General features: G+C 37.1%; 9 protein-coding genes and 1 pseudogene across 9 annotated transcripts in view; 5 read left to right on the top strand and 5 right to left on the bottom strand.

The window, feature by feature from the left end:
* Positions 1–590, top strand: part of LOC141587895 (uncharacterized) — a 1,026-nt gene extending 436 nt beyond the window's left edge. The window contains exon 1 of the mRNA XM_074409359.1: positions 1–590. This exon is cut by the window's left edge and continues 436 nt beyond it. Within this exon, the coding sequence (XP_074265460.1) occupies positions 1–590 (590 nt within the window).
* A 5,272-nt stretch (positions 591–5,862) lies between these two features.
* On the bottom strand, positions 5,863–7,074 carry LOC141587894 (F-box/kelch-repeat protein At3g23880-like). The gene has a single exon (XM_074409358.1). The coding sequence runs from the start codon at positions 7,072–7,074 to the stop codon at positions 5,863–5,865; it is 1,212 nt and encodes a 403-aa protein (XP_074265459.1).
* A 20,149-nt stretch (positions 7,075–27,223) lies between these two features.
* LOC141587893 (protein FAR1-RELATED SEQUENCE 11-like) lies at positions 27,224–32,283 on the bottom strand (annotated as a pseudogene).
* A 724-nt stretch (positions 32,284–33,007) lies between these two features.
* Positions 33,008–34,255, top strand: LOC141587892 (F-box/kelch-repeat protein At3g23880-like). Its single transcript, XM_074409357.1, has one exon. The coding sequence runs from the start codon at positions 33,008–33,010 to the stop codon at positions 34,253–34,255; it is 1,248 nt and encodes a 415-aa protein (XP_074265458.1).
* A 1,582-nt stretch (positions 34,256–35,837) lies between these two features.
* On the bottom strand, positions 35,838–36,914 carry LOC141587891 (nucleosome assembly protein 1;1-like). The gene is made up of 2 exons (XM_074409356.1): positions 36,910–36,914; positions 35,838–36,420 (listed from the first exon to the last, which is right to left on the bottom strand). The coding sequence occupies exons 1-2, from the start codon at positions 36,912–36,914 to the stop codon at positions 35,838–35,840; spliced, it is 588 nt and encodes a 195-aa protein (XP_074265457.1).
* A 4,416-nt stretch (positions 36,915–41,330) lies between these two features.
* LOC141587890 (nucleosome assembly protein 1;2-like) lies at positions 41,331–42,179 on the bottom strand. Its single transcript, XM_074409355.1, has one exon. The coding sequence runs from the start codon at positions 42,177–42,179 to the stop codon at positions 41,331–41,333; it is 849 nt and encodes a 282-aa protein (XP_074265456.1).
* Positions 42,180–46,262: 4,083 nt separating this feature from the next.
* LOC141587889 (uncharacterized) lies at positions 46,263–47,816 on the top strand. Its single transcript, XM_074409354.1, has one exon. The coding sequence runs from the start codon at positions 46,263–46,265 to the stop codon at positions 47,814–47,816; it is 1,554 nt and encodes a 517-aa protein (XP_074265455.1).
* A 4,762-nt stretch (positions 47,817–52,578) lies between these two features.
* On the top strand, positions 52,579–53,529 carry LOC141587888 (putative F-box protein At5g47300). The gene has a single exon (XM_074409353.1). It carries the CDS (start codon positions 52,579–52,581, stop codon positions 53,527–53,529), a length of 951 nt encoding a protein of 316 aa, XP_074265454.1.
* A 1,569-nt stretch (positions 53,530–55,098) lies between these two features.
* On the top strand, positions 55,099–58,858 carry LOC141587887 (protein FAR1-RELATED SEQUENCE 5-like). The gene is made up of 3 exons (XM_074409352.1): positions 55,099–55,255; positions 56,394–57,492; positions 57,793–58,858. Exons 1-3 carry the CDS (start codon positions 55,099–55,101, stop codon positions 58,856–58,858), a joined length of 2,322 nt encoding a protein of 773 aa, XP_074265453.1.
* Positions 58,859–70,570: 11,712 nt separating this feature from the next.
* On the bottom strand, positions 70,571–71,707 carry LOC141587886 (F-box/kelch-repeat protein At3g06240-like). The gene has a single exon (XM_074409351.1). It carries the CDS (start codon positions 71,705–71,707, stop codon positions 70,571–70,573), a length of 1,137 nt encoding a protein of 378 aa, XP_074265452.1.
* Between the last annotated feature and the right edge of the window lie 382 nt (positions 71,708–72,089).

The raw sequence follows: 72,089 nt of genomic DNA, 5'->3' as shown, positions 1-72,089 counted from the left end.
ATCAACAATGGACTGTTAGAAACGATGGGTTGAATATCAAATATTCGTACTTTGAGAATTTGTTTGGGTATAATAACCGCATGTTTAAATCAATAGCGGTTTACTTGCAAGGGGCAGCACATTGGCTTGGAGATGATCCATTCAGGAATAGTAAGCAGCGGAAGAAATCAACTCATCTTGTTTCTTTTGACTTTGATATGGAAAAATTTAACTTTTCGGAACTTCCCTTTGCTTCGTATGAAAAAAGATCATCGAGGGTGCTATTCCTTCTTGGGGAGTCACTAGCGATTTTCAGTATTTCTTCAGTAAATTCCAGCATAAGGGTGTTGGAAAACGGTGCATGGACTCTACGGTTTTCAGGATCTTCAAGTGCGGATGGTCACGAAGTATTCAGCTCGTTGGAGTATGAAAAGGTGTTCTATTTTGAAAGTGATGGTGGCTGCTATATTAATTTTGGGGAGTGGTCTTATAACATTGCTAGTTGTCAAGTGCAGAAGTTAACGAAGTCAAATCTAGGACTGGAAACGTATTCAGAGAGCTTGGTTTTGCACAAAAGATACGGAGCCAAGGATCTGATATCATTCCCATGAATAACAACAGAACACGATGGAATAGGGAAGATAGATATATCTTTGATTTTAATTACAACTTCGTCTCTTGATTTTCTTAGCTATGAACTGGAAATCTGCAACGGCACAATACAAATTACAACTTCGTCTACTATAGACTTTGAAATATCTATGCATTTTTGCTTATTCTTCTTTGGTTTCATTGTTTGATTTGTCTCTTGAATTGGGATTTTAATCATAGATATTGTAGGACGACAGGACCTACAACATATTATTTACGAGTACTATTCTAGTTTCCTGATTAATAATGCTATGTTGAGGAAACAATTATGGATAATTTTAATTCCACCTCACTCCTTGGTGTCGTCTAAAGCTACCGAAGGCGAAATACTACCTCTATTGGTTATCATCCCTCGTTCGTATGACATAGCTAAAACGAGGCTAAATGGGTGCTGAAGAAAGGTTATAGGTTGTTAATTGGCGATTGCGGAACATTGATTTTTGGCGATAAGGGAAGGCGGGTATTGTAGGACGGATACTCGGGTAGTGGCACAGACGCGACATATCTGCGCTCGGGAGGTGGAGGAAGCGAAAGCAGCCTTTTTCGTGTTAAAGATAGCGAGACAAATGGGGGTGGGTCAATTGAAAACAAGAGAAGACAATAAGGCTAAGCAACCACATAATCAAAACATTGGGCATGAAAAATCATATATCCCGAATCCCGATCACGCCAATATTAATCCCCTGTCTTCTAAAAGGATTCGGTGAGATGTTATTTCAGGAAGACCTACAATGAAACAAAATGTATTTAGAATTGCATTGCTCTGATTGCTAATTCACATTATAAGACAAACAAACAATTTTGTATTCATGTCATTTGTAAACGTCATTGCTCTTTCATGTACACATTTTACTCATTTATGGACTTTTTTTCATAAAATTTCCACGCTCTATCCTTCTCTTAACTAGAGAGTCAAAATTTCTCTCTTTTCTTCTGCAACATATTAATCAAATTAATTCTCATCAAAATTTTGAAATGAATATCAATTTACATATTAAATAAAAAATTACTTCATTTTATTGATAAATTACATTAACTTTGTTGATTTCTTCAATTTGAGTTTGATTTTTTAATTAGGGTTTGTGGGAGGGGTGACATAATGAATTAAATTTGCACCAAACTTGTTCGAATGTCGTTTGAAATTTCGTTAGCATAATTAGTTTGCTTCTTTCAATCATCTTCAACATCGTCAACAATCTTGACACCATAATTAATTAGAAATTGGTTCAAAAGAGAAACAAATATGAGGAAAATTTAATTCTACGGGATTTTGCAATCAAGCATTTCAAAGGTGGATTGGAATGTTAAGAATGAATAAGAATGATTGATTAATGTGACAATGATTAGTAGAAGGAACTTGAATGCAAATATTTTTTGAATGTTAAGGGCTTAAGGCTAATGTTATTGGTGATTGACATTCATGTAACTTATCAACACAAGTCGAATTCTAGTATTTGATGACATTGAATTGCAGGTATGCAGATAATTATAATCCCATATACTTTAAGTTGCATAAATTGGGGACAAATTAGAAGTTTTAGATCCCCATTTTAGGTTTGAAGTGAGCAAATTCTTTTTCCTTGAGAGATAAGGAGACAATGAGAGTTTAGAGTGGGTGAAGTAAATAAGAAGGGTAATTACGGAAAACATGTACATGATTGAGTAAATCATGTCCATGAAAGAGCAACACCCTTTGTAAATGGGTCACAAACCTTCAACCGGGTCACAAACCCAACTCAAGTAAATTTTGTATTAGGTTTGTGACTCAATTAAATAAGGGTTAATACTTTTTCAAATACGGATTTTACTTAATTAAATAATGATCTGTCATCGTCTAAACCTCAACCCAAACTCGTTTTTTTCGTTTCAGGTCCGTGTTGTGTTTTCGTGTCATATCAACAGTTGGGAGTGTAAATAAAATCTTGCGACGGAAAATTAAAACAATTTAAGCATAATTTACATTAATTAATGGATAATAAAACTTAACCCAAACTTGTTAATTTTGTGCTGAATTCGTGACACTTTCTCGAATCATGTCATTGTTTACGAGCTCTAATTTAGAAGTTATGCAAGGAAGTGAAGGAACTACCCAGCAAGAGTGGAGTAATTGATTCGGAACATCAAATATGGAAACTCGAATAAATTGGATGAAGCCCAACTAGCTAGACACGTTTTCCCCAATTAGGTTCCAGTTTTAGGAAAGTTTTACACCGACACATATACACCCTTATCACTTATATTCACAGAAATCATTACTCCAACACAATACTCCATTTATTATTTCTCTTACAACAAATTTCATCTTACAAAAACAAAACCCTAAAATTAGTTTTACAAACTACAACATACGGAAGTGAATCACAATGATAATGGCAGGAATTAAGAGGCGCCGTGAAGTTGAAGAACATGAAAAACAAGAGATGGCGAAGAAGTTGAAGATTTTCGAAGAAGATACAAGGGAATTACGTGCCTCAATGTTGAGAGCTCGATATGCAAACATCATCGCTAAGTCATGTGAAGTGCTGAAAAAGAGTGAAGAGAAAGCAAGAACCAAAGAATTGTCAGCGAACCAAAGGCGGCGACTAGAAGAGAGACAGGCAGCTCGCCTTGCCTTAGACAAGCTAGAGAAATCGGTACAATTTGACGACAGCTATGGAATTACAAAGGAGCTGGAGGTATTAGCGGGATGCTCTATGTCTCGTTTAGGTTATGTTGGCAGAAGACGGATGGAGAAGCTTGGTTTGTTCTTTAAGGATGATTTACCTCTATTTGTTTGCTAGAACAAACAACCATTCTTCCTCTGATCCGTATGTGGTTACTCCGTATTAAATACTCCGTATGTAATTGTGATTGAAGTTGTTAGTGTGATGATTAGATATTTCATGTTTGTAGTCGTTGGAAATCAAATCAAATATACTATTGTAAAATTAATTTCACAATAAAAGTTAGGGTGACTATAATTTTGTTGGTCATGTAAATATAAATCCGGTTTACCCAAACAACCCAATTTGTAAAGTTTTGGTCAAGCCCAGCATCCATTTGAATAAAACCCTAATTTCAATTGACCTAATCTCCCATTTTTTCTCCATCATCATCATCATCTTCCTTTAATTTGGCTTTGATTAATTTGTATCTATATCTCTACCCAAAAAAAAAATTATCTATATACGTAATTCTCAGGAGACCCATGATGTCAGAATTCAGTTATAGTTATATTCCACCGGAATTGGTGACTCAAATTCTCGCAAATTTGCATGTGGAAACCCTGATAAGATTCAGATGCGTCTGTAAATCTTGGTGCTCCATCATCGACCACCCTAATTTTGTTTCCATGCATCTTAAATACACCTGTGTTCGTCAGGACAAGGGTAAATTATTGTTCACTCTTGAGAGGTATGGACGCTACGGAGAAAGAGGGTGCTCATTGGCAGTTCTTCAGACCGACACTCTTAAAAAAACCAGTCGCATTTTTAGGATAAAAGATGTATTTGGTTACTCCATTTTAGGGGCTTGTGATGGATTACTCCTAGTTCAACGATACGGTCCTCCTAGTTTCAAGAAAGAATTAAGATTGTTTAACCCTTGTATTCGCAAATCATTAATTCTCCCCATGAACCCACTTCCCCCTGGTTTGATCGGTAGGGTCAAGTATATTTTTGGATTCGCCCGTGCTAGTAAAGATTATAAAGTGGTTGCGATCACATTTGGAGATAGTGCTGAAGCTAAGAAGATGAATGTCGCAGTTTATACACTTAGTGATCAACAATGGACTGTTAGAGATGACGGGTTGAATATTGATAGTTCGTATCTTAAGAGTTTGATTAACGGCAATAACAGCCAAAGTAAATCAAATACAATTTACTTTCAAGGAGCGGCACACTGGATCGGAAATAATTTATATGGGGATATTAACGAGCGAAGTAATCAATCAACTCATCTCATTTCCTTTGACTTTGATACAGAAAAATTCACGTTTTCGGAACTGCCCTTTGCTTCATACGAAGAAGACTCATCGAGGGTTCTGTTTCTTCGAAGGGAGTCACTAGCGATTTTCAGTATTTCTTCGGTAAGTTCCAGCATAAGGGTGCTGGAAAACGGTGTGTGGACTCTGCAGTTTTCAGGATCTTCAAGTAACAATGGTTATAACTTATTCAGCTCGTTCACCTTTAAGTACTCGAAGGAAAAAGTGTTGTATTGTGAGAGTGATGGTGGCCGTCTTATTTGTGGGGAAGGTTCCTACAACATTGCTACTTGTCGAGTCCGACAGCTAGTAAAATTGAAGAACTCGTATATAAATCTAGAAACATATTCGGAGAGTTTGGTGTTATACAAGGGATACGGAGCCAAGGATCTGGTGTCATTCCTATGAATAAGAGCCGCAGGGGAGAAATGAAACTAATCTATCATTAATCTGAACTAGTTGTTTATTAAACTATCCCAATATGTAGTCGAGTAATATGTTGGGCAAACGTGTTTGGTGGAGATTTTATAGTCTTGTGAAGTCGGCCGACTAACTTATCAGATGGTCTTTAATGGGACATGAAGCTTCAGCCTTGAGGGAGTATGGGCAAGGCTGGATTGCTGACTGTTCCAGAAGCTTTGGATGTTCAAGGTTTGAACTGGCAACTCCGATTATGCTTATTGACTGCATAGATAAGTATTTGCAGCACAATGTCGATATTTTATTGATCATTTACTAGTGCATTTTACAGTTTCCCCATCAATCGTAGTTCATAACCTCGCAAACCATTTACCAGTGTCATCAACAAACAAAATCAAGAGAAGAGGCAGAACATTACTGCGTATCACAAACTGCAGAACCACAGATTTTAACGACGACATTTCACCTTTTCTGTTGTAAACATATCTCACGTTTCAGAGCAATTAAGATCAATCAATATCAACCAGATTGAGAACATTATTTAAAGTATAAACAGAATCGAGAGCAACAACTGACTTATCCATATCAAATGTTTCCGGCGATCAACATCAACCAGCAACAACAAAATATAATGCAGTATACTAAAACATGCTTTCCAAATTAAGCAGTGCAATTACCTGATCCAACCAAATTGTAGATTACATATGAGAAAATATGATACAACGCAGCATATCGGAACAAACAAAATCATAAGAGGCAGAATACTACTAGGCATTACAAACTGCACAACTCACTGTGTCCACATTCAATGTTTCCAGCCAATTTAAATCTACAGCAACAACCATATGCTATCAACCAAATAAATCATTCATATCAATTGACATTAGATCCTCAGCTCCATATCCTTTGCACAACGCCAAACCCTCCATATACATTTGCATATCCACATGACGAGACATTGATTTTCCAAGCTCATGCACTTGACAGCTACCAATGTTATATGACTTCTTCCCGTAAACAAAACAATCACCATTATCACTCTCACAGTAGAATAGTGGCAAACGCGGATTAGAGCTGAACAAATTAAAACCGTCACAACTTGAAAGTCCTGAGTACCTTAGGGTCCACACCCCTTTCTCGGTATCCTGTTTCAGCTCCCATATGCTGTATTTTACAGACGAGATACAGAAAACCGCTAGTGACTCCCTAAGACGGAAAGGAAATCTTACGGCTCCAATATCGTTTGAAGCAAATGGCAGTTTCAAGTAGGTAAATATTTCAGAATAAAAGTCAAGAGAAACTAAATGATTTGAACAATCAGCAGGGTTACCATCGCCATTCGGGTCATCACTAATCCAATATGCTTCTCCTTGAAAGAAGAAACCCGTTTTGAGACTACCAGGTTGCCAAAACAAACGCGTAAAGTATGTACAAGACATATTGATGAAGCCATGATTTCTGAGAGACCATTGTTGATGACTAAGCGTATAAACTGCAACACACGGATTCAGAACATCGGTACCCTGACTCCGTCCAAATGTCATAGCTATGACTTTATAATCATTAATGCGAGGCACAAACCCAAATGTATACACGACAAACCCAAAGGAGGACAATGGAGAACGGGGAATTCGTAACGACTTTCTAATACAAGGGTTCCATAACATCAACGGTTCTCGACGACCAGAACTAATTAAGGGATGAATTAACAGCAACTCATTACAGCTCCCTAATAGATGATATCTTTGCGAACTCTTAAAAATGAGATCAGTTTTTCGAAGAGTCTTAGCGTTACGAACTGTCAAAGAGCATCCTTTTCTTCCATGGTGACCCCACCCTTCAAGTGTTACTAATAGTTTACTACTAACGGAATTGATTTTGAAATGAGGCTCGTCAATGATACAACACCAAGATTTACATACACACCGGAATCTTACCAGGGTTTTCGCCGGTAAATTAGCGAGAATTTGGGACCAAACTTCAGGTGGTATGTACTCGAATTTGGAAATACGGGTCGAATTTGATGAAGATTTCGTCTTCTTTTTGCTGTTCATTTTCTGCATTTTCTTGGAGAATCAAACCACAGTAGAAATTAATTAATGAGAAAAGAGGGGTTCTTGATTCTTGACACGGGAGAGTTATAGAACTATGTCGTTTCAAGTGTTCAACACCAATTTTGTTTTAATCTTGATTTTTTCTTTGCCAAAACACTGCTTTTAATTAGGCGTTTAGCCAAATATAGCTTTAGTTTTTTTTACTAAACAATTCCAAAACCAATTCTCTTTTTGTTGATAAAAAAAATGATCGTAAGGGGTAATAATAAAGAATATTCAGAAAAATGACAAGAGGTCGCGTTGTGCTGGATTTATGTTCGTCATTAATAAACGGGTTATATTAGCAACAAACATCTGGCCCGAACCCAATCATTTACTTACAAATGCCATAAACTTTAACCTTAACTCAAGTTAGGGCTGGTTATTAGTGTGGGTCGGCCTTGCTAACCCGGACCCGGCCTGCCTGTGACCCGTGGATGATCCCGGCATGCTTGTGACCCGTGGATGAACCCGACCCGCTTGACCCGGACACGGACTCGGCCCAACCCGCCCTATATTTGGGCCGGTTCCGGGTCCCCAAATGTCAAACCCGGCCCGTCCAAACCCAAACCCGCCTCAACCCGCCCTAGACCCGCCTCACGGATCACTTTTGACCTAGCCCGACCCACCTCAACCCGGCCCGCCCCGACCCCTGACCCAGGCCGGTTCCGGGTCTCCCAAACTCTGACCCGGCCCGGACTCAGCCGACCCGCACTGATGACCACCTAACTCAAGCCATTTAATTTTCTTATAGTCAACCCAACTTGTTTAACATATTTGCTCTCTCCGCGGTCATCTGATTACCCAACTTGTTTAATCTGTATTCACAAATTCCAACATGCCCGAGTCATATTTTCGGAAATTTCCCGCTCACTCAACCATTGCAGTATCACAGGGAAATTGGACCAAGATCACAAAGGATCTACCATACATAATTTTTGCAATAAGTGGATTATACATCCGATATATTACCCACCAATTGCTTAGTTTTTGAGCATTACAATAAAGTTTTCGAGTTTTGTTTTAAAGTTTCTGAATTTTACTATTGAGTTTCTGAGTTTATTCAATTAGACATTAAGCTCAAAAGGTTACAATCTAACTCAAAAACATTATATATAAGCTCAGCAAATGACCGGGACGGAAGAAGTATAACTTATAAACTTTAAAAAGCTCAGAAAAAATACACATAAGCTCAAAAACTAATGAGATATGGGGTAATACATCCGAATACGTTCTTATTTCTCTAATTTTTGTCAAGTTCGTTTAAATGGAGTTCCACAACTAATACACGAATTAACGCTAATGAAATAATAAATCAATCAGTTGATTCAAAATTCACAGAAAATCAATCAGAAAAGAAAATCGATGAATAATTCGTACCATTATTCAAACTCTTATTTATTATATAGTATATAATACAGTATATGATAAACATATAAGAAATATTACATCACAGGCATTTCTCCAACATTAGGAGATAGTACACCATGTAACCCCTATATAGTATATCACATAACTTTTATTCTTTTAATATATTCATATTATATATAAAAATATATAATAGTTTATTATAAGGAATTATGCAATTCGTTGCCAAGAAAAGTCTACATATCGACTGTGGGCAGCATCATGGAATTTCATGGCATCAGTTTCTGCTAACCAACGGCATGTAGTCTGATCGTGACAACTTTGTCTAAATGCACCATCTCTGAACGCTAAAAAATTCCGTTTTCCATGCTTTTGTCTTGCGGTACAATCTACACTTACGTTCTTATTGCGCTTGCTTACGACATCGTAAGTAAAAATTCTACCCATTAAAATTAGCTGTTGTCCTATATCCTCGCCGTCGTAGTCGCAACGAAGTGTAAGATTGCTGTCTCTCAGGTTGTTCTTAACTATTAACTTATACGTTTCAGCATTAGCTAATGGAATAATCGTGCAATAGCTCAGTATTACAACCAACAAAAACAAGTTGAATTGATTCATTATCTCTAATTTGTGTATGTGCACAATGGTTTTGTTAGAAATTGAGGAGTAAATAGTTGATTTGCAAAATGTTATATATATAGGAGGTAAGGTGGAGTTTCAAGGTTGATGAACAAAATTTTGATATCCTTTAAGATTTACATATTTGTCCTTTTGTCATTAGTTAAATGATATCATCTAGGATATTGTGTTGAATTTACTTTATTTTTACATATTTATTCTGGTTATTTTCATTAGCAAGATCATTTTCAAGACCATACACCTAAGTTTATTTCAGGGGTATTTGGTAAAGGAAAATGACATGTTAGAGAGATTTTTACTAATTACTCCCTCTGTCCCGGTCATTTGTTGTCATTTTCTATTTTTGGATGTCTCAGTCATTTGTTGTCATTTCTATTTTAAGAATGGACTTGATGAGTAATTTGATCATTCTCATTCAATTTATTCCACTTGTCATTTAGTTATTGGCCTTTTCCTCATTCCTTGGTCTTTGTGCCAAAACAAAAGGACAACAATTGACCGGGACGGAGGGAGTATTACACAGTTTAACTAATTTTACTACTTAAAATATGTTAATCATATCTTCTAATAAATTAATATTTGTCATTTATAATCTACTTTTGCAATCTGCTTATTATATTACTAGACCTTTAATTTAAATGACTTTTATTTAAAATTAATTCATGAATCATGATTAGATTAAGTTTAACTCCCATATTAACAAAATTAAGAGGTCGTTTGGTTCACTACTTAGGAATGAAATGAATTGGAATGAGAAACTGACAGGCTAAAGTCGTATGCCTCAAATTAACAATTTATATCACTTAAATCCAAATACTAAACAGTAGTAAAGCGGAAATAAGGGTCGAACCCAAGGGAATCAGATTAACAATTTATGCAAATTAGAATGTAGGAAAAGTCGATCTCTAATGTAATTAAAGATCGTAGTAACAAAAAGGGGGGATTTGAGTTGATTTTCTAACAAACTAAGATTAAAAGCTAATGCAAATTGAGTAATAAAACTAATGACTTTCGGTGTATCAAATGATTTAAAAGGGTCTTAGAGCCAAGCATATATCCACACTCAATAACAATTGATCACTGTAAGACGGTTTCAATTACTAATCTTGATTACTCTATCGTGAATGACAAATTCCAATTCTCCTTAAGAATAATTAATTAAAACGAATCCCGTTCTTAATCAACCCTAATTGTTAAACAACCTTAACAATCCAATTCAAGATTTAATTCAACAAAGAAAGAAATATAAAATAGAGAACTCGATAGAGAATAAATAATGCATACAATCCAATTGCACTTTAGATATTTATGTGAATCGCTTCTAAGTACTAATATCAACGTATCCCGTTCAATATTAATTCCTAGTCATTACTAGCGTAGAGTTAATCAATAAATCCTATTCAATTAACAATACTAACAATAGAATGAAGAAATCAATCACTAGTTGTACACCTAGCAATAATCAATCGACATTCATAAAATTAATAACTAAGCAATTCACAATAATCAAGACGAGAAATTAAAACATTCAAACTCACAATCGTATTATGAGCGCTTCAATTGCTTGAATCCAAGAAGAAAGATTAGTTACACATCGTCTGCTAAAAACAATAATAGGGTTTCTCTTCTCAAAGTTCTGTCAATCTTTTCTAAAACTAAAAATAATAAGTTATATAGTAATAAGGTAAATAATTAAAGTAGGAAATAAAGTACTAAAAATAATAATAATAATAATAAAATTCATCGGAACAAACCGAGTCAAATAAGGAAACAAAACACAAGCCTTTAACTGGACGCTGAAACAAAGCACGCGCACAGGTCGCGCCTCGGTCGCGCACAAGTCGCGCACAGCTCAAATGTAGGTTGAACGCAGTCACGCATAGTTGCTGCCGCCGCCCTTTTCTTTTGATTTATGCGCGCTCAATTAGCGCACTTTAAGCGCACACGTCTCATGTATCTCCATAGGTATCCGGGCCTATCTCTCCTCGGACTTGGACTCCGTTCTAAACTTGTAAAACCGGCCCAATAGCTAACCAAAGCTCACTAACAAATAACCTGCAATTAAGCTTCATAATACTACTCCAAGCCATTAAAACCATACTAAATCGCTCCAAATAACTACGACTAAATGAGTCGTATCAAATTCCCCATGCTTGAACTTTTACTCGTCCTCGATGTAAAACCAAAGAACACAATGAAAAAGCATACCAACACCACTCAAACTCAAAGACATGGTAGAAAAAATGACAGACAACAAGACCGCTCACTTCCCTCTCACGCCCTCCAAAACACCCTCAAAAGTGTAATCATTTCCACCGCCTAGCAAAGAGTAACAAACCCACATCCTCAAAAGACAAAAGAGCAAAGTAACAATAATTAGTGACGGTAGTCACCACAAAACAAAGAATAGAAAACAATGCTACGCCCCTTATCGCTCCATCCTAACCAAAAATTCACATGGCTCACAACAAAAACCAACTAGCCATGTGTATAATCCTAGACACCTCTACTCCACTCACTAGCACAAAACCAACAACCGCCATAGCAAGGTGCAACCAACAACAACATAGCACCGCGGTTCTCCTCACCTTAGCCACTAGTCCTACCCAACCGACCTTCTTTAACACCCTTCTTATGACGCCACACCAAAAACAGGACACAAAAATTAGTGTGAAATGGATTATTTTTTTTCCTAAATCTCTCATTTTGCCTAGAGCGCCCGCCCTTGCGGGTTTTCACTCTAGCTATTTTCCTCACACTACTCTCGTGGCACGCATCTCAATTCTTCATTTTACCCGGAGCGCCCTTTCGGGTTTTCACTCCGTCCTCGGCCACTTTTCCCATTTTTGCCTAGGCGCCCTTTCGGGTTTTCACCTAGCCGGGTACTTCTTTTTTGTTTTTCCATTTTTTTCATTTTTTTTCGTTTTTTCTGTTTTTTTTTTTTTTTTTTTTTTTCAAACTCAAAGCAAATTAAATTACAAGTGATGGACTAAAATATGTACAATAGTGAATATACCCCTCCCCATGCTTGAACTCAACATTGTCCCCAATGTTGTACGGGAACACAAAAGAAAAGGGAAGGGACATACCACTAGCTAGGAAGGAGGAGACCCGAAGCGACGGGTCTGTCGGGCTCTAGCACGAGCCTCTCTGTCAAGACGTCTCTTAGCCAACTCCGCATAGAAAGAGGCCCCAGGGGCTTTGTAAGACCCCGGATACATGGCCTGAAACATGTCACTCATCGCCCGATGAAGTGCCAAATACTCACTGGTCGCATCATGAACACGCTCAATCTCATCCCGCAATTCCTCTAACTCAAGCTCTACATGGTCTCTCCAAGCAAAGATCACCAAACGCCTCCCTACCACTACTACCTTCACCATCAGGAGCCTCCTCGTCGTCATCATGCTCAGGTTCCTCCGAACCATCAGCCTCCGCCATCACCAAATCCGTACTAGCAACTCCAGTAGTACTCTTCTTTTTTGAGGTGACTAGAACAAGCAGCTCCGGAGGGTCCATGGGAATGAATAGATCGCTGTGACACGGTCCCACTGGAATCAGCATTCCCTCCGGGCGAGGTAGTCTCAAGTAAGCTGTCTTCTCAACAGTGCCTAACTGTAAAGCATATGCCTCCTCCTCACAAGCAATGCGTCCCAACATCTGCATATGGCGACACATGGACTCAATGTTCATAGAAGAGATCCCGCGGACTTGATCTCTAAGGTCCATCTCATACCCCAAATGAGTAGCAATTAGTGTCACCATTCCTCCCATAGCAATCTTACCAGTCTTCGCCCCCCGAATATCAATGCACATTTGAACAAATTCACCCACCCAATCTGGCCGACCCACTCCTTCCGGGCCCATACCCCACAACATTTCAATCTCAGGCCGGGTAATATTGGTAGGTTCCCCTTGGCACAAGAATGTCATGGCAAGGACACGGTGAGTAAAGCGAAAGGCCGGGTGAGGTATCCTGGAACTTTTCTGAGTGTGACCATCATTACACTGATGAGTAAGTGCATACCAAAACTCATTCGTAGCTGCCCAAGAACACCCAGCCCAACTCTCCGTATCAGCTCTTGGGGCTACACCAAATATTTCCCTCAAAGTAGGATAGGATAAAACGGTTTCTTTGTTCATTAACCAAATTTAATGCTAGGGGGTCACTCTCGTGCACCCGCTCAACGGTGCATAAGAATTCCAGGGTTAATCTCTTATACGTGTCGGCCTTCTTATTCAAAAACTCACTCAACCCAGCCCGTTCTAACAATACCTCAACCGCCTCAAGGACTCCCAACTGTCTCAATGCCTCTCTTTCAAGAAATTTGGTTACGCGGATGGTTCTTTTGGGAAGTATAAGGGCTCTCCAAGTATTTTTGTTGAACCTCGCCGAGTACATCCCATATAATCGACAATAGACGGTTGGCACTAGCACGTGAGGTACTAGTGCTTTGGCCTTTGGGGTAGGTTTTGTAGCTTTTCGAGGTGGGTTTTTTCGTTTTGTGGTCATTTTACGGACTGTCGAACCCGCAACAAAAATACAAAGCAATAATAACACACTCCCAACACTAATTCAAAGAGCTCCAACACAAAGAACTCCAACGATACAACAAGAATAACGCAAGAATAAATTCACAACAACTCAATCTAACAAAGACTCACGACAACTCCCTTGTAATTCCGAAATTCACACCTATCAACAACACAAAGAACCCAAGAAACACACTCAGCAACTCCAACAACAACTCACGACAGCCACTACCTTACTCGCGACAAAACCCGACACCTAAACCTTACGACGGTTCAACAACAATTCCAAAGAAAAGGACTCACAATGCTCGACTTAAACAATGAAACCAGAATTTATGCAAAGAGGTAGAGCATGAAATTATGATGACTTACAGACCAATCAAAGCCGCTTGAAATCGACGCACAAGACTCAACTCAGCACCCCAAAATCGTCAATTGAAGCATCAATTTTCGAGTTCAAAAATTAGGGTTTGTGAAACCCAGATTTCCGCCCCAAATTCAGCAGTACACAGACGAAAATTCAGCAATAATGGATCAAACTTACACGAATTGGGGGAGAAATTGTCGAGTTGGCTGCAATTTCAGAATTAGGGTTAGAAAACCCCCAATTTCGCGGACCAATTTCAGCAACAAGGGGACGAATTTTTCGAAATATCAATGGATGAACACGAATTTCGCACCAGATTCAGCAGTACTGGGACGAATTTGTTGTTGAAATCATAGTGAATGAACACGATTTGGGAATTGCAGCTATAATCCCCAATTTTTCAGAAATTAGGGTTACAAAACCCCAAATTTTCGAACCAAATTGCACAATGAATGAAACCGACACAATTGATACAACTTTCTTTATTTTGTGATTTATTGAGCAGTAATTTGTGAGAGAAATTTGGAAATAAGATGAATTTGTATGAGAGTTATTTGAGTTTTAGGAAACAGGAAGAAGAAAGGAAAGGGAATTTGTCGAAGGATAGGATTAGTACCTGATGTGAATGTAAAGTGTGTCTTGAGTGGGAGTCGCGCGCGCGTCAGATGCGCATAGGGTGAATGTAGAGCGCGCAATAGAGACTGTCTCGTGTGTTTTACTGCGTATGCGCGACCAATTAATGCGACTGAGGCACACTTTACATTCACGACTTGTATTTCTCTCTTTCTCCGTCTTGAAGCATTGTTCGTCATTCATATTACATATAATAAACCGTCAAAATAAAATTAATTAAAACAAGTAATAAAAAGAAACATAATAAAATTTCTAACTACTAATTAAACCAAATAAATTAACTAATTATAAAAACTAAAGAAATATTACAAAGAAAAAGGATACAAAACCCCGGGTTGCCTCCCGTTAGCGCTTTTGTTTATAGTCGTTTGCTCGACTTAGTGGTGAAATTAATCTTCATAAATGGGGTCGTAGAGATCCAGTGACTCTACCACCTCAATCTCGACATCATCATGATAGGGCTTCAGTCTTTGCCCATTTACTTTTAGCACTTTATCCGTCGTCGGATCTCGTACCTCAACTGCACCATGAGGATAAACATTAGTAATTATAAGTGGACCGATCCAACGGGATTTCAACTTACCTGGAAATAGACGAAAGTGGGATTGGAACAAAAGGACTTTTTGACCAACTTTAAAGTCCCGTCTCAATATCATCTTGTCATGCCAAGCTTTCGTTCTTTCTTTGTAAGTAGCTGCATTATCATATGATTCAAGTCGGAGTTCTTCCAACTCTTGCAATTGCAATTTCCGATGCAACCCCGCGTCATCCAAGCTCATATTAAAGCTTTTTATTGCCCAATATGCTTTATGCTCCAATTCTACAGGTAAATGACACGCTTTCCCAAACACAAGTCGATAAGGTGACATACCAATTGGGGTTTTATAGGCCGTTCGATATGCCCATAATGCATCATCTAATCTCAAGCTCCAATCCTTCCGATTAGGATTCACCGTCTTCTCAAGGATAGACTTGACTTCTCTATTGGACACTTCACTTGTCCATTGGTCTCATGGATGATATGCCGTGGAAACTTTATGAGTAACGCAATACTTTTTGAGCAAAGCACTAATTGTCTTGTTGACAAAATGAGTTCCACGGTCACTTATCAAGGCCTTTGGAATTCCAAATCGAGCAAATATGTTAGCCTTGATAAAATCCGCCACCACCTTGGAGTCATCGGTCTTAGTGGGAATAGCCTCCACCCACTTAGACACATAATCTACCGCCAACAATATGTAAAGATTTCCATATGAACTTGGGAAAGGACCCATGAAATCGATCCCCCAAACATCAAAAATCTCACAGTTAAGCATGTAACTTTGCGGCATCTCATTCTTTCGGGAAATATTGCCTACTCTTTGGCAATTGTCACAAGTTTGACAAAATCCATGAGCATCTCTAAACAAAGAAGGCCAATAAAACCCACAATCTAGCACTTTTCTCGCAGTTCTTCTTGCACCAAAGTGGCCACCGCAAGCATGTGAGTGGCAAAATATAAGGATAGAGGCCATCTCATTCTCCGGTATACACCTCCTTATGATTTGGTCGGAACAATGCTTCCACAAATAAGGCTCATCCCACACATAATACTTCGCATCACTACGAATCTTGTCTTTTTTAGATTTGGAAAAACCTTGTGGAAATTGCGAAGAGCAAAGAAAATTTACAAGATTGGCATACCATGGCTCTACGGATCGAATAGCGAACAAGCTCTCATCAGGAAATAATCCTTTCACCGGATTTTTCTCATGTGGATTTGCATCAACATCCACTAACCTGCTCAAATGGTCCGCTACAACATTTTCTGCTCCCTTCTTGTCTTTCACCTCCAAATCAAATTCACTAAGCAATAGAATCCATCTTATCAATCTCGGCTTAGATTCTTTCTTCGCCATCAAGTGGCGCAATGCTGCATGATCTGAAAATACCACCACTTTCGTACCAAGTAAATAGGACCGGAATTTTTCCAAAGCAAAAACAATTGCTAGAAGTTCCTTCTCAGTTGTGGTGTAATTTCGTTGTGCTTCATTTAGGGTCATGGATGCATAATGAATAACATGGGAAGCCCTCCCATTCTTTTGACCCAACACCGCTCCCAAAGCATAATCACTCGCGTCACACATGATCTCAAAGGGAAGAGACCAATCCGGTGCTTGAATAATTGGAGCGGAAGTAAGCCTACCTTTCAACTCATCAAAAGCCTCCTTACAAGCCTTGTCAAAGATGAAATCTGTGTCCTTTTGCAGCAGCTTGCATAAGGGTGAAGCGATCTTAGAAAAATCTTTAATGAACCTGCGGTAAAAACCTGCATGACCAAGAAAAGATCGAACTTCGCGAACATTAGTAGGGTAAGGTAGAGACGAAATAGTATCAATCTTAGCTTTATCTACCTCAATACCTCTCGAAGACACAACATGTCCAAGTACTATACCTTGTTCCACCATAAAGTGACACTTCTCAGAATTCAAAACAAGGTTAGTATCAATACAGCGCTTAAGAACAAGAGATAAATGGTGTAAACAAGTATCAAAAGAATCACCATGCACCGTAAAATCATCCATAAATACCTCAATGAAGCGTTCAACATACTCGGAAAATATGCTAACCATACATCGCTTGAAAGGTAGCGGTGCATTACAAAGTCCAAAAGGCATACGTCGATACGCAAAGGTACCAAAAGGACAAGTAAATGTGGTTTTCTCTTGATCCTCAGGGGCAATAGCTACTTGAAAATACCCCGAATACCCATCTAGAAAGCAATAATAAGCCTTACCCGCTAGTCTTTCGAGCATTTGGTCAATAAAGGGAAGAGGAAAATGGTCTTTTCTAGTTACCGCATTCAACCTACGATAATCTATACAAACCCTCCACCCGTTTTGGATCCTAGTAGGTACAAGCTCACCATCTTTGTTCTCAACTACGGTCACCCCAGACTTTTTAGGGACTACTTGGGTAGGACTCACCCATTTACTATCAGAAATAGGATAAATCATACCTACTTGAAGCAATTTGAGAACTTCTTTCTTCACTACCTCCATCATAGGAGGGTTCAATCGACGTTGTGGTTGTCTTACCGGTTTAGCATCATCTTCTAGCAAAATCCGGTGCATACAAGTACTTGGACTAATGCCCTTGATGTCGGCAATAGTCCAACCAATAGCTAATTTGTTCTCCACAAGTACATCTTTCAACCTTGCTTCTTGTTCCTCGGTGAGCTTACTAGAGATGATAACAGGAAGTGTTTCTCCCTCACCAAGGAAGATATACTTCAAATGCTCAGGTAGAGCCTTAAGTTCTACCACAGGTGCCTGCAAAACAGATGGCAACAATTTCTCCGAAGGAACAGTTAATGGCAATTTAGTATTAAAATCCAAAGGAAGCTCCTCCAACTTATGTAAATCGGCCACAACCTCCTTCAAGTTAGCAGAAAAAACATATTCTATCTCTTGACCATCCACACTATTTTCCAAAGCTACCTGCAACTCATCATCACCATTAAAACCAAAGAAATCTTGGGCCAAAGGGTCAATAATGTCAATAAAATTCAAAGAGTGGTAATCATCAAGATATTTCATAGCATCATAGATGTTAAACTGCACCACTTGACCACTAGACTCCATAGTCATAGACCCACTAGATACATCAATCTTAGTGCTAGCAGTTTTCAAGAATGGCCTACCTAACAAAATAGGAGCCGCATGTTTATCATGTTCCATGTCTAGCACATAAAAATCAGCAGGAAAGATAAGATTATCAACCAAAACAAGCACATCCTCGACAATCCCTTTCGGGTAGACATTCGATCTATCAGCTAACTGGATAACAACACTAGTAGCATGTAGAGGACCAAGTTTCATAGATTCATATAAGGAGTAAGGCATCACATTAATAGAAGCTCCTAAATCTAGCATGGCCTTTTGAATCTTAGTGTTTCCAATGATGCAAGGGATAGTGAACATGCCCGGATCGCTACACTTAGTGGGTAATTTTCTTTGAAACATAGCGGATACATGTTCACTAACCTTCACTTTCTTCACCCCTTTCAGCTTGTTATTCCTTTTAATAGTACACAACTCCTTTAAGAATTTTGCATATTTAGGAATACTTTTCAAAAGATTAAGAAGGGGAATGTTTACCTCACACTTCTGGAATACCTCATAAATGTCTTTGTCATGCTCAAAGTGGTGAGTCCTCTTAAGTGCATCAGGAAAGGGTACCTCCGGTTCCACCACCGGTATAGAAGAGGGAATTTGCTCCTTCTCCTTAACAACAGAAGCTTCTTCACCTTCCTTGATCACTATCTCTTCCTCTATTTCATGAATCATCGGTTCCTTGGCTTTTCTTTTCACTTTCTCAGCCTCCACTAGTTGTCTCCCATTTCTCAAAGAGACTGCGCTCACATTCTTTGGATTCACCACCGTTTGAGATGGTAATGCATTAGAATCTCTAGCCTCCAACCTATTAATTGCGTGCTTGACTAACCTGATTTTCAAGATTCTTAAAATTTTGCTTATTATCTGCTCTATCTTGAGTTACACTAAGAGTAAGAGCCCGAATCATATCCTCCGTGGACATTGATGAACTCGGTGGTGCTTGTTCAGCTGCTTGTTGAGGTACTTGTTGATTAAATTGTTGTCCTTGTGGTCTTTGGAGAAACTGACCTCTAGGAGGGCCAGACGATGAACCGGCTTGAGAATTTCCCCAACGAAAGTTAGGGTGAGCCTTCCATCCTTCATTATAGGTCTTGGAATATGGATCCAATTTCCTGTTATTTGTAGTACTCTCCCAAACACCATTCACTTCTTCTTGGCCATTTTCTCGCAAGTAAGGACACAAATCATTAGGGTGACCCTCGCAGCGCATATGCCACAAACAAGAGCCATCCTGTCTCCCCGGATAACATATCACGGAGAGTGGAAACAATATTATCAACCTTTTCCTCTAAACCAGGACTAACACCCATAGCATTCACTCCTCTTCGTGATGGTTTCCTCTCAAACTGTCTAGAGGTCTCAAATAGCTCAAAATAACCTCCCAAGCCTCATCTGGATTTTTGTTGGCTATGTTTCCTCCACAAGCAGAGTGAATCATGCGACGGTCATCTTGGTTCAGTCCACCACAAAAATACATAATGAGATCCTGATCAGAGTAACCATGGTAAGGGCAACTAGCACAGAGCTTCTTAAATTTCTCAAGATACTCATACATAGTTTCCCCGTCTTGTTGTTCAACATTACTGATGGCTCTTTTCACCGAGATGATCGAGAAGGAGGAAAATATTTCTCCAAGAACGCCTTCTTCATACCTACCCAAGTAGTGATACTTCCCGGTGGGAGATAGTTTAACCAGTCTCTCGCATTGTCCTTCAAGGTGAAAGGAAATGCTCTCAATTTCAACTGCTCGTCAGTAATAGCAGGTGGCTTCATACCAGTGCACACAATATGAAAGTCTGAAAGATGCTTATTCGGATCCTCAATGCTCATACCACTGAAACTTGGTAATTGATGTATCAAACCAGATTTCAGTTCAAAAGTGACTCCATCATCCAATGCTGGAAAAGTGATGCACAATGGTTGAACGTTAAGATTTGGAGCTGTGAGCTCCCTTAGAGTGCGGGTTTCTCTAGCCATATTCAAAGGTTCAGGTTGTTCAGAAATTTCAGAATATTCAGAGTCTGAATGTAGATCGTCGAACTCACTGCCTTCAGGAACAGCCACTATTGCACCTCGTTTGTTCTTTCGTAACCTGAAAAGAGTATGCTCAATCTCTGGATCGAAAGGCTCGAGATTCAGGTTAGAAATACGAGTATTATGCATAAACCTACACTAAAACACAAAAATAATTAATGCCAATTCCCCGGCAACGGCGCCAAAATTTGACAGGCTAAAGTCGTATGCCTCAAATTAACAATTTATATCACTTAAATCCAAATACTAAACAGTAGTAAAGCGGAAATAAGGGTCGAACCCAAGGGAATCAGATTAACAATTTATGCAAATTAGAATGTAGGAAAAGTCGATCTCTAATGTAATTAAAGATCGTAGTAACAAAAAGGGGGGATTTGAGTTGATTTTCTAACAAACTAAGATTAAAAGCTAATGCAAATTGAGTAATAAAACTAATGACTTTCGGTGTATCAAATGATTTAAAAGGGTCTTAGAGCCAAGCATATATCCACACTCAATAACAATTGATCACTGTAAGACGGTTTCAATTACTAATCTTGATTACTCTATCGTGAATGACAAATTCCAATTCTCCTTAAGAATAATTAATTAAAACGAATCCCGTTCTTAATCAACCCTAACTGTTAAACAACCTTAACAATCCAGTTCAAGATTTAATTCAACAAAGAAAGAATATAAAATAGAGAACTCGATAGAGAATAAATAATGCATACAATCCAGTTGCACTTTAGATATTTATGTGAATCGCTTCTAAGTACTAATATCAACGTATCCTGTTCAATATTAATTCCTAGTCACTAGCGTAGAGTTAATCAATAAATCCTATTCAATTAACAATACTAACAATAGAATGAAGAAATCAATCACTAGTTGTACACCTAGCAATAATCAATCGACATTCATAAAATTAATAACTAAGCAATTCACAATAATCAAGACGAGAAATTAAAACATTCAAACTCACAATCGTATTATGAGCGCTTCAATTGCTTGAATCCAAGAAGAAAGATTAGTTACACATCGTCTGCTAAAAACAATAAGAGGGTTTCTCTTCTCAAAGTTCTGTCAATCTTTTCTAAAACTAAAAATAATAAGTTATATAGTAATAAGGTAAATAATTAAAGTAGGAAATAAAGTACTAAAAATAATAATAATAATAATAAAATTCATCGGAACAAACCGAGTCAAATAAGGAAACAAAACACAAGCCTTTAACTGGACGCTGAAACAAAGCACGCGCACAGGTCGCGCCTCGGTCGCGCACAAGTCGCGCACAGCTCAAATGTAGGTTGAACGCAGGTCACGCATAGCTGCTGCCGCTGCCCTTTTCTTTTGATTTATGCGCGCTCAATTAGCGCACTTTAAGCGCACACGTCTCATGTATCTCCATAGGTATCCGGGCCTATCTCTCCTCGGACTTGGACTCCGTTCTAAACTTGTAAAACCGGCCCAATAGCTAACCAAAGCTCACTAACAAATAACCTGCAATTAAGCTTCATAATACTACTCCAAGCCATTAAAACCATACTAAATCGCTCCAAATAACTACGACTAAATGAGTCGTATCAGAAACCATAGGAGTATGGGGTTCCAATTCCATACCTTTGAAAACATGTTTGGTTCATTAGAAAAATAAACATGAAGAATGGAGTTTGAATCCATGGGGAGGAGGTGGGTATGAGATTCCAATGGGTTTGGGTGGAATCAGAATCCATCAGGATTCTAACTCCATTCCAAAACACCCCAACTAAACACTAGAATGACTAGAATCCATTCCATTCCATTCCAAACCTCCCAACCAAACACCTCCTAAAGATAATTAAAAAAAATCTATATATGCAGCAAGATGTCATCATGAACTCCTCATCATAAACATCACCAATGGAACATCTTGCAACAATTTATAAGCTTGAATGTTTTAATCCTTTTATAAGCCAACGCAAATTGAGAAAGACAAGAGAATTAGATTATAACTAGGTTTGATGTCCGGTTCTGTTCGGGGCTTCGGGCTTCCTTTACTTATCGTCAAATTTTATTTTCTAGGAAATAAAACTACGCTAGACTTGCTTAAATCATATGTTTACTATTTAAACTGAAATGTAGAATTTATCAAAAGATTTTGACACATTCACTACTCCGTTGTTAATATTATTACTTTGACGACATCTCATGTTAATACTATTACATTCATCACTCCTCTTATTATTGTCGTTTCTTTGACTACTCACGCAACTTTTACAGTTATATTTATATCCGTTAATTTATCAAACTCATACTTAAATAAATATTTTTTTCTTCTTAAATCGAATTCTTAGCTAAGTTTTAATACTTTATATATCCTTTGTTCCTAATGTTATTTTCATTATATTAGTTGTGCCTATTGTTACTTTCAGTACTCTTGTCGTTATTATCGTTTATTTCACTACTCTCGCATTTAATAATGTTAATTTTCCTACACCTGTTGTTGTTACTATTACTTTTACCACTCTCGCCGTATTATCGTTTATTTCACTACTCCCGCATTTACTAATGTTAATTTCTTCAAATTCACTATATGACTAGATAATAGATTCCGCAATATGTTGAAATTTTATTAGTAGTGTAAAGACGATTCATACACCAAGTGTAACCGTATCATCTTTGTTGAGGTCTCTTCCCATATGTGTGTGAGAGGCATTATCTCACATCGGTAGAATAATAGTGAAGGGCTAGTTTATAAGTTAGTAGGCTACACCTCATATCACCCATTGGTTTTAGGATGGAACCTCACTTACTAATGGGCCGGTCTCATGCACCTAATTCTATAAACCCACTGCAGAACACTCAACAAGTAAGAGAAGCAAATGACTTGTGCACAATATCAATGTTTAACTACTTAGCGCGCAAATATAAAATGTATCAAAACAGAAGGTCGAGTATTGTTTCACAGATGTACTGCAATTCGTAAGTGAGAATGCCTATATGAATTACAATGCCTATAGAAGGGAGTATAAATGAAGAATAATAATTATGAATAATCTACGAGTACAAAATATTGGAGAATGATATAAAACATAAAAAATAATAATTCGTTCTAGGCATACAAAGCTAAGGGACTGCCAAGGACGAAAAAGTAGATGCTACGACAACACGAATTCTCGCAAATCAAACAACAAGAGGAATGAGTAGTGAGTGACATAATTATTGGAGGTTGAATAAGAAAATAATAGTATTCTCTTCTTCATGGGAAGGACCTCAAATCACGGGCTCCATATCCTTTGGACAACACCAAACTCTCTGAATATGTTTCTAGTTCTATATAGTAACTCAATGATCTTTTGAACTCTTGTACTTCACATTTAGCTATATTATAAGCCTGCTTCCCCAAAACAAAATACCCGTCATCACTCTCACAATAGAATATCTTTTTCTTTGAACGATCAATCCCCTCGAATGTTTTATAACCAGCCCAATTTGATTCTCCCGAAAACCACATAGTCCATGACTCCTTTTCGTTGTCCTGTTCTAGTACCCATATGGTTGAAGTTACCAAGGAAATGCTGAAAACCGCTAGTGACTCCCCAAGAAGAAACAGGAATCGTAGTGAGCCTTTTTCATCCCAAGTAAATGGCAGTTTCGAAAAGGTTATTTTTTCACTATCAAAGTCGAAGCAACCAAGATGAGTTAAATCAATCCTGTTTTTATCAATTTGTCCAAGCCAGTATGCGGACCCTCGAAAGAAAATAGCATTTCGTAGCGAATAAAATGGTCCAACCCTACCTATTCTGTATGGATAACTCATATTGAGGCAATCATTTCTGACGGTCCACTGTTGATTACTGAGTGTATAAACTGCAACGTGCGTCTTTGTAGTCTCTTCAGCCCAACAATCTTCGATTGCAATCGCGATCACTTTATAATCCTTACTAACAGAGTCGAACCCAAACACATATAAAGAACCCTTGAGCGAAAAAGGAGACATCGGGCAAGTGGGAAGTATCAAAGATTTGCGAATACAAGGGTTCCACAATCTCAATTCTTGCTGGTGTAAAGGAGGACCGTCCTTTCTATTAACAAGGAACAACCCGTAACAACCAGCTATCATATGGTATGAGTATGAATCAGGTTTCCTAAAAATACGACAGGTGTTTCGAAGAGTTTCAGCCTCACGAACTGTCACCAAGCACCCTTCACGATGGCCTCGCAAACCCTCGAGGGCTAGCAATAATTTATCATTTCCATAATTTATTTTGCAACGTTGAAGATGAATTAAAACAAAATTAGGGTCATCGATTATGGAGCACCAAGATTTACATACGCACCTGAATCTTACTAGAGTTTTAGCAGGCAACGTTGTGAAAATATGAGTCCAAACTTCGGGTGGAACGTACTTAAATTCGGGTATATGAGGCAAATGTTCGGGAGTGTCTGACAATGTTTCTGGTATGAGCCGCAAATTTGTTGAAGTTTTGTTCTTCTTCCTTCTCTTCATCGTCTCCACAACACTAGGTTCTCGAGTAAGTAGCAAGAATTAGATGATAAGCGATCAGGAGTTTGCACTGCACGAAGGGCTTGCAGTATACTCCTCCTATCCATCCTTTTTTTCCCCTTCGAAGTGGGCACGGAGATTAAGGGTGGGAGTATAATATTAATAAATATATGAGTGGGGTTTGGTAATTGGAGAGAGGTATGAATAATTATGATTAAATATTAATAAAGGAGATGGGTGGGGTTTGTTATTGGAGAGAGGTAGGAATAATTAGAATTAAATATTAATAAAGTATATAGTGGGGTTTGATGAGTGGGAAGAGGTAAGAGTATAATATTAATAAAAACTTTCTCAAAAAGGAAAGGGAAGAAAACCTGAATAATCCGTTTTAAGAAATATGGAAGAAAAGAGTGGATAGGAGGGAGTATATATAAGTACGTCGGATTCGTACCCGTCTCAATTTTAAATGAGTCATTATTCCTGGGCCCTAATTCGAACGTGCTTCAATCATATAAATGCATCAATTGCCCTAACCCATACCTAGAGACTAGAGACTAGAGTCCTAGTAGACTATAAACACAAAAAACGTATTTATGAAATATTTCGATAATATTTTATCAAACAAACAGGCCATTATGAGATATTTGATATGGATATTATTATTTTGTCGGGCCCTCGCCCAATCCCCTATTTACTAAGGCTATGTTTGGCAAAACTATCTGAAAAGGTAGCTGAAACCTGAAAAGGTAGCTGAAAACTGAAAAACTAACTGAAATCTGAAAAGCTAACTGATAAGGTAGCTGAAAATTAAGAGCTGATAAGGTAACTAATTATATAAAAATGTGTTTGACAAACTAGCTTAAAAGGTAAAATGATCCGACAAAATAAGTCATTTCAGGTACCTGATTATTTAATATTATAGAATAAAGGGATAAAAAATGGAAAATAAGTCATTTCAGGTACCTGATTTCTCAAATGGTACTTGAGGTAGCATTTCATTTCAGGTACCTTATTTGACCAAATAAGCTATTTGCCAAACACTTGCAAAAAAATCAGCTACCTGAAATTTTGGTCAAATAAGCTACTTTGGTCAAATAAGCTACCTAAAGTGTCGTGCCAAACAAAGCCTAAATGAATAGGCAAAATTCTCAGTTTTCCCGCCTAAAAAATATTTCCTAAAATGGGTTAAGTATTTGTAGCATATACTATAGGTATGATGGTTATAAATGGGCATAATTTTTACATGTAAATATTTACAAGATTCAATATATTACATTCCCTACAAATTTATCTCCAGTCTTTTTATGATACGAAAATTCTTTTTTTTTTCTTTAAATAATTTTACGATAAAAAATTATTGACATTTTATGATAAGAAGTTCTTCTAAAAAATATGTTCACCGGCTCAATTTAAAATCTATAACGGGGTCCAAACAAATTACTTCATTATAATTTGGACCACAGAAACACGGAGATGATACGGTTACACTCAGTGTATAGAATCTTATATACACCATTAATAAAATTTCGACATGTTGAACAATTTAATATTACTAATAGAGGCGACATGTGGAAGAATCCCTCTTCTACTAAAAGAACAAGAGCTTTCTAAATTTTTCCCGCCTAAGTGAAATGTTTAATGATTGGTCATTGCTCCTCACATTATATCATATTAATACCGCCTAAGTAAAATGTTTTATGATTGGTCATCACTCCTCACATTATATCATATTAATTCTATACCATAAATATGAGATACTATTACGAATTTTTAATTTGTAAACACACATTAATGAGATATTATAATTTTGTTATACATGTGGTACCGCATTAATAATAATACGTATGATATGAGACAAAATATTATGCTCAATTTTTTTTAGTAATTCTATTTTCCTGTCTTTTGATACAAATGTACTACACGTTGACTATCTCCTTTTGCCAATTTTCTAATTTTATTGTATAATTAAGTCATTACTCGAGGTTATTCTTTTGGTTAATGTAATCGCATAATATTATCATACGTAATAGTTAAGTAATTTATATAATTAGGTACAGCTAAAAGGTCAATCTTATCTGGTATGAAAACTATCAAATTTTCTCTATTACGAGTATATCGCTTAAGCATGTTACCAAGCTATAATATTTAATGTATTTGTAAATTATTATCTAAAATACCGCGCATTTGCGCGGGATCTACACTAGTTTAGTTAATAAAAGAATATTTTTTCTTATAAATTTATTTAAATAGCATTAAAATTATAAACAGCTCTTTACAAACTTATGTAAATATTTATTGAGATTTAAAACTGACGTTTACATAACATATATCATATCTACTAGATATTGTTAAGCATTATAATGTGGCGATAGTTGTCTTAATTTAATTTAATTTTATTTTTAAAGGATAATTAATTTATATTCATTTCATCATATTTTGAATAAAAACTCGTAATATGTGACGACAAAGTATTCCAAGGAACTCAAATTGTTTACAATTGCACATTGCAATCTTTCCATCCCAAAAAACTCTCCAACTTCGACTATTTTCACCTTGATAATACCTCACAACAAAGTTATGGTTATCTGCATTAAATATTGCATAATGATCGACTTGCCTTTTGATATTCCTCCTTAAACTTTTGAAAAGAAAACTAGTTTTTGTGCTCGTGCATAAGCACGGGCCGTTTTAAATATTAAGGTGAAATTATGTATTTCACAACTATAACAAGAAGAATAACATATAACGTTTGAACTCATAATCAAGGAATATCAAAGTACAAAATTTACAATACAAGTCATTTTATGGGAAAAAAAATACAATAAGAAATTGGATGCATCTATACCATTACATTTTGTAACATGTTGCCTACACTATTCCTCAATTTATAATCTTTATCCCTCTATAAGTTAATACAATAGTATGTCACAATTAAAAATGTTGACCCTTTAGTCGACTGATAGTAAAAACCACTTGAAATCGATTCCATATCCCCTTTCTCTTGATTTCTTTTAATTTTGTCTATTTAAATGTTCATTTAATATGTAAATTAAGAGTGTATTAAAGAATAGAAAGAAAAAAGAGATTAATCTTCTTTTCTCTTTAACTCTCGCATTTGTTTTGGTGATCATTCGTGTATTTTATTTCTATGAGTCTTTTCATATGCCTAATGTTAATTGTCAACTTGAACATTTACTTGTGCAACTTGTAAATATGAGAATGCTTGGAATGATTACTTAATAAATAATTCAAATTAAAGGATTGTTAAAATACCACGCGGATTAAAATTTATGACTTTAGTTAACCTTTTAACTATATTGTATAGATAATATACTCCGTAGTACATATAAGATTAGTTTTGGGACAAAAGGTACTAGAGTAAAATAAGGATCAAAACTTTGTAGGTGAACTCTAATAATAATTATTATTAGTACTAGTAGTAGAAAATGAGCAAAACTTATTACACGTGTCTTGGAATCACGCAATCAATAGAGATTTATGCATATACAATTCCAAACATAGATGCTTCCTATTCGACCATTCATCCAAAGTATAATCAAAACAACATTATTATACTTCATACGAACTGCTAGCCTTCCCTAGTTCATGAGAAAATAAAATATAAACAAATCGTGAAAAAAAATATTTATGCAAAAAATATTGTGACCTATAGAATAATATATTTGATGGAAAATAAAAAAAAAATCGATTTAATGGCTTGAAAGTATTGAAATTGGAAAAATGAATTAGAGAATAAGCATAAGTTTCTAACTAATAATCATGCAAAATATTTATTATCCATATAATAACACTATGATAAGATAAAATTGACATCCTTGCATCTTATTTTTATACTTTAACTAAACAATTTGATTTGTAACCTGTTTGACAAAATAAAAAAAAGAACATAAATGTTAACACTGTAAACTAAAGTGTAGGAATGAGGGAAATACAATTATGTAACATGTCAACAATAATGTTATTAATTATTCGTGCTATCATTTGATATTGCAAATACACCATTGTAGAAAAAAGAAAAGTCGACAAAAATGAAAGAGTCATTCAAACCAAGAAAAAAAAATCTGTAAAGAAGATTCATAGCCATTATTTCCAATCACGTGCAATGCTATTGATATTTGAGTATTTCATCCTCTTGCAATATTAACATAAATAGAAAAATAATAACTAATAAGATTCTAATAATAATAATAATAATAATAATAATAATAATAATTAATTTAGTTCTGTATGTATACTTACCTACCAATTTTTTGAATAAAGTTAAAAATTCATCATCCTGCAATAGTAATACAAACACAAAAATAATAACTAATACGATTCTAATGAATTTAAAACATAATAATAAAGATAAAAAAGCAAAAACATTTCTTTTCTTTTCTATGTATATTTTATGTACCAATTTTTTAAATAAAGGTGAAAATTAGGATGGTTATAATAGTTACATATATATGAAAAATTTGTAATTAATTCTCTCATAATTTCAACCGTTTATTAGAGGGAAGAAGAAAAATTTTATGAATGAAAGGAAGATAAAAAAAAAATATGTGACATAAATATGAAGTTTAGTAATGGTCAAAGGAAAGTAAAAAGGTCATCTCATTAAATAAAAAGAATAAAAGTTAAATAAATAAGGTAATTGGATAACAAAAATTATAAGAGGGGAGGTCAACGGTTTACAATGATTTTTTTTATTTGTTTACAACATTGATTTTTAATTTTCTTAACTTAAACTTATAAGCATATGTATGACATATGACAATTCATCTTCTCTAATATTAAAACATAAAAATGAGTAAGGTAACTAGGTGCTGTTTGGCCTTGATTATGTAAAATAGCTTTTTCTTTTTAAAATGAGTTTATTCAGAAGTTACTTTTCGGAAAAATTTTGGTTGTTTGGCCAAACTTTTGTAAAAACGTTTTTTTAATAAATATTTATGTTTGGCCTGACTACTTTTTGAGCTTTTTAGGCATTAGAGTGAAAATGTAGAAGTAGAAGTAATAATTTTTTACTTCTACTTTTAGGGGTTAATAATCAACTTTTGGCTTTTTAAAAACACTTTTAATCCTCCCTAATTTATAGTGTTTGACCTAGTTTCTACTTTTTCATTTGCAAAAGCTCTTTTAAAGCTAGGCTTTATGAGATTAAATTTTGTCAAATTAATATAAATATTTTTTAATTATGTGATTAATGAATTTTAGGTTTTCATCTTTTGAACTTCTACTAATGTAAATACATTATTAAATAATAGGTAAAAATAGAAGATGAAAATTCATGTAGACATAAGTAAAGAGTTTAGTGCTAGCATGATACTTTTTTAGTAAATTAAGTGAATTAAATAAATCAATGACATGTCACAATAAAAAAATTGCCACGTCACATTTATTTGTCATATCGCATGCCACGTCACATTTAAATTAATGGTTTAAGTACCCTTTTAATAAGATTGTATAGATGGAGTGAGCACTTGATCAACTTGTCGTTCCAACGATGTTGTAACCCTCAGTATATCCACCCTAGAAATAGCTAACATGTTATCATGGGACTGTTTTTGCATGATTTCTTGAACAGCAACATCAACTTGTTAAATATATATAGAACAATATTTTAGGGGTACAATACGTTATTAGTCAAAAGAACTCCATCAAAATAATCAAAATAATAATTAAGAAAATTAAATATCCAATAAGTATAAATAGTATTAGTTATGTACCTGTTTGGCGAGATCAGTCAACGTGTAGTTAGATAAAACAAATCTCTTAATGAAACCATTTATGTACTCTGATCTACCGGTGGTCGTCATTCCTCCAAAATAGTAACCTCGGAGATAAGGGGGCACCCAAGAATGTTTTATTTCATATAATCCTTTTATGTGCTTGTTGTCTTGCAAATTGTATTTGGCTATTGTAAGAGGCCATTGGCTCTCGAATTCTTCAATGTCCTCCAGTTTATAAAGTTTATAGAAATCTTTGCACCAGTTTTGGTAGTCATGACGGAGAATAGATGCAAAGCACCCACTAAACTTGTATGTTATATGCCATATGCAAAAAAAATGTTTAGTAAATGGCAACTGATCTTGGGCTATTGCTTCCCTCATCCATGGATCTTGATCTGTTATTATTGTTTTTGGTGCATTTTTCATTACAGCTAAAAATGTCTACGTACCAACAAAAAAGACTTTCATTAAGAATTGCATATAAGACAATCTATTAATCGTAAAAGTAAGTAACAAAAACAATAAAGGTTAGCCTGAAATCAAACCAAATGGATACACGTATAGTAATGATTCATGAGCATTGACAATACTTGATTAATGCAATTTGACACCACGTACAATATTGGTCTTGAGCGTAGGAATTGCATATGAGACAATGCTAAATGAATAGAAGTACTCAATGATAACATTACTAGTTAATTTAAGCGTAGGAAATGACGATAATATAGAAAAAAAAAACGTACTTTCATTAACCATGTAAATGCTGATGTGGTAGGAAATGACGATAATATAGAAAAAGAACGTACCTTCATTAACCATGTAAATGTTGATGTGGTCTTATTTCGAAGAAGATCAAATCCAAATAATACCGTCTTTCCATGATTATTGACTCCAACAAATATTCCACAAAGCATGTCGTATATGTTAATCTTATAAGTTGTATCAAAAATAATAATGTCTCCGTATTTTTGATACCATTCAAAATATTGAGGAGGACACCAAAATTCGTGCTCTAATTTTTTTTTCATGATCAACTTTAAGAACATACTTGAAATTGTTATTTTTGTCTTTGCAAGATTTAAAGAAATCTAACAAGTTCATAACATCATTTCCTGCAACTTTTTTCTTTACTCGGCAAAAGAGATTACGGACATCTCTTTCAAGAAACGGAAGATCCCCATGATTTACATTTTTTTCTAGTTCAATCACACGAATAATTTGACGAACCGCGAGTCCTGCCTCTTTTAAAAGAAGTATACGTTTCTCATCCTCGGAAGTTATGACACGATTGACGGGAAGAAAACGAGTGTATGATGGAGAAAGCAAATCATGGTTATGAACTGTTATAAATGTCGTAACATGCCACTGTTCAGAAAAAATATCATTAGAACGACGCCATTTAATGCGCATATGAGCATTACACTTACATTTGGAAGACAATCTGTTTCTTTGCTCCTTGTTTGAATCGATTTCTTTTAATGGTTGACATCCACCTCAATGACAAAAGAAGTCTCGTCTCACAATTTTATTACCATCCTTGTTTTGTGTACGATCTTTACGAATGCTAAAACCGTGATGTGCATAATTTTGATACAGAACAAACACTTCTTCTTCACTTAAAAATGATTGACCAACAAATGGCTCAAATTCACTGGCTTCTACAGACGAAGTTTGAATTCTAATAAGCGTATTAATAATTGATGTATTTTCATTCTCATCTGTTGGTAATTTATTGAGATCAAACATTATTTTCTTTTTCTTAAACTTACATTAAAGTTTTTATCTCAACAAAAATGGTTGGGGTGGAATAAGTTGGGGTTAACAAACTAATATAGGACTACTGTTAAATATATATAGTAGCAGCAAATGTTAATCTAAAGGGCATTAGTGTACTTTTATTAGCAAATAACCCAACTAAATGCATATACGGTTGTTTCTTCAACGAGATTTAGCGGGATGAGTTCCTATTTCTAAGGAAACAGATAATTTCAGTCAATTGAAGCCTATTTCTAAGGAACTTAAACTGTAAGTATAAAGAATTATCTACTCTATCAATAGCCCCCGGGGCATCCGATAACATTTCCTTATAAATTTAGTATGTTATTAAAGTACTAGTTGGAGGTATTTTCCTACTTTTGTCGTTCGGTAAGTAGTAAATTTTAAGGCCCAAAAAGCCCATTTAGGCCTGAAAGCCCAATTTAGTCCATCAGGGCCAGCCTTGAGCCCGCTAAATAGGCCCACACATCTGGCCTAATCCAGCCCAGCCCACATGTAGGCCTTTTTTTATCCGGGCCCAGCCCAAGCCTGCATAGGCTCGGCCCATGATCACCCCTAATGTCCATGTCTAATTAAAGATTCTAGATCTTTGTGTTTTATGGAAACTCAAACGAATAGTGTGAATTTCCAATTACCCTACTTCCGTACGCGCAATTTACCACCATCAGTATCTTGCGATTTGATTATGAAGAGCATGAAGAAGGTAAAATCATCATCATCATCATCATCATCAAGCTATTGCCAACGTGTATCCCACGTATCAGAACTCAAGTACTTACCACCCGAAGTTTGGACTCAAATTTTCGCAATATTGCGGGTTAAAACCCTAGTACGACTCAGGTGTGTCTGTAAATCTTGGTGCTCTATCATCGATGACCCTGATTTCATTAACATACATCTCGAACTTTGCTCAATTAATGTTGACAAGAATAAATTATTGTTAAGCGTCCAAACGTTTATTAAACGCCGCCCTAGAGGTTGTGTATACATTATGACAGTTCGTCGAGCTGACACCCTTGGAAAACCTGCTAACATTTTCAAGAACCCTGAATACTACAGTCTTCGGGGGAATTGTGACGGGTTGCTTCTAATGTGCCGCACTGGCCTCGATCATTGTCCTGAACTGACAATATGGAACCTTAGTTGTAGAAAATCATTGCTACTTCCCCCTTGCCCTTTTCCTCAATTTTATAATCGTCTTTCCGATTATATATGCGTATTTGGTTTTGCCTCTCAAAGTAAGGATTATAAAGTAATTTTGATCACAATTGAAAGATATGAGGATCCAAAGGCCATGATGAATTTTGCAGTTTATACGCTAAGTGATCAACGATGGAATGTCAGAAATAATGGCTGCGGTATCAGCCATGATTACTTTAAACGTATGTTCGAGTCTTCTCCTTACAGGAAATTTGATTGTTACTTTCAAGGGGCAGCGCACTGGTTTGGAAATGATCCGTGTGGGGATAATGGTAATTATAGAATAAAACATACCCATCTTGTTTCCCTCGACTTTAGTTCGGAGAAATTCACCTTTATGGAACTCCCAAATACTTGTGATGAGCAAGAAACTTTCTGGTTTATGTTTCTTATTGGGGAATCGCTAGCTATTTTCAGTATTTCTCATGTAAGTTCAAACATATGGGTGCTGGAACAGGACAGCGGAAAGCGAGAGTGGACTTTATGGTTTTCAGGAATTTCGAGCAAAGCTGGTTTCAACTTATTTAAATCGCACTCACGCGAGAATTCAGTGGTATTCTACTATGAGAGTGTTGACGGTAGTAGACATCTTAGGTGTGGGACAAAGTCCTATAATCTTGCGGATTGCCGAGTACAGATTCATGGCAAATCTATAAAATGTTTTAGAGAATTGCAAAACTATTCCGAGAGTTTGGTGTTGCATAAAGGATATGGAGCTGAAGACCTGCCTTCTTTTCCATAAATGAAGACCCTCTGTTGGCAAACAATGGATATGACGGACTGTGCTTCTTTCTTTATTGATGTTTGGATTAATTAGTTTCGCTTTATTCGTTATTGGTTAATCGGATAATAATCTTTGCGTGTTTGCAAAACGTAGGTAAGACTTTACATATCCGACCCCCCCTACTCGAGCATAGTTGTTATTTAAGATACTCGAGAATCAATCAAAATATTCTGGATTCAATTTTCATCGTGTATTGTAGTTTGAGCGCTACAAACTTTTTAATTTCCTTTTCTTCAGTAATTCATTGTTGTCGATCGTTTTCAGATTGCTCTTTATAACTACTTGTATAAAATTAGGACGGTGAAGATGGAGTATGGTGATGGAAGCGTAGATTTACAGTTCAATAGAGAGCTAGTAAAACAGTAAATGTGTCAGTTACTACTCATTCCCAGGGGCGTCTAAGGCCACGGGCGTGGGAACTGCGCCTCCGATTATGATTACTGTATTTACAAGTTTTATTGATAAAATTCAATACAAATCTCGAACAATAGTACACGTGTTCATTCATATTTGGGGCCTCATTTTTTGGTTGAATAGCCACCATGAGACCGGAGTTTGATGCTCCTATTTCCAACTCTAGAAAAGAGTACGACCCTAAACAACTTTATCAGCTGATTGAGCGCATCAATCTGTCAATGGGGCGACCCGACCCCTTAACATTATGATGACAAACCAACTTAAACAGCTATACCATTGAAAAATCATTGCATACGAGAGGTTGTGGGTTCAAATTCTGTTGAACTTTCGTTTTATATTGATCTTTGTCCCTTGTTAGAAAAACGCGCACTCACTCATATTACCAGATGTGAAACCCAAAAAGCAGAACATCTCGGCTTGGTGTAACTCATATACAACATGTACAACAATTTTTAAAATGACTTTGCTTTTCTAATATGTAGATTCATGCACGATTTATATAAATTTTTTACTTTTTAAATTATACGGATTGCAAATTATTAAAAAGAAACTAAATTGAAAAATTATACTTCCTCGAATCCGCTATTTTCTTCGCCTTTGATGTGGACACAAGGATTTAAGTGGGGTGTAATACTACGGTCTTCAGTGTCTTTGGGTACTCTATCGAGTGGGGCTTATTCTGTCGAGTAAGTATGTTTTTACGCAAAACAGTAGCTGGCCTGATGGTTAAAAAAGATTGAAGTAGAAATTCTTTAAAGTACCCTACATTTATTGAAATATATTTTAAATTATCCTAATTTATTTAACACTTTAGAATACTTATTCACATTAAACCCTTGTAAATTTTGATGTCAAATTAATAAGCCAGAAGGTCAATACACTATTAGAAGCAGGAGATTCGAATTTATGACCTATTGTCCACTATATCTTATTTTCAACCGAAAGTACTCCGTACTTGTAATTTCAACCATAGATGGATGTCCCAAGACAAGACAGTTTTCACAATTAGCAACCAAAACCACTGTTAATTATTTTTGCAATTGTACCAAAAAAAAAAAAAAAAAAAAAAACTAGTCACATACAAGTATACAACCCTCATCATGTGAACCAAAACCAGAACCAGTTATGTGATTGCTTTCGTCGTCATCTCCATCATCCTCAATGTATGTTGAAATTCACCAGTAAACAATGACACGGCATGTGGAATGACATCGTAACATATCAATAACCCAATATTGTAATCAGGTTTCATAAGAGATCTCCACTGTTCACCTCTTAAGTGACGATCTTTATAGTCAGGCAATCCCGGGAGCGCAAAGAAATCAAAAAAACTGCCAGTCAACTCTTTCCCGGCATACCAACCAATTTGAGTCCCAATAGCATACTCTAGTGAAGAAAAAAAGGGATGATCATCATCAATAAAATAGGACTTTGTCAAAACAGAATTGCGAAAACACGGATTTGCGCCAAAACAGAACTTGAGCTCGATACAACAGTTAGGATCATCTTTTGAACTTCTAATTTTGCGCCAACTTATATCGTCGAGATATTGTAGAACATCTTCATCCTGCTTATGAATCAATGTGGCTACAACTTCATTTGCCTTCAACGCAGTTAGCCAGAAATTTGGTACACCTTTCCCTTTGCCAGATTTAATTTCTCCTTGATCAGCTGGTTTAATGCCATTAACAATCTCATATCTGTTTCTGAAGAGTTGTTGATATCAACAGTATATCTTCTATACCTCAAGAATCTTCCTCAAGCAATCAAATATCCACATAATCTGCAAATATCAATCACCATATGCACATAATACTTTAGTCAATATCTTGTAATCATAATCTTGTTAATATAGTCAAGTCTTGCACAAGGCTCCATCTAATAGCCTTATTTAGCTCCCTAAGATTAGTATAAATAGCCTAGCTAACCTTGTAATCTGTACAATTCATTTTCATTCTAATACACCTATCTTATATGGTATCCAAAAGCCTTCGATCCATCAAAACACCCGTCTTCAACCTCAGTCCTCAACCCGCCACCTTCAAAAAACCCAAAACCACCGCTGCCAACCTTCTTCAATCACCAACCATCATGACTCAATCCGACAACCGCGTACCCAACCCCCACGATGCTGAAACACCCTTGACTTCACTCAACTTGAATCACTGTGTGAAGCTTACCTCCGTCAATTATACCTCATGGCGGTTCCAGCTGACCCACATCCTTTTCGGGTTCAGTCTTCTGGGCTTCCTTGACGGTACCCACCCTCAACCACCACCCACGGTTCTCTCTGCCGACAAAACAGAAACCCCCAACCCCGCCTACCACACATGGCGAAAACAAGATGGCTTAATTTTAGGTGCTCTAATGGGCACCTTATCAGCCACAATACAAGCACTGATTGTCCGCGCAACCACCTCGAAAGAGGCGTGGGACATTCTTGCACATACCTACGCAAACCCATCTCGCACCCATATCCTCCAATTAAAGGATCGTCTCGATTCGATCCTTAAAACAGCTGACCAATCCATTACCGAGTATATGCACGCCATTAAGGCGTGTATCGACCAACTCGCGTTAATGGGCAAAGTATTGGACCCCGAGGATGTTGTATCCAAGGTCCTAAAAGGTCTCGATTACAACCTATTCAAACCAGTAATCGACGCCGTCCGAGCCCGAGACACCCCGATTACATTTGAAGCTCTTCATGAGAAGTTGCTTCAACATGAACTCCTCTTGAAACAAACTCCAATCAATGACCCATTTCAACCCACTGCCAACCTCAATTATCGTCACAATAATCAATACCGAGGCAATTACCGTTCCACCACTGCCCAAACACCTGCCTTCAACCAATCCCACGGCCAACCCTCCACCAACCAGCCTCCTAGACCCTTCAAAGGTCGCTGTCAATGGTGTCGTCAGGTTGGTCACGTAATAGCTGACTGTCCGCTGTTTAGAAAGCTATTTCCCACCATTATATTCCCTGCCCCTCCAACCCGCCAGCACCAACCAGGACCGCAGGCCCACAGCGCCACCACCCAGCCACCCAACAACAACTACTTGCTCGACAGTGGTGCGTCCAACCATGTAACCCATGACCTTGATACACTCGCCCTCCATTCGCCCTACCTTGGCCCTGATTCGCTGATAATTGGAGACGGTTCCGCACTCGAAATTACGCATACAGGTTCGTTTCAATTACCTAATTCAAATATTCAATTGACTAATGTCTTGCACGTACCAAAAATCTCACGTAACATTCTGTCTATTTCGCAATTATGTCGGGATAATAATGCTTACGCTATTTTTTCTTCATCTTCTTTTATTATTAAGGCAATCTCGACGGGTGCGACACTCCTTCAGGGCCGGGCTAAGGACGGCATATACGAGTTGAGTCCGAAGCAACCACAAGTCTACTCAAACCAAAAGGGCTCAACTACCCTCTCATGGCATCATAAATTAGGACACCCTTCTATTGATGTTATGAAAGCTATTAATAAAAATGCATTATTTCCTTCTATTTTCTCTAATTTTGAATACTGTGATAGCTGTCAAATTAGCAAAAGCAAAAAGCTACCATTTGCAACTTCAACGATTAAAACCACCGCACCACTAGACTTAATTTATTCCGACCTATGGACTAGTCCGGTTTACTCTCGCAAAAAATACAAATATTACGTCATATTTGTTGACCACTTTAGCAAATACATTTGGTTATTTCCATTAAAACAAAAATCTGAAACCATACAAGTATTCCTACGATTTAAAGCCTTGGTCGAAAAATATTTCCAAAAACCAATAAGACAATTTTTCTCCGACAACGGTGGAGAATTTCAAAAAATGACTCCCGCCTTACTAGATAATGGAATTAGTCACTTTACTTCTCCGCCACATACCCCCGAACATAATGGGTATCTTTGAAAGACGACACCGTCACATTGTTGAAACGGGTCTCGCCCTCCTTTCTCACGCAGTCTACCCACCACATTTTGGCCATTTGCCTTTAGTACAGCTACATATTTAATAAATCGCCTCCCTACTAAAACGCTAAATGGTCAAACACCGTATTTTTTAATGCATAATGTACAACCCAACTATAGCAAATTACATAACTTCGGCTGTCTGTGTTATCCATGGCTTCGGCCTTACACAAAACACAAACTTGACTACCGATCAACACCTTGCATCTTTGTTGGATACTCATCCACTCAAAGTGCCTTTCACTGTCTTGACCCAAAAACAAACCGCTTATATACCTCTCGTCATGTCAAATTTGTAGAAGACGAATTCGCTTACACTCGTCTTCTCACCACCACACCATCACCATCGACCAATACTAACCCGGATGATTGGTGTCACCTTATTCTTCCTGTCTTACCATCACCTCCCACAACACAAACCCCTCTTACTCAGTCCCAAACCCACTCAACACGACCACCCATAACCCAAGTATATACTCGACGTACCTCTCACGAACCAATTCCTTCCACAACTTCCACTGACCTCAATACTAACGATACCTCCGCGGCCACCAACCCTTCCACGGCTCCTCAAATCACCACGGAAACACCTCTCTCGGCCCCTAACGTATCATCTACACCTCCTTCTCCTCCTCCTCCTCCTCCTCCTCCTCCTCCTCCTCCTCCCACTCGCAATGTTGTCACCCGCCTTGATAACAACATTCGCAAGCCTAACCCACGATATGCAAACCTTGTCCTTGCTTCCGCTACACCCACCTCCTTACCAAAAACTGTTAAACAAGCTCTTGTTTCAACCCAATGGAAACAAGCAATGCAAGAGGAAGTTCAAGCACTTGATCGAAATAAAACATGGTCATTAGTTCCTCCTCAACCCTCTCAGAATATAATTGGATGTAAATGGGTCTATCGAATAAAATATAATCCCGATGGCTCCCTAAAACAACACAAAGCTCGGCTAGTAGCTAAAGGTTTTCATCAACGACCCGGCATTGATTTTACTGAAACCTTTAGCCCGGTCGTAAACCCACCACAGTCCGTCTAGTTCTCTCACTCGCAGATCACTCATGGTCTCTCCGACAACTTGACGTCAATAATGCCTTCCTACAGGGTACATTAACAGACGATGTTTATATGGCCCAACCTCAAGGCTTTATTGACGAATCAAAACCTGATTATGTTTGTAAACTCAACAAAGCAATCTATGGCCTAAAACAAGCTCCTCGAGCCTGGCATACTGAACTAAAAACCTATCTCCTCACCTATGGTTTCAAACAATCGCTCTCTGACTCATCTTTATTTATCTTTAAAACAAAACCAATATGTATATACATGCTTGTCTATGTTGATGACATTATCATCACTGGACCAAACCCTCAACATTTACAACATTTTATCGACCAACTAGCAAACCGGTTCTCTATTAAAGATCTTGGACCGTTATCCTATTTTCTTGGTATAGAAGTCACACCAAACAATCTTGGCCTTCACTTAAACCAATCCAAATATATTCATGATCTACTTCTAAAATACAACATGTCAGATGCCAAACCAACCACAACTCCTATGGCAACCGACAGTCATCTAATTCGTGAAGATGACAAACCGATTCATAACCACTCGAACTATCGAGCTATTGTTGGGAGTCTGCAATATCTTTCCCTTACCCGGCCTGATATTGCTTTCACAGTCAACCGACTTGCTCAGTTCCTTCATCATCCTACGTCCAACCACTGGGGCGCCTTAAAACGGCTACTTCGCTATCTTCAAGGAACACAAACCCATGGACTTCAAATCCATAAAAACTCTCCTCTATGCTTACACGCCTTTTGTGACGCTGACTTTGCAGGAGATAAGGATACCTACCTCTCCACCACTGGCTATATTATCTACCTCGGTCGCAATCCAATCTCTTGGTCTTCAAAGAAACAACGAGGTCTTGCTCTCTCAACCACAGAAGCTGAATTTCGAGCCGTCGCAGCTGTAACAACCGAAACACTCTGGCTCCGTAATCTTCTTACCGAGCTTCATATCACTGTCACAAAACCCCCAACACTATATTGTGATAATCTGTCTGCTACACTATATGCCAAAAATCCAGTCTTCCACTCCAGAATGAAGCATATGGCTCTCTCCTTTCACTTCGTTCGTGAACAACTTCAGCTTGGCCACATTCGCATACAACACGTTGCTAGCAAAGATCAATTGGCCGATGCTCTTACTAAACCGCTTCCCAGGCTTCGCTTTCATGAACTACGAAACAAGATTGGACTCCTCTCCTCGACGTCCATCTTGCGGGGGCGTATCAACAGTATATCTTCTATACCTCAAGAATCTTCCTCAAGCAATCAAATATCCACATAATCTGCAAATATCAATCACCATATGCACATAATACTTTAGTCAATATCTTGTAATCATAATCTTGTTAATATAGTCAAGTCTTGCACAAGGCTCCATCTAATAGCCTTATTTAGCTCCCTAAGATTAGTATAAATAGCCTAGCTAACCTTGTAATCTGTACAATTCATTTTCATTCTAATACACCTATCTTATAGTTGACACAGTGAAAGATGTATGTCTTCACTACATCTCCTTGCATGAAAGAACATGTCCTCAAGTTCATCATGCTTAGTCTAAATCTCCTTCAACAGCTTTACGTTTTGTTGGACCGCAAACAATTTCATTGATTTTGCATTTTTGTGGGAGTTGCTAATATCATCAAAATTTTCTTCAGTGAACAAATGCACAGCGTGGGGGATAATATCTTCTTTGAGGTTTACCCCGACATTATAATCTTGTTTCATCAGGTAAATCAGGGACTCAACCATTTCATCAATATCATCAACATCAACATCAAGAATCTCAAAGCGTTTAAAGAAATTGAAGAAACTGTCACGAGCTAATGTGATCATCCCAACAGAAGACTTGCACTTTCTGAGAACTATATTTGTCAAACATTTCCGAGGAAACCACTTAATTTCAGTCCCAAAAGCTCTCGCGAGAAGATCATTATCTTCATCAACCATGCAATATGTTTTCGACAAAACTGGATTCCTAAAATATGGATTGTGATCAAAGAAGAACTCAATCTTGAAACCGGTAGCTTTAGCCTGTGGATACTCATCCTTTGACAGTTCAATTCTACGCCACTTAATATCCTTGAGATATTTCAGAGCATCTTCATCATGCTTCTGAATCATTAAAGCCACAACTTCATTTGACTTCATTGCGGTGAGCCAGAAATTAGGTACTCCAATATCTTGACCAGGTTTATCTTTCCCTTTAACTACCTTAGAATCACCATTAACAATTTCATATCTCTTTTCGTAGAGTGGTTGAAACTTTTTTCGGTATTCCTTTTCAAGGGTTTTCCTCTCCTCAAAGTGCTTCAACTCAAGACCATCTACCTTACACTGAATTTGTTTCAAGTCTTCTAGGGAATGTTTAAGCTGTAATTTTTCCATATAGTCCGAATTCTCCATTACCAGCGCCGCCGCTTGTTGATGTTCTTCGATCGCAGGACAATGCGGCCCAAGTTGCTTGCGGTAAATTCTTTATATACCTAAACCCTAACTGATTTCCGGTCGATACCAGAAGCCTCTACAAAACCCAATACCTAGTACACATAATGGGTCAGGGAATAATTTATCATTAATATATTTTTTAACATTATAAAATTACGATGAAATAAATTTTGAGACAAATTCACTGCTCCCGCTATTAATATTTTACTCTTATTAATGAAACAATTGTAATAATATTTCACTACTTGCCCGTAATCATGGTTTCTTTCACAACTCCCGCCGTAATTATTGTTATTGTCACTACTGTCACATTAATATTGATAATTTCACTACTCCCGCCGTAATTATTGTTAATTTCACCATTGCCGCATTAATATTGATTATTTCACTACTCCCGTTATTGTTTCTACCACTCTAGCTAATCTCGTTGATAATATTGTTACTTTTACTATTCAAATGAGTGATTGCTATCATATAATTATATCCAATGTTACTACAATTATTTTCTTTACTGACAAAATTACTTTTACTACTTAGACATGCAATTTTAAGAGAATTATATATTTATATAAATATATTACATATATGCATTAAATCAAATCGAAAGAATTATGCAATATTATATATTATGAAATCTAACTTGAATTATTTATAACCTACTTATTATATTTGTTTATGTTAAATAATTAACATCTCTATACATCTAATAAACTATAAAGTTAAAATTGCATAGATTTTAAACTTAATATATAATTTTATGATGATGATAATTAATACCATAAGTGTCCATATTTACACTAATTAATTATTTTATTTTAAGGAAATTGACCATCTTAATTAATTATTTTATTTGAAGGAAATTGACCATGATTAGGAAAATTACCAAGTTTCTATATAATTTAATTTTAACCCAAACTATATAATATTTGCATTGAGATCCCTTAATCGGGTCCATCACACGGTGCTATTGATTTAAAACTATATAGTATAATTAATTTGTATAACTTTCTTTAATTACATTGAAGTCCATTGGTTTCTGGATTTAATATATAGTACTAGTATTGGTGCCCGGCTTCGCCCGGGCTACCTCTACTTACCATTAAATTTTTTTTTTCATTAAATAAATACTTAAAGTTGCATAACTCATAAATTTATCATTAATATATTTTTCTATGACATATCCTAAATTACGATTAAATAAATTGTGAGAGTTATTCACTACTCCCGCTATTAATATTTTACTCTTATTAATGAAACAATAGTGATAACATTTCACTACTTGCTCGTAATCATTGTTACTTTCACTACTCACACCGTAATTATTGCTACTGTCAGTACTGCCACATTAATGTTGATAATTTCACTATAATTTCACTACTCCCGCCGTAATTATTGTTACTGTCACTACTACCGCATTAATGTTGATAATTTCACTATATACTTCCACTATTGCCGCATTAATATTGATTATTTCACTACTCTCGTTATTGTTTCCCATTGTTGTTTCTACCACTTTCATTAATCTCGTTGATAATATTGTTACTTTTACTATTCAAATGAGTTATTACTGTCATATAACTATATCTAATGTTACTACAATTCTTTTCTTTACTGACGAAATAATTATTTTTACTACTTAGGCATGCAATTTTAAGAGGATTATATATTTATATAAATATAATACATATATGCATTAAATCAAATCGAAAGAATTATGCAATATTATATATTATGGAATCCAATTTGATTTATTTATAACCTTCTTATATTATATTTTTTTATGTTAAATAATTAACATCTCTATACATCTAATAAACTATAAACTTTAATAAAATTGCATATATTTTAAATTTAATATATAATTTTATGATGATAATAATTAATTCCATAAGTGTGCATGTTTATACTAATTAATTATTTTATTTTAAGGAAATTGACCATCTTCTATTCTTCTATAAATATTTAGGAAAATTATCAATCATCTTCTTTCTTTTAGTCTCCTTGAAATTGACATCTTAGTTAATTATTTTATGTTAAGGAAATTGACCATCTTGATTAATTATTTTATTTATTTTAAGAAAATTGACCATGTTTTAGTCTCTTACAAATGTTTAGGAAAATTACCAAGCTTCTATATAATTTAGTTTTAACCCAAACTATACAATATTTGCATTGAGATCCCTTAATCGGGTCCATCACACGGTGCTAGTGATTTAAAATTATAGAGTATAATTAATTTGTATAACTTTCTTTAATTACATGGAAGTCCCTTGGTTTCTGGATTTAGGCTCCGTTTGGCACGACACTTCAAGTAGCTTATTTGACCAAAGTAGCTTATTTGACCAAAATTTCAGCTACCTGATTTTTTTGCAAGTGTTTGGCAAGTAGCTTATTTGGTCAAATAAGTTTTCTGAAATGAAATGCTACCTCGGGTAGCATTTGATAAATCAGGTACCTGAAATGACTTATTTTTCATTTTGTACCCTATATTCTATAATATTAAACAATTTTCATATCCTTTAACGTCATTTTACCAAAATCAGCTACCTTTTCAGCTAGTTTGCCAAACACATTTTTATATAATCAGTTACCTTATCAGCTCCTAATTTTCAGCTACTTTATCAGTTACCTTTTCAGGTTTCAGTTAAATTTTCAGTTTTCAGCTACCTTTTCAGGTTTCAGCTATCTTTTCAGGTAGTTTTGCCAAACAGAGCCTTAATATATAGTATTGATTGATGATTCATTATTAATTAATCAGTCCGTCTTTCTTCAGATCGCAAGTTACGTCTGAAACAGTAAGACCTCTTACAAGTGGAAATCACATGGGTGGTGGGACACCCCATGTGCTTTCCCACTCACTTCCTAAATGGGAATTTTGTGAGAGAAAACGGTCCGTCTTATTATTTCAGACGGATCTTGCGGTCTGAAATGAGAATTTGTGTTAATTAATGGATTTGATCTTTTCCCTCCCAAAAAACTTATCCAAACCCGCTAATAATACGCTTAGAGCACTCACAATGGATTTGACCTACCTCCTATTTTTTCACTCACCCTCTATTTTTATGACACCTCAATATCTTTTCATTTACCTTATTTTTCATTATTATCATCCTCTTTCTTTATCTCCTCTAGTTTTCTTACCACAATAGAGAGGATCCTCTTAAATTGTTAATCTTACTTTAAATAATCTCATATTTGATAAATAAATAAATTATTAAACACAAAGAAAATAATGATTGGTTAGTGGGCACTAGGGCCAATGTTTACTTTCCTCTACTTTCCTCTTAAAGTAGAGGAAGTAACCATCTTCCTCTTGCTAAGAGGACATGTAACATATGTCTCACAATAGAGAGGATGTCCTTTTAGAAGAGAGAGGGTAAGAGGATGCACAATCCTCTCTAGTGTGGGTGCTCTTACGAAAAACTCAAAACCGACAAAATGAGTACGCAGGAATCAAAGGATATCTCAATTCTCAAGTAACCAATTCAGATCACTTGTAACAATATGTTCTATTTTTATACTTCTACTATTCAACATGTATGCTCATTCATTCGTATAAGAAACGTTTCACAGATACAGAGCGATTAATCTGACTTCCGTTAACTCTCAAGAATGGCAACGAGTTTCAAACATATGCTACTTGTTTAATTGTGAGAATGGGCGAAGAAATCAGTAATCATGAAAAATCTATAAATAATTGAGAGAAAGAAATATAGACAACCAAAATGTAAACAATTATATGTAGAATTCAAGGCATAGACAGCCAAGGAATGCCAATAACACGAATTCTCGCTTCTAAACAAGCAAGGGGAATGATCGGAAATTCGGAATTTATTAGTAAATAGATAGCGTAGATATCGTATTGTTTATATTTGTCTATATTTTATATTGTGTTCACACATGTATAGCGACTATATAATGTAACTCGTAATCTCATTATTATTTAAGGAATATAATTCTATCATGGTATCATTGTTTTAGGTTTTTTTCCAAATATTCCTCCCCTTCGAACCCTAGCCGCAATTCGCCCCTGCCACGGCAATGACGAAAGACGGCGCCACCAGCAAGTCCGACAATGGAGTCTCTGGTAAGTCCATTCTCCACCCGGTCTATTCCGTCACTAATATTTTAAATAAGGTTCGAATGCTTGACGGAGTTAAGGTTAATTACTCCGCTTGGGTGAAATTGTTTACCCTTCACGCTCGTGGTTATAAGGTCCTTCACCACATCGATGGTACTAAACCCCCTGCCGTGACTAGTCCTGATTTTGATTCTTGGTCTGAAATCGACGCTCATGTCCTACAATGGATCTACGGATCCGTGTCCGGTGATATTTTGCTTCGAATTCTGAAGACCGAATCCACGGCCTACGAGGCGTGGGTTCGCTTGCAAAATCTGTACCTTAATAATAAGGGTTCCCGTGCAGCGGCTCTTGAACACGAGTTCACGAATTTGTCTCTTGAGAAAGCTTCGTCTCTTGACGATTACTGTCAGCGTCTCAAGGACATAGCCACACAACTCACCGATGTTGGTGGCAAAGTCGATGACCAGCGCTTAGTTTTGCAATTGGTCCGTGGTTTGCCTTCTGCGTATGATACTGTTGGTGCTTACATCAATCAACAATTACCTAGTTTTGAAGCAGCGAGGGGTATGTTACAGTTGGAAGAGCAAACACGATCCGCTAGGTCCGAGTCGACACAAACCGCACTTGCGGCCCCATCTTCCCCGTCAGATTTATCGGACTCCAACGGGTCTGGTAATTCCTCTCAACCTCCTCGATATAATAATAGTAACAATGGTAATGGCAATTGGAACAAGCGCAACAACAACAATAAGAAGGGCGGTCGAAACAATTGGCGTAATAATAACGACAAAGGCAGTGGTAACAATGGTGGTGGCAAGACTTCCACTCCCAACCCCACCACTGTCACGTTTCCGGTATGGCCAGGTGCTCCGTGGCCCACTCCTTTGGGTGTTCCACCATGTCCTTACCCGACACAACCGGGTTGGGCATCTCCCTGGCAACCACAGCAGCAGCCGCGTCAGTCGACCCCTATGCAGCCACGGTTCTCGGTGCAAGCTCCTGGTTATGGCCAAGCGTATGTTGCTAGCCCGGCCTCCGGCTTCGACCCTGCCGCGCTTGGGCAGGCCCTGCAGACGATGACCATCTATCCACCCGATAATGGTCAATGGGTTATGGACACAGGCGCTTCGTCTCATTTGACATCCGAGTCAGGTACTCTAAATCCTCCCTTTAATTCGAGTCATATTCGGTCTATATTTGTTGGTAACGGTAAGTCTATTCCGGTTCTTGGATCGAGCAATGCTACCCTAACCCTTCCTAACCAAAAATTGTCCCTTAAAAATGTCCTTTACACTCCCAATATTATTAAAAATCTTATTTCAGTTCGTCAATTCACGAAAGATAACAATGTTACTGTTGAATTTGACCCACATGGCTTTTCTGTGAAGGATATTCAGACTGGGACAACGATAATGAGGAGCAATAGTACCGGTACTCTCTACCCCGTGTCAGCTACATCAAAGTCCGAACCGCCCATCACTGTCCTAGCCGAGTCACCCCGTGATCCATGACACTCTCGCCTTGGTCATCCTGGTTTTAATATTGTTCATTTTCTTAATAAAAACAATTTTATTAGTAGTAATAAGCAGTCCAACTTCAAACTTTGTCATTCTTGTCAAGTCGGAAAACATAAACGGCTTCCTTTTTCAGATTCTACTTCAATGTCTCTTGTTCCGTTTGATATTATTCATTGTGATTTGTGGACATCCCCTGTTCTTAGCAAAACGGGATTTAAATACTACATGGTCCTAATTGATAATTACACTAACTATGTTTGGGTCTATCCTCTAAAATTCAAATCTGATGCACCCGATAAATTCTTACAATTTCGCACTTTCATTCGCACTCAATTCACCAAAGAAATTAAAAGCTTTCAGTGCGATATGGGTCGTGAATTTGACAACTCCACCTTCCGTAATCTCGCTCAAAACCACGGTCTCACCCTTCGTTTTTCTTGTCCACAAACGTCACCCCAAAATGGTAAAGCGGAACGCATGATTCGACGACTAAATGAAATCATGTTAACACTCCTCCTTCACGCGTCCCTCCCTCCCACTTTTTGGGTCGATGCCCTACACACAGCAACCTACCTACACAATATTCTTCCTTCCAAACTCCTAAATTATCGATCCCCCGCTTCCGCCCTCTTCCTCCGTACTCCCACATACAAACACCTTCGTGTCTTCGGTTGCTTGTGCTATCCAAATACATCTGCCACGCGTCAACACAAACTCCTTCCCCGGTCCACATGTTGTGTCTTCCTTGGCTATCCCACCAACTATAGAGGGTACCGGTGTCTAGAGCTCGCTACTGGAAAAATTTTGTTGTCCCGTCATGTCACTTTTGATGAACACACCTTCCCCTTTGCCTCCATCGACACGCCCTCACCCACTGCCTATGACTTCCTTCAACCACCCCTCCCACCTCACACGTTCTCCTACCCATCAGCCCCTCCCCCACCCGAACCTCCAAACCCTCCCCCTAACCCGCAAACACAAAACCCACCCACCCCTACTTCCCCTATCACACCAACTCAAACCCCGCCCTCTACCCCTGCCCGTACTCCCACCCCTACACCTCCGCCTCCGCCTCTCCCACCACCTCCGTATCGGCCCCCAACCCAGCCTCATTCCATGGCCACCCGTGCTCGCCATGGCATTTATAAACCCATCGATCGCCTCAACCTCATAGCCTCTACCCCCCGCCATCTCACCTTTACCCAAATCCCCTAGTGTTGCTCTTCAAGACCCGAATTGGACTACCGCAATGAAAGCCGAGTATCGTGCTCTAATTGAAAATAACACATGGGATTTAGTGCCTAGGCCCTGATGCTTCTGTGATTAGGTGCATGTGGCTATATCGCCATAAGTTTAAGTCGGATGGTACTCTTGAACGCTATAAGGCGCGTTTGGTTGTTAATGGCAAAACTCAACAGGTTGGTATTGACTGTGATGAAACTTTTAGTCCTGTTGTTAAATCCACCACCATCCGGACTGTTTTAAGTCTTGTCATCTCCCGCTCCTGGCCGATACACCAACTTGACGTTAAAAATGCTTTTTTACATGGTGACCTTGTTAAGACGGTCTATATGCATCAACCACCCGGGTTTGTTGACAAGTCCAGACCAGGCCATGTCTGTAAACTCCGAAAATCCATGTATGGTCTCAAACAAGCCCCTCGAGCGTGGTATCAACGTTTTGCTAATTTTATCACCTCTAAAGGCTTTCGCAGCAGTATTTCTGATGCTTCATTATTTATTTATCGACGCGGCGCTGACATGGCTTATTTGTTACTTTATGTCAATGATATTGTTATTACTGCTTCGTCTAATCGCCTATTGCAGCAGATTATTCAGACTTTGTCCCGCGAATTTGCTATGACGGATCTTGGTGTTCTACATCATTTCCTTGGTATTACTGTCACTCGTTCTTCCACAGGTTTATTTTTATCTCAAGGACAGTATGCTAAATCCATTTTAGCGCGGGCTTCTATGTCGAGCTGTAACCCTTCGGTCACACCCGTGGACACTTCGGCCAAATTAAGTGCCACGGCTGGCCCTCCTGTTGCTGATCCGAGTTTATACCGTAGCTTGGCAGGTGCACTTCAATATCTTACTATTACTCGCCCTGACATTACCTATGCGGTTCAGCAGCTGTGTCTTTTCATGCATGACCCCCGTGAACCACACCTACAGTTTATGAAACGTGTTCTCCGTTATATTAAGGGTACTGTGGATTTTGGTTTTACCCTCACCGCGTCTAAGTCACACACTTTAACTGCTTATTCGGATGCTGACTGGGCCGGTTGTCCTGATTTTCGACGCTCGACCTCGGGCTATTGTGTTTTTTTGGGTGATAATTTGGTCTCTTGGTCCTCTAAACGCCAACCTACTGTTTCTAAATCTAGTGTAGAGGCCGAATACAGGGGAGTCTCTAATGCGGTTGCCGAAACTACTTGACTGCGTAATCTTTTGTTTGAGCTTCACATGCCTATTCGCCACGCCACCTTGGTTTATTGTGACAATGTTTCGGCCGTTTATTTGTCGGGTAATCCCGTTTAGCACCAGCGCACGAAACATATTGAGCTTGATATCCACTTTGTTCGTGAGCAGGTGCAGGTTGGATTGGTTCGTGTTCTTCATGTCCCTTCGTCGCTTCAATATGCTGATATTTTCACTAAGGGACTGCCGCGCCAGCTGTTCAATCAGTTCCGATCCAGTCTCAGCGTACAGTGTCCTCCCGCTTCGACTGAGGGGGTGTATTAGTAAATAGATAGCGTATATATCGTATTGTTTATATTTGTCTATATTTTATATTGTGTTCACACATGTATAGCGACTATATAATGTAACTCGTAATCTCATTATTATTCAAGGAATATAATTCTATCAGAATTGATATATTCAAAGTTACTTGACTAACAGCTAGAGGTTTTTCCCAATGCCATTGGGAAGATAAATGAGTAGTATTCTTTATTCATGGGAAATTCCTCAAATCACGCGCACCGTATCCTTTTGACAACATCAAACTCTCCAAATATGGTTCCAGTTTTAAATGAGAGCAAATATCTTTTTCGAGCTCCTGCACTTGGCAACTAGCTATATAACAAGCCTTGTTCCCGCAAACAAAATAGCCACCATCACCCTCGCAATAAAGCACCTTTCGACATTTTTTATAGCACAAACTGAATACTTCATAACCATCCCAACTTGATTTTCCCGAAAACAATAGAATCCATCGCTCCTTCTGGTTGTCCTGTTGTAGCACCCATATGATGGAAGTTGTCTCAGAAATACTGAAAATAGTTAGTGATTCTCCGAGAAGAAACAGAAACCTAAATGTTCTTTCGTCCCAACTAAATGGCAGTTTCAAAAACGTCATTTTTTCCTCATCAAAGGCAAAGGAACCAAGATGAGTAAATCCACTACTATCTCTATAATTTTGCTCGACCCAGTATGTTGCTCCTCGAAGGAAAACAGAAGTTGATAGCGAAGAAAATAGCCCAAACAAATTATTAGTGTTGAGATTAGTGACATTGAAGGGATTATCTCTTACAATCCATTGTTGATTACGGAGTGTATAAACTGCATAATATATCTTTAATGTGAACGCAACTACTTTATAATCCTGACTATCAGAGGCGAACCCAAACAAATACAGACGAAGTTTGAATTCTAATAAGCGTATTAATAATTGATGTATTTTCATGCTCCTCTGTTGGTAATTTATTGAGATCAAACATTATTTTCTTTTTTTCTTATACTCACATTAAAGTTTTTATCTCAAAAAAAATGGTTGGGGTGGAATAAGTTGGGGTTAACAAACTAATATAGGACTACTGTTAAATATATATAGTTGCAGCAAATGTTAATCTAAAGGGCATTAGTGTACTTTTATTAGCAAATAACCCAACTAAACGCATATACGGTTGTTTCTTCAACGAGATTTAGCGGGATGAGTTCCTATTTCTAAGGAAACAGATAATTTCAGTCAATTGAAGCCTATTTCTAAGGAACTTAAACTGTAAGTATAAAGAATTATCTACTCTATCAATAGCCCCCGGGGCATCCGTTAACATTTGCCTTATAAATTTAGTATGTTATTAAAGTACTAGTTGGAGGTATTTCCCTACTTTTGTCGTTCGGTAAGTAGTAAATTTTAAGGCCCAAAAAACCCATTTAGGCCTGAAAGCCCAATTTAGTCCATCAGGGCCAGGCTTGGGCCCACTAAATAGGCCCACACATCTGGCCTAGTCCAGCCCAGCCCACATGTAGGCCTTTTTTATCCTGGCCCGGCCCAAGATTGCATAGGCTCGGCCTATGATCACCTCTAATGTCCATGTCCATTAGGAGATTCTAGATCTTTGTGTTTTATGGAAACTCAAACGAATAGTGTGAATTTCCAATTACCCTACTTCCGTACGCGCAATTTACCACCATGAGTATCTTGCGATTTGATTCTGAAGAGCATGAAGAAGGTAAAATTATCATCATCATCATCATCATCATCATCATCAAGTTGTTGCCAACATGTATCCCACGTATCAGAACTCAAGTACTTACCACCCGAAGTTTGGACTCAAATTTTTGCAATATTGCGGGTTAAAACCCTAGTACGACTCAGGTGTGTCTGTAAATCTTGGTGCTCTATCATCGATGACCCTGATTTCATTAACATACATCTCGAACTTTGCTCAATTAATGTTGACAAGAATAAATTATTGTTAAGCGTCCAAACGTTTATTAAACGCCGCCCTAGAGGTTGTGTATACATTATGACAGTTCGTCGAGCTGACACACTTGGAAAACCTGCTAACATTTTCAAGAACCCTGAATACTACAGTCTTCGGGGGAATTGTGACGGGTTGCTTCTAATGTGCCGCACTGGCCTCGATCATTGTCCTGAACTGACAATATGGAACCTTAGTTGTAGAAAATCATTGCTACTTCCCCCTTGCCCTTTTCCTCAATTTTATAATCGTCTTTCCGATTATATATGCGTATTTGGTTTTGCCTCTCAAAGTAAGGATTATAAAGTAATTTTGATCACAATTGAAAGATATGAGGATCCAAAGGCCATGATGAATTTTGCAGTTTATACGCTAAGTGATCAACGATGGAATGTCAGAAATAATGGCTGCGGTATCAGCCATGATTACTTTAAACGTATGTTCGGGTATTCTCCTTACAAGAAATTTGATTGTTACTTTCAAGGGACAGCGCACTGGTTTGGAAATGATCCGGATGGGGATAATGGTAATTATAGAATAAAACATACGCATCTTGTTTCCCTCGACTTTAGTTCGGAGAAATTCACCTTTATGGAACTCCCAAATACTTGTGATGAGCAAGAAACTTTGTGGTTTATGTTTCTTATTGGGGAATCGCTAGCTATTTTCTGTATTTCGCGAGTAAGTTCAAACATATGGGTGCTGGAACAGGAGAGCGGAAAGCGGGAGTGGACTTTATGGTTTTCAGGAACTTCGAGCAAAGCTGGTTTCAACTTATTTAAATCGTACTCACGCGAGAATTCAGTGGTATTCTACTATGAGAGTGTTGACGGTAGTAGACATCTTAGGTGTGGGACAAAGTCCTATAATCTTGCGGATTGCCGAGTACAGATTCATGGCAAATCTATAAAATGTTTTAGAGAATTGCAAAACTATTCCGAGAGTTTGGTGTTGCATAAAGGATATGGAGCTGAAGACCTGCCTTCTTTTCCATAAATGAAGACCCTCTTTTGGCAAACAATGGATATGACGGACTGTGCTCTTTCTTTATTGATGTTTGAATTAATTAGTTTCGCTTTATTCGTTATTGGTTAATCGGATAATAATCTTTGCGTGTTTGCAAAACGTAGGTAAGACTTGCATAGCCGACCCCCCTACTCGAGCATAGTTGTTATTTAAGATACTCGAGAATCAATCAAAATATTCTGGATTCAATTTTCATCGTGTATTGTAGTTTGAGCGCTACAAACTTTTAAATTTCCTTTTCTTCAGTAATTCATTGTTGTCGATCGTTTTCAGATTGCTCTTTATAACTACTTGTATAAAATTAGGACGGTGAAGATGGAGTATGGTGATGGAAGCGTAGATTTACAGTTCAATAGAGAGCAAGTAAAACAGTAAATGTGTCAGTTACTACTCATTCCCAGGGGCGTCTAAGGCCACGGGCGTGGGAACTGCGCCTCCGATTATGGTCATTGTATTTACAAGTTTTATTGATAAAATTCAATACAAATCTCGAACAATAGTACACGTGTTCATTCATATTTGGGGCCTCATTTTTTGGTTGAATAGCCACCATGAGACCGGAGTTTGATGCTCCTATTTCCAACTCTAGAAAAGAGTACGACCCTAAACAACTTTATCAGCTGATTGAGCGCATCAATCTGTCAATGGGGCGACCCGACCCCTTAACATTATGATGACAAACCAACTTAAACAGCTATACCATTGAAAAATCATTGCATACGAGAGGTTGTGGGTTCAAATTCTGTTGAACTTTCGTTTTATATTGATCTTTGTCCCTTGTTAGAAAAACGCGCACTCACTCATATTACCAGATGTGAAACCCAAAAAGCAGAACATCTCGGCTTGGTGTAACTCATATACAACATGTACAACAATTTTTAAAATGACTTTGCTTTTCTAATATGTAGATTCATGCACGATTTATATAAATTTTTTACTTTTTAAATTATACGGATTGCAAATTATTAAAAAGAAACTAAATTGAAAAATTATACTTCCTCGAATCCGCTATTTTCTTCGCCTTTGATGTGGACACAAGGATTTAAGTGGAGTGTAATACTACGGTCTTCAGTGTCTTTGGGTACTCTATCGAGTGGGGCTTACTCTGTCGAGTAAGTATGTTTTTACGCAAAATAGTAGCTGGCCTGATGGTTAAAAAGATTGAAGTAGAAATTCTTTAAAGTACCCTACATTTATTGAAATATATTTTAAATTATCCTAATTTATTTAACACTTTAGAATACTTATTCACATTAAACCCAGTCCGTGGATGGTACATCGGATGTATTACAACCGAGGCTATAAGAGTCTTTTTATCTATTACAACCGAGGCTATAAGAGTCTTTTTATCTATTAAATTAAAAACAAAATAAAATAAAAAAAAAATCTGAACAAACTTGGTATTACTCGGCAAGTTTGTAGGAAGTAGTAGTTATCACTATCAACAAACAATTCTTTTGTTGGATCATCTGTACATTTTGTCTTCCCAAATCCAACGCAGCTACAAAATCAAAATTGATTTTATTAGTGTATTTATCGATGGCCGAAGATTCAACAAATATGCTGCAATTACTATCTATTGACGGAATGCAATTGATGGAATCATCAACAATTGATCATCAAATGACAGATGCATCAACAATCGATGACGAAATTGATGTAGAAGGAGCCGCAAATCAGAGTTTCTGCACATTAGGTATATCTCATATTAAAATTGATTTGCTTATTTTATTTTTACTATTTTAAAGTTAGTTCTAATTCATTCCCAATATTTGTAATTAAGACCATTAGAGTATGATGATGATGATGATGATGATGATGATGATGATGATGATGATGATGTTGTTGTTATTTTGTTGCTGGCGATAATTATTATGGTTATGGATAACGATAAATAGTTTTAATAGACCATAGATCAGTATGCTCAGAAATTAGAGTACAATGCTCAGAAATCATGTTAGCTCAAAAAGTTTAAGATGATGCTCAGAAAGTTTATTAAATGCTCTAAAAGTTTGGTGAATTGCTCAATATCCGAGTAAACAGTTGATTTGCTTAGAGAGTATAAGACAATGCTCAGAGACTTGAATGATATTGCTCAAAAAAGTCGAGTAAAATGATCACTAGCAAGTGATGTATAACCCGAAAGGTAATAACTCAAAAACTATTAGATAATGCTCAAAAGTTCCGGCCGGTTGATGGTTGAATGTGCGATGTAGGAAAATGGTCGTCTTAGTTTCACTTTTATTTGCTGTTTTGCTATGTGTTTTGTGATTGTTTTAAAAGCTTGAACCTGGCAAATCTTTAAACAAAGTATATATTCAATTAGCGTGTGCAAGTATCTGTATCCTTGATGAATTTTACCTAGTGTGGCAGTGTTTTAACATCCTGTGAGACAATTTAAACTTGATGTATTATTACTTGGTTGTATTGGTTGAAATCAAGAAATAAGTCAGCTCTAAAAGAATAATACATTGCACATAAAATTCTAGACGATGCTCAAGAAGTCTAGTCAAATGCTCGAAAACGAGTTATGTGTAGCTCGAAAAGTAGAAACTCAATAACATGCATCTACTGCTCAATGATTCCGGCCAATTTATGATTGATTATGCCATATAGTAGCAGGGTCGTTTTAATGCTTAGACTTTGTTTATATTTGTGATAAAAGAGATATTTCATACATTCATACTTAGACTGGATTATCATTCAACTGGAGATTAAGAAATGCTCAGAAACTTTGTGGCCTTGCTCAATTAATTTTTAATGCAACTCGTAAAGTTTAATATGCACTGGGTGATTATTCTAGTAACAAATTACATCGGATAATATGTTTTCAGATTCTAATGGCGAAAATGTATGGGTCGAGGCTAAGGAATCTGAATTGCTTGGACTAACATATGATACCGAGGAGGATGCTTACCGAGCATATTGTAGATATTCATTTATTAAGTGTTTTGGGATTAGGAAATCTAATGAGCGGAAGAATACGAAAGGTATTGTTGTTTCAAAAGAACTTTGTTGTTACAAACAGGGTACTAAGGTGAAACAAGGAACTTTGGGAAAGCAGTATTCAAAGTTGAGCCGGAGAACCGGGTGTAAGGCAATGATCTCTTTTATGATCGTCGATGGTAAATATAAGTGCTCACGACATGAAATGGTACACAACCATGAGTTTTGTCATCCTAGTGAAGTTCATCATCTGAAATGCCACAGAAAAATTGAATCTAGTGAGATTAAATACCTGGTGCACCTCCGAAATAGCGGTGTTCGTCTAGCAGATGGTTTTAGGTCTTTGGTTACAGAAGCTGGAGGATCTCATGTAGTGGGTTTTGAGTATGCTGATGCTGCAAGCGCAGTAAAAAAGGCAACGAAAAAACAGTTCGATACTACGGATTGCAACACACTGATAAAAATTTTGAAACAGAGAGCCGCGAGTGAGAAAGATTTTTATTATGATTTTGAATTAGATGAGAATAATTCCCTTGTGAGTGTATTTTTTAGGGATGGAATCATGAGGCAAGATTACGAGGCATTTTATGAGCTTCTTGGAAATGATGGGACATATTGTACGAACAAATATGACATGGTCTGTGCACCCTTTGTAGGGATTAACAATCATACTCGGATATGCTTATTCGGTATTGGTTTTATGTTGAATGAGAGCACAGAATCTTTTGAGTGGTTATACAAAACATTTCTGGCCTCGATGGGTGGTATACAACCAAGGACTATAATGACGGATCAGTCTAAGGCAATGTCAAATGCGATTAAAACTTGTTTCCCACAGTCGAAGCATCGACTATGTGTATGGCATTTATTTAAGAACTCATCTGCACACCTTGGTCATTTGAAGGATAAAGTAGGTTTTAACAAGTTGTTCAGTCGTATCTTGAAACGTTGCCATACTGAAGAAGAATTAGAACATTGTTGGAAAAGGTAAGGCCTTTTATTGATAGTACGATGCTTTGATTTTAGATTTGTATCATGTTTGTATGTGGTTAGTTTATTTTTACTTGTTTTATGCTGTTTATCTTACATATTTTTTTTTTTCAATTCACTGTTAGCTTAAGCTCGAAAACTTATTCCCTATGAAGTGATTAAATTCTCATACTAAATAAAACTAGTGTGGAAGAAATAATTTTAGTAATATCAAAACAATGTTGTGTTTGCCCGTAAAAATATTTGCTCAAGGCGGATTCATTTTTTATTATACTAATTGTTTAATTGTTTCCCCAGGTTAACTACGGAATATAATTGTGCACATCATCCTTGGTTAACAAGTTTGTACAAGTTGAGGGAAAAGTGGTGTTGTGCGTATGGCAAAGATTATTTCTCTGCTGGAGTATTATCCTCTCAAAGGAGCGAGTCGGCCAACAATTCTATTTGTAAGCGGCTTAGTAAGACTACTACCCTCTGTGATTTTTATGATATATTTGGTACGGTTTTGAGTGAATGGAGGAGTCATGAACGAAAAGACAACAGTCTTTGTTGGGAGGGTAGGCCTGAGGTTGCTATACCCTGTTCATTACTTGAATTTGCATCTAAGATTTATACGATCGGAGCTTACGCGCGGTTTCAGAAAGAGTTTGTGAAGGCCATGTCTTATAAACATAAGATCAGACCCAGTATTGATGATACACTTTGCTATTGCGTGTACACTGAACGTACGGATGAGTTTGCCCATATTGTATCATTTGATCCGTCGACGAACTATGCATGTTGCACTTGCAAAAGGTTTGAAGAGGGTGGATTTTTGTGTCGTCACATCCTCTTTATCTATCATTGTAACTGTGTGGATAAGATACCAATGATTTATGTTCTTAAACGGTGGACAAAAGATGCGAAGCCGAAAGAGGATTTAGCGGAAGGCGCGAGGGGAAGGGGAATGATAGCAGGACCTGTATGGAGGCTGGATATGCATCGCCAATTTCATAAGCTCATTGTTGCTAGTGCTGAGAATGACATAACTAGAGGTATTGTTGAAAATTGTTTTGCACAGGCAAAAGCAGAAGTAGAAGGTATTTTGGGTGGCATTGATGTTTCAGATATAGAAGGGGGCGATGTAGATGTAATACAAGATCCAAAGGGGAGGACGAAGAAAGGTGAAAAATTTGCTAGAAAGAGGAGCATTCGAGATATTGAAACAAGTCGAGCTCGCGGAAAACATAAGGCTGCTGCAACTCGTGCACGGAAAAAATTGACTATTAATACAGCTGTAGAGGATGACATTACTAGATACGGAGTCAATAATGTCCCTACGCACATAGGACTTCAAGAAATACTAATGGCTCCAAGAGATTAGCATTTGTATTTTTTTTTTAAGAATTATTTTATATGAACCACTTTGTTGTAGCGCATTTTATTATTTTTTACATACATGCTTATATAGCTTTAATAATCTATATATCAGTATGCTCAAAAAGTAGAGTATTATGCTCAAGAACCTTGTTAGCTCTGAAAGTTGAATGATGATGCTCAGAAAGTTTGGAGAAATGCTCTAAAACTTTGGTGAAATGTTCAAAATGAGAGTTTTGTGTAATTCGTATTATGTGACTCGTATACTAGAAACTTGTAAACAAACAGTCGGTCAGCTTAGAAAGTATAACATAAAGCTCAAAAACTTCAATGACGGCGCTAAAAAAAGTCCGGTCAAATGTTCGCAACGAAGTGATGTATAACTCGGAAACTAAAAACTCAAGAACTAGCATTACTTAAAAAATACAGTCTATAGATGCTCAAAAAGTAGAGTAACGTGTTAGCTCGGAAAGTTGAATGATGATGCTCAGATAGTTTGTTAAATGCTCTAAAAGTTTGGTGAAATGCTCTAAAAGTTTGCTGAAATGCTCAAAATGAGAGTTTTGTATAATTCGTATTGTGTAACTCGTGTACTAGAAACTTGTAAACAAACAGTCGGTAAGCTTAGAAAGTATATCATAATGCTCAAAAACTTCAATGACGGCGCTAAAAAAAGTCCGGTCAAATGCTCGCAAGGAAGTGATGTATAACTCGAAAACTAAAAACTCAAGAACTAGCATTATTAAAAAAAAAATACAAGATTCTAAGAATATCAATCTGTTTGACAAGCAACTTCTGTCGACAAGAGCAAATTTTGCGTAAGGCAATGTCATAATTATTTACACAATACTTATGTCTTGAATTAAGTACATTTTTCTCTACTTGCACGAGATAACACTTCTGTTTTCAACCCATTCTTCTCAAAGTTCACAATGTCGTACGCGTACTTGACTCGTAAATTTTGCAGAGCTTTACGCTGTGAGAGGAAAAATAAAACATTGTTAGAAACTAGGTACTCAGAAATTTTCAAGTATTGCTAAAAAAGTGTAGCATATTGCTTAACATCTCCATTACGCTAAGAGTACTTCAAATAATAGGCTCTATTCATCAAAATCTCATCTATACAATGTTACCTGGCCTTTCTCGAGGCCTGTATCCCAATCTTTGAGGTCACCTTGATATGTCTCCATGTGCCGCATCGTATAAACAGCACAATCACAATCATTTGACTGGTCACGCCACTTCATTTCCGGCCGTGTAATTTTAAGGCCGCGGACAAGAGACGCTTTGTTGAACATGTTTTCACTAAAGAGCCATCTAGCAAAAAACTCTTGCTGAAATGTAAACGAGAACCAAGTAATATTTGTTAAGGATATAAATATCAAATACGAGATTAATAATACTCATTAATGTCAGGTGGATGATAATAATTTATCCTATAAAGTAAAAATATCGTATGTCGTTGAAAGTAAATAATTCTTACCAATTTTGATGGAAGATCTGAATATTTTGCTAATGACGATCCCCCTTCAGACTTGTTGTCTAGGAAATCATATCTAAGTTTCCCGTTCTTGACATTGAAGCAAGCGACAAAGAAATGTCGTTCCAGATAAAAGGGAAAGAAAAACATATCAACTTCAGATGGATTTTCAAATATGCTCCACATCTTAAAGTAGAGATCCATGTCGCTCTTGAAAGTGGTGTATGATTTTTCATAGTCATCGAATCCAACTAACTTTGTCTGTTTTATACAAAGTTCAAGTTAGCATTCCAAAATAACTTTATAAGCTGGAGCCATATTTCCCACACAGACAATAACTTTCTAGTAATACTCAAAATGTTATGTAGAGTCCGAAATTTAGGTAACTTACTCATGACTTCTATGGGAAGAACGCCCTTGATGGAGATGATTGACTTTTATATCTTTCTCTAAAATTAAGGATGAACGCATATGTACTTATCACATTTGCTAATACAAATGAATCCTTGGTTACTAGTGAACGTAGATCCTCGTTTGTTGTCATAACACTCCCACATTTGAACATACATGTACTACAGGGAAAAAAATGCATTAATAGTTGATTGAAACATTTAACAAAACTAAAATTAATCTCGACTTGATGTATATTTAAGATTAGTAACTTTGAAATCATAAAAACTATATAATAGCCCAACAAGTTAATAAAGAAACTCGATAAGTACATGGGTGCCTAGGCTTATCCAAAAAATAGATGATCAAGTGAACAATTATTACGATATCAGTATATAAGAAAAAAAAAAAGAGAAAGGGAAGATAAGTCTTACAGCGGCGTCTTATCAAGTGATAGCACATATGCTGCAAATTCAATCTCCTTTTTCGTTGGCAGGCTCTTCGGGTTCAAGCATCTCACAAGGTAAGGAGATCTAAATTCTTTTCCAGGTAATCGGTTTTCCCTATTTATTGGTGTTTTCTGCTTTCTCTGATCTTTTGGTCCTCCTTCCCCTTCTTCTTGCACTTCTGCTTCTTGTCCGTTTTCTTCCCCCTCTTCGTCAGTTTGCGGATTCAAAGGCGATGCACTGTCAGACAACCAAAGTGAGAAGCTTGGATGTTCTTGACCATTTTCTTCCTCAGTTTCATTAGTCTCATGATCGAGAGGTGCTGCAGAGGTGTTTAAAAAGTCTTGTGTCAAACCAAGTGAGAAGCTAGGTGGTTCAATATCATCCGGCTGTAGCAAGGATTGCTTGGCTTTTATCGTAGAGTCAACGATAGCCCAAATTTCAGGTGTGTCATAAAAAGAGTCTTGAAAAAATATTGGAGTATTCTCGTCGCTGTCTGCTTTTGCTTTTTCATTGACCTGAACGCTTTCACTGGCTTTGGGAATTGATTGATTTGTGTCACAAGCATTAGGCAAAACTGACAAATTGAAGACTTTGCGTGAGTCCATTATAACTTTCTTGACGTCTTCGTGGTTTACGTTTTTTTCAAATAATTTTCTCCCTTTTATGTCAAATTGCCTGTACAAGGACGCCAAGCTCTCCATCGTCTTTAAATAGTCGTTTAGAATGGCCTGCACCATAGTATTTAGAATTATGTACAGTTTATAATAATGCTTGGCAAAAAGATGTGAACATTTTACATGATTTGAATGATTAAAAAGACTATAAGTGTTGTTTTGTTACCGTTATGTCATTTTCGGGCTCCTCTTCAATAGGTTCTTCATATTTTTTGATTGTGCTAAATTCATTCTGTATATACAATGGAGATATCAAAACAAAAAAATTAAACATCACCCAGTTTCATTAAATTCTTCAAACAATCGCAGGAAAATTATGCGTAATATATAAGCTCGAGAAGTGTATGTTCAAAAAATTTCAAAAACTGTTGAAAATCTCACGTGAACACAAAAATTTTGATACGAAATCTTTGCTCAAAATTCATATAACACTCAAATATGACAAGTTTGCTATGCCAAGGTCGAAAACTAAGAACACGTAAACATGCAACTATTGCTCAAAAAGTTTGTACCTAAGCTCAAAAAGTTTGGGCAGAAGCTCAAAATCCCATCTATCATTAGAATGCTTCATATCATATCAAAAGTGAAGTATATTTCTACATTAGCTCCAAATTGTTATATATAAACATAGGACCTAATAAAGATGTTGACATAATTTTAAAAATAATGAGAGACCATCCACTTACTAGATAACTACTTCAAAAAATTACTTACACTTGTAGGACCATCTTTTTCAACGTATCCGCCACCAAAACCACCTCGTTTGCTGCTTTTCTTTTCCCGGTTGTTAAGTTCTTTCGTCGTCCAACCTATAAATCTTGGATAAGTTCTGATGGTTGTATCTCTTTTCCCATCGACAACTGTGTCAACATAGTGCAACTACATTGAAAGATGACATCAGGCAAATATAATTAATTTGCAAGAAATTTCAGTAAAATATACAACAATTAATAATAGACGGATGATTTTAACATTAAACTAAAACAACGTATGATTTAACTTACCACAAGAAATAATAGTGGACCACAAAAAGAAGATCCATCAGACCAATTCTCTCTTGCTTTCATCAGTCTATCAATAACAAAATCACACCAGTCCAACTGATTCAAGTTATCCGTGTCTACTAACCATGGAAAAATATCTAGCCAAACATGATCATTTCCAGCACAAAAGATCATTTTGGTAACGATATAAAGGATGATGTTTCTTTTAAACATCGGTCCCGCTTCTTCTTTGTGTTCAATAATATATTGCTTCAGAACACCCATCTTCACCACCCTACCCTTGGCATCTTTGCCAAACTGGTTGATCCATTCTGAAAAAACGGTTTCATACTGATTGGTTGGGACATTTGGTTTACCAGTCATAAGTGTTGGTCCGATTGGTAAACCTAATACATTGTGAACGTCTTCTTTCTTCACTGTGAAACGTTGCCCATTTGTCAACACGATTTCATGATCTCTGTCGTTATATGTAGACACTACATAGTGAGCTAGTTTAGACGGAAACCTGGAGACTTTCAAATCCACAAAATATTTGAACGGTGTTGTTGCCAAACTTTTCAGTTGTGCTGGGGTCAGTTCTGTCAACAGTGTCACAAAGTCACTTGGGGACATACGTGTATCTAGTTTTCGCAATCCTGTTGATGTGTCTTCAACATCAGAAGTATCTTGTTCTTCATTTTTATCTTCCACTTGATATTCTTTTGATTGATGTCCATTGTCTGTTTCTGTTTGTTTTTGAATGGTGCTTTTTGCCCTTTTGCAAGTCAGCTTAGTCGATTCCGCCACCCTCTTCTTTTCGCCAGCCCTAAGTGTAGTATACAGAAAACCCAAATTTGCGTATAAAAGATATGAAGATTGTGCTAAAAAATCAACTAAGTGTTTACAAACTTTCATATGATACGATGCTAGAAAAATGTCATATTAACTTAAAAGGATATACTCAAAAACTTTCATATAATGCTCGGGAAGTATGACTTAAAGCTCAAAAGGTTTCGTGCAAACTAAGCATGTTTCGTACATAATTGCAACAACAAGCAGTGTATAAACTTAAAAAAGGTTTCAAAAGTTTCAGAATTAGCTTATAAAATTTTATGGAGAGCTTATACAGTTAGCATTTTTTTACATGGCTAAATATACATGATTGCCATCAATTACCTCTTAGTAGGTTTGTCTGCCTTCTTTTTTCTTGTATAGCAAAGCAAAGTCTTCTCCTTATTTGTTTCATCCCTGAGAGCATATAATCAAAAACTCGATTTAGCTAAAAAGGTTCATTAAATAGCTCTAAACATGGTATAAGAGTGATTCCCTGCGCATATATAACCAAGTTTTTAGGGCAGCAGAATAGGTCCCATTTGCGTATAAAATTAACGACACGAATGCTACAATGATCATGATGATTTAAAGATATGGATGATACAACCAACATGATATATAATCAAATTAACGAAAAGAATTCTACAACCAGCATGATGATCGAATTTACGACATGGATGATACAACCAACATGAATGATATATATAATCAAGTTCACGAGTTTCGTATGACATTTAGAGTTTTATGGAAAGTTACATTGCAGAGGGCCTTTGGCATTAAGAGATTTATGGAAATTTACAACCAATGCACTAATACAGAACTACAGGAAACAAAGATGCATTTCAGAAAAGAATATATGGTTCAAAAATGAGACTACTTTTGCCTACAAAGTGTTGTACCACTAGCCTCTGAATGCCTTCACTAATTCATCAACATAATTGCAACCAAAACAATCACTGAATTAGACGAAACGATCAATAAACAATCATAAATTAGAAATATTTGATCAATATACCCTTGAAATTGATTTCAAACAATTACAAGCAAATAATTCAATCAAGAACCGGTTGACGATTAAAACGTACCTGATAGTTTGATTCGCCATTTAGTCTAGACGGATTGTACTCTTGTTACTGCAATTGAAAGAATTCTAATGTAGAAAGTTTTTGAAAATTGAAAGAATTTTACTGTAAAAGGGGGTTTTGACTAGGTTTTGAATAGGCGTTGAATGAGAACGTAATTTCCGCTTGTTTTGTTTTTTTTTTTTTTTTTTTTTTTTGTTTTAGTAACATGGGCGGGTTCATAGGGCTGGGTATTGGGTTAGGGCTGGGTATTGGGTATGAGGTACTACATCCGATGTACCTTCCTATTTCTCCATTAAACCCTTGTAAATTTTGATGTCAAATTAATAAGCCAGAGGTCAATACACTATTAGAAGCAGGAGATTCGAATTTATGATCTATTGTCCACTATATCTTATTTTCAACCAGTAGGCAAAGATCTAAGAAAGTACGTACTTGTAATTTGAACCATAGATGGATGTCCGAAGACAAGACAGTTTTCAAAATTAGCAACCAAAACCACTGTTAGTTATTTTTGCAATTGTACCGACAAAACAAAAAAAAAAAAAAAAAAAAAAAAAAAAAAAAAAAAAAAAAAACCTACTCACATACAACCCTCATCATGTGAACCAAAACCAGAACCAGTTATGTGATTGGTTTCGTCGTCATCTCCATCATCCTCAATGTATGTTGAAATTCACCAGTAAACAATGACACGGCATGTGGAATGACATGGTAACATATCAATAACCCAATATTGTAATCAGGTTCCATAAGAGATCTCCACTCTTCACCTCTTAAGTGACGATCTTTATAGTCAGGCAATCCCGGGAGCGCAAAGAAATCAAAAAAACTGCCAGTCAACTCTTTCCCGGCATACCAACCAATTTGAGTCCCAATAGCATACTCTAGTGAAGAAAAAAAGGGATGATCATCATCAATAAAATAGGACTTTGTCAAAACAGAATTGCGAAAACACGGATTTGCGCCAAAACAGAATTTGAGCTCGATACAACAGTTAGGATCATCTTTTGAACTTCTAATTTTGCGCCAACTTATATCCTCGAGATATTGTAGAACATCTTGATCCTGCTTATGAATCAATGTGGCTACAACTTCATTTGCCTTCAACGCAGTTAGCCAGAAATTTGGTACACCTTTCCCTTTGCCAGATTTAATTTCTCCTTGATCAGCTGGTTTAATGCCATTAACAATCTCATATCTGTTTCTGAAGAGTTGTTGACACAGTGAAAGATGTATGTCTTCACTACATCTCCTTGCATGAAAGAACATGTCCTCAAGTTCATCATGCTTAGTCTGAATCTCCTTCAACAGCGGCTTTACATACAATTTCATTGCTTTTGCATTTTTGTGGGAGTTGCTAATATCATCAAAATTTTCTTCAGTGAACAAATGCACAGCGTGGGGGATAATATCTTCTTTTAGGGTTACCCCGACATTATAATCTTGTTTCATCAAGTAAATCAGGGACTCAACCATTTCATCAATATCATCAACATCAACATCAAGAATCTCAAAGCGTTTAAAGAAATTGAAGAAACTGTCACGAGCTAATGTGATAATCCCACCAGAAGACTTGCACTTTCTGAGAACTATATTTGTCAAACATTTCCGAGGAAACCACTTAATTTCAGTCCCAAAAGCTCTCGCGAGAAGATCATTATCTTCATCAACCATGCAATATGTTTTCGACAAAACTGGATTCCTAAAATATGGATTGTGATCAAAGAAGAACTCAATCTTGAAACCGGTAGCTTTAGGCTGTGGATACTCATCCTTTGACAGTTCAATTCTACGCCACTTAATATCCTTGAGATATTTCAGAGCATCTTCATCATGCTTCTGAATCATTAAAGCCACAACTTCATTTGACTTCATTGTGGTGAGCCAGAAATTAGGTACTCCAATATCTTGACCAGGTTTATCTTTCCCTTTAATTACCTTAGAATCACCATTAACAATTTCATATCTCTTTTCGTACAGTGGTTGAAACTTTTTTCGGTATTCCTTTTCAAGGGTTTTCCTCTCCTCAAAGTGCTTCAACTCAAGACCATCTAGCTTACACTGAATTTGTTTCAACTCTTCTAGGGAATGTTTAAGCTCTAATTTTTCCATATAGTCCGAATTCTCCATTACCAGCGCTGCCGCTTGTTGATGTTCTTCGATCGCAGGACAATGCGGCCCAAGTTGCTTGCGGTAAATTCTCTATATACCTAAACCCTAACTGATTTCCAGTCGATACCAGAAGCCTCTAAAAAACCCAATACCTAGTACACATAATGGGCCAGGGAATAATTTTTCGGCCCTGTATTTGATTTCTATTGATCTAGCTAATATGCACTACTTCAACTTTGACATCCTCGTTAATGTTTACTAGTATTGGTGCCTGGCTTCGCCGAACTACTTCTACTTACCATTAATTTTTTTCATTAAATAAAATTACTTAAAGTTGCATAACCCATAAATTTATCATTCCCTTAAATGCAGGTGCTGAAGTGACGAGAGACAAGATGAAGGTCCGATGGGGCCAGTACTTGAAGGAATCCCGAGAGAGGACTTTTCAAGCAGCGGCAAAGTGGACTTTCCCGAGAAACAAGGAGCATGTGGTGGACTTGGAGAACATGATGTTCGACAGCTTCTATGTTAAGGAACTCCCGCCTATCCTTGAGGGGACGAAGAGGCCAGTCATTGTTTGGGACGAAGCGCACATTCAAGCCGAGTTGTACAAGCCAATCCCCAACACTGCATGGACAGTCAGAGCTCACCGAGGATGTCTCATTGAAGCACCATTCAAGATTTTTTGTGTTGCCGGGGGCGGCAACAGGTTAGGTGGGGGAGAGTGTGACGATCCGCACACTTGAACCCTTAGATTTATTTATGCTTATGTAATTTCATTTCCATTGTACATTTGTAGTAAAAAATTTCTTAGTCTAGCATAGTTTTAGAATAGCTTTTCTTTCCATAAATAGGTATATCGCTATTCTGAACTAAACTTGTAAAATCAATGTTTCCTGCTACCAGGATGTAAATATCAAATTTCCCTCTTTAGGGAGTACTAGTGAATGAAAATCTACTTCCTACCTTGTGCCTTCGTATTGCTTGTTGTTGCTTTGTTGTGAACGACTCTTTGCCTTCACTTTACTAACAAGCCGTGTTTGTGGGATCGACACTAGGATCCCGACTCACACCCCGAGACCCGAGTATCGTGCTAGTGGGCGATCCCTCACTAGTACGAAGATCCTTGTCGCTTGTATCTTGCCTTGAGACGGGCAAGGGTGCGCGCCACGGTCCGGCAAAAGTAGCGGACCGTGACACCAGGCTTGGGCCCACTAAATAGGCCCACACATCTGGCCTAGTCCAGCCCAGCCCACATGTAGGCCTTTTTTATCCGGGCCCAGCCCAAGCCTGCATAGGCTCGGCCCATGATCACCTCTAATGTCCATGTCTAATTAGAAGATTCTAGATCTTTGTGTTTTATGGAAACTCAAACGAATAGTGTGAATTTCCAATTACCCTACTTCCGTACGCGCAATTTACCACCATCAGTATCTTGCGATTTGATTCTGAAGAGCATGAAGAAGGTAAAATTATCATCGTCATCATCATCATCAAGCTGTTGCCAACATGTATCCCACATATCAGAACCCAAGTACTTACCATCCGAAGTTTGGACTCAAATTTTCGCAATATTGCGGGTTAAAACCCTAGTACGACTCAGGTGTGTCTGTAAATCTTGGTGCTCTATCATCGATGACCCTGATTTCATTAACATACATCTCGAACTTTGCTCAATTAATGTTGACAAGAATAAATTATTGTTAAGCGTCCAAACGTTTATTAAACGCCGCCCTAGAGGTTGTGTATACATTATGACAGTTCGTCGAGCTGACACACTTGGAAAACCTGCTAACATTTTCAAGAACCCTGAATACTACAGTCTTTGGGGGAATTGTGACGGGTTGCTTCTAATGTGCCGCACTGGCCTCGATCATTGTCCTGAAATGACAATACGGAACCTTAGTTGTAGAAAATCATTGCTACTTCCCCCTTGCCCTTTTCCTCAATTTTATAATCGTCTTTCCGATTATATATGTGTATTTGGTTTTGCCTCTCAAAGTAAGGATTATAAAGTAATTTTGATCACAATTGAAAGATATGAGGATCCAAAGGCGATGATGAATTTCGCAGTTTATACACTAAGTGATCAACGATGGAATGTCAGAAATAATGGCTCCGGTATCAGCCATGATTACTTTAAACGTATGTTTGAGGCTTCTCCTTACAAGAAATTTGATTGTTACTTTCAAGGGGCGGCGCACTGGTTTGGAAATGATCCGTGTGGGGATAATGGTAATTATAGAATAAAACATACGCATCTTGTTTCCCTCGACTTTAATTCGGAGAAATTCTCCTTTATGGAACTCCCAAATACTTGTGATGAGCAAGAAACTTTCTGGTTTATGTTTCTTATTGGGGAATCGCTAGCTATTTTCTGTATTTCTCGAGTAAGTTCAAACATATGGGTGCTGGAACAGGAGAGCGGAAAGCGGGAGTGGACTTTATGGTTTTCAGGAATTTCGAGCAAAGCTGGTTTCAACTTATTTAAATCGCACTCACGCGAGAATTCAGTGGTATTCTACTATGAGAGTGTTGACGGTAGTAGACATCTTAGGTGTGGGAAAAAGTCCTATAATCTTACGGATTGCCGAGTACAGATTCATGGCAAATCTATATATTTTTTTAGAGAATTGCAAAACTATTCCGAGAGTTTGGTGTTGTTCAAAGGATATGGAGCCGAAGACCTGCCTTCTTTTCCATAAATGAAGACCCTCTGTTGGCAAACAATGGATATGACGGTCTCTGCTCTTTCTTTAATGATGTTTGAATTAATTAGTTTCCCTTTATTCGTTATTGGTTAATCGGATAATAATCTTTGCGTGTTTGCAAAACGTAGGTAAGACTGTACATATCCGACCCCCCCTACTCGAGCATAGTTGTTATATAAGTTACTCGGGAATCAATCAAAATATTCTCGATTCAATTTTCATTGTGTATCGTAAAACAACTACCACACAGGCACACACAGTTGCAAAGCTCATCCAAAGAGTCCTTAAGTGAGACGGGACTTCTTCCAAGCTAGGATTCCGCACCCGAGTCCTTGCTCCATCCAAATGGCTCCAAAATACCTCGTAAGCCTTTGGTACTTCTGTAGAGCGAGCAGCCTGAAACCAAAGTACTTTGCTCATTTGCGGGCTGCGGCCTGAAAAGAATGGGTTAACTCCTCCAGCCATCTCTATCGAAGTGACCCCTTGTATGTGGCCATTGCACCAAGGCATCGCCTTAAGTGGGCTTAATTGGGTTTGAGGCTCGACTAGTGAGTCGGTCAATGAGGTGACTACTGAATTATAAGATGACGATACCGCCAACTTTGCGAAACATGTACATCAATTAATCTGACTTCAAGTTAACTCCCAAGAATGGCAACGAGTTTCAAATATATCGATAGTTGTTTAATTTTGAGAATGGGCGAAGAATTCTATTAGAAATCATGTATATTCAAAGTTGTTTAATCATGAAAAATCTATAAATAATTGGGAGAAAGAAAACATGTATATGAAGAATTCAAGGCATAGACAGCCAGGGGAATGACAATAAAAAAAAGAAGCCAAGGCAATATGCATGCTAGAAATAACACGAATTCTCGCTTCTAAACAAGCGAAAGGAATGATCGGAATTGATATTTTCCTTCAAAGTTCCTTGACAGACAGCCAGAGGTTTTTCCCAAAACTATTGGGAAGAATAATAGAGTAGTTAGTAGTATTCTTATTCATGGGAAATTCCTCAAATCACGGGCTCCGTATCCTTTCGATAGCACCAAGCTCTCCAAATATGGTTCCAGTTTTAAATGAGAGCAAATATCTTCTCTGAGCTCCTGCACTTGGCAACTAGCTATATTATAAGTCTTGTTCCCACAAACAAAATAGCCACCATCACCCTCGCAATAAAACACCTTTCGACATTTTTTATAGCACAAACTGAATACTTCATACCCAGCCAAACTTGATTTTCCCGAAAACCATAGAATCCATTGCTCCTTTTGGTTATCGTCTTGTTGTAGGGCCCATATGCTGGAAGTTGTCTCAGAGATACTGAAAATAGCTAGTGATTCTCCGAGAAGAAACAGAAACCTAAGCGTCCTTTTGTCCCGACTAAATGGCAGTTTCAAAAAGGTGAGTTTTTCCTCATCAAAGCCAAAAGAACCAAGATGAATAAATCCGCTACTATCTCTATAATTTTGCACGACCCAGTATGTTGCTCCTCGAAGGAAAACAGAAGTTGATAGCGAAGAAAATAGCCCAAACAAATTATTAATGTTGAGATTAGTGACATTGAGGAGATTATCTATTACAATCCATTGTTGATTACGGAGGGTATAAACTGCAAAATACATCTGTAATGTGAACGCAACAACTTTATAATCCTGACTATCAGGGGCGAACCCAAACAAATACCGCCAATTGTCAAGCGGGCAAGCGGGAAGTAAAAACGATTTGCGAATAGAAGGGTTCCACAATCTCAATTCTCTATGGAAAGAAAAGCCATGTCGTCCAACAAAAAGCAACCCATTACAGCTACCTATAATATCGAACCAATCAGATTTACTAAAAATACAACCGATATTTCGAAGAGTTTCAGCATCCCGAACTGTCAAACGGTATCCGACGATACCCTCGAGGGCTAAGACTAATTTATCATTATTTCTATAATTGATTTGGGAAAGTTGAAAGTGCAAGTGAACGAAATCAGGGTCATCGATAATAGAGCACCAAGATTTACATACGCACCTGAATTTTAATAAGGTTTTCGCCGGTAATGTTGACAAAATATGAGTACAAATCTCGGGTGGTAAGTACTTTGCTTTTGAAATACAGGACAACTGCGATGGACTTGTGGGATTCTTCATTGTTTTCACAGCAGTAAACCGTAATTTCTGATTTAGAAGCTTTGAGGGTAAGGTCGCGCCGTGGATGTGGTAATAATGTATTTACTAGTTTTAAACCCGTGCTGCACGGGTATGTATTTGGGCCGGTATTAATGTTTTTTTATGTATTTTTTTTTTTTTTACATTTTTATTGTACTTTTCTAGTTGGTCTAAATCAGCGATCTACATAATTAATGTTTAAACTTGTTACAAATACGTGTTCACATGCAATGGTTTAAGAGGAAATAACAAAGGATATTTTAAAAAAAAAAATATATATATATATATATATCGTACTATCTAGTTTTTAAAAATTATGCATGTAATTTATTCGACCATTATATGTAATTCAATCCCGTAATTA

This window comes from Silene latifolia, chromosome 6 (genome assembly GCF_048544455.1).
Source record: "Silene latifolia isolate original U9 population chromosome 6, ASM4854445v1, whole genome shotgun sequence".
In the NCBI taxonomy this organism is placed as follows: domain Eukaryota; kingdom Viridiplantae; phylum Streptophyta; class Magnoliopsida; order Caryophyllales; family Caryophyllaceae; genus Silene; species Silene latifolia.
The sequence above is the reverse complement of the archived record's forward strand: the minus strand, read 5'-3'. Positions and strand labels throughout refer to the sequence as shown.

What these genes read in the sequence shown, in the direction of transcription:
- LOC141587894 (XM_074409358.1), bottom strand. Translation starts at nt 7,074, where the DNA reads ATGCAGAAAATGAACAGCAAAAAGAAGACGAAATCTTCATCAAATTCG.
- LOC141587892 (XM_074409357.1), top strand. Translation starts at nt 33,008, where the DNA reads ATGAAGAAGGTAAAATCATCATCATCATCATCATCATCAAGCTATTGC.
- LOC141587890 (XM_074409355.1), bottom strand. Translation starts at nt 42,179, where the DNA reads ATGGAGAATTCGGACTATATGGAAAAATTACAGCTTAAACATTCCCTA.
- LOC141587889 (XM_074409354.1), top strand. Translation starts at nt 46,263, where the DNA reads ATGACGAAAGACGGCGCCACCAGCAAGTCCGACAATGGAGTCTCTGGT.
- LOC141587888 (XM_074409353.1), top strand. Translation starts at nt 52,579, where the DNA reads ATGACAGTTCGTCGAGCTGACACACTTGGAAAACCTGCTAACATTTTC.
- LOC141587887 (XM_074409352.1), top strand. Translation starts at nt 55,099, where the DNA reads ATGGCCGAAGATTCAACAAATATGCTGCAATTACTATCTATTGACGGA. An exon ending in TCAGAGTTTCTGCACATTAG is followed by an intron (nt 55,256 to 56,393) that starts GTATATCTCATA and finishes ATATGTTTTCAG; the next exon opens with ATTCTAATGGCGAAAATGTA. An exon ending in TTAGAACATTGTTGGAAAAG is followed by an intron (nt 57,493 to 57,792) that starts GTAAGGCCTTTT and finishes TTGTTTCCCCAG; the next exon opens with GTTAACTACGGAATATAATT.
- LOC141587886 (XM_074409351.1), bottom strand. Translation starts at nt 71,707, where the DNA reads ATGAAGAATCCCACAAGTCCATCGCAGTTGTCCTGTATTTCAAAAGCA.